Here is a 72,089-nt window from a genome sequence, read left to right on the forward strand (position 1 = left end):
AATTCTCGTTTTAATATTCTTGAAATCTATGATTTTCCTCCAAATTTACAACTAAAAAGATAATCACTTCAATTCAAATTAAATGATAAGCAATTAATACAAATTACTTCATAACCATCCCAGAACCCGGTGTCACAAGTACATGAGCATTTTCTAAGAATTTGAATAAAGTACAACAGCTGTCCAGAACACAAATGGACAAAAAGTAAATACAATTCTGAGAGAGAGACTATACTAGCTGCGGGCCACCTTGAGGAAATACAGTTCACCCAGTCTCCGGGTCGCCCGTGCTGCTACGCCCAATAGGCCAATAGAAATACCTGGACCTGTGCAACAAAATGCACATCAAGTGTAGCATGAGTACGAAAATAACATGTACTCAGTAAGTATCCCGCCTAAGAAGTAGAGACGAGATGGCAACTTCGACACTTACTAATGGTCAAATAATAATATTATTAATGCGATGACTCAGGGATTTATTAAGAACAACAGTAGATTCAAATGAGTCACTAAACACGTGAAAGTTCCCTTTTTATTTAAAGTCTCCGGATTTACAATCCATTGATTAACAATTATCTCAAGTCGGGGAGAGCAGATAGCAATATCAATAAATCTCAAAGCAAGCAATACAATCATGCGCAACTCATGCCGAGGTCGTACGGCTCGGTCCAACATAAATGTAAAATGTGCACCGCCGAGGATCGAGTAACCCGAACCATAGATGCATCTACTATCCCGCTCGCGAATCATACATGCAATGCGGTCAAATTTAAATAAACAATCACCCTGCTCGCGTACCATACATGCGACGCAGGTACACATAGAAATACATGCTCAAACAGCAAATTAAGAATTTTATGGGGAACATTTATCCCATTTGAAGCCAATTCTCTTTTGATGATTTAAGAAAATAAAGTTTAATCCTCTTAGAATTCATTTACCAATTCGATAGGATTTAAGAAATTCAACAGTCAATAAGATTACAATTATTCCAAGTATAGCATGCTTGAGTCCTAGACTACCCGGACTTACACATATTAGTAGCTACGTACGGACTCTTATCACCTCGTGCGTACGTAGCCCCCACAAATAGGAGCACATAACCAATTATTTCACCTATAAGGACAATTTCCTCTTACAAGGTTAGAAAGGAGACTCACCTCGCTCTGAAGATCCATAACCGGCATTCCACGCCCTTACGAAGACTTGAATCGATGCTAAATGCTCCAAAACTAGCCAATGATTAGGCAAATCCATTAATATATGCTCAATTACTCATTACAATCCAACTTATAACAATTCTTAACCCCGATCGAAAAGTTGACAAAAACGCCCTCGGGCCCACGTGCCCGGATCCCGAAAATTTTCGAAGATTAAGCATACCCATGACTCCACGAACTCAAATATATGATTTACTCTCAATTTCATACCCAAAATTATGGTCAAATCCCAAGAATATCAATTTTTTAGGTTTTCCTCAAACCCCCAAACTTTTACCAATTTACATGCTAAAATCCATACATAATCAATGTATTTAACTCAAGATAGGTGAGGATAGCTTACCTTATCGTTGATGATGAAAAAAATCCCCTCTTGAATCCCTCCAAGAATCGCCCAAGTCAAGAAAATATGAGAGAAAATGGCCAAATCCCGATTTTTAAAACACTCTCTGCCTCCAGCACTTTCCGCACCTGCGGTCACTTGACCGCTTCTGCGGTTTCGCAGGTGCGAGGCCAATTGCCATTTCTACGGTCCAGGCTCCCCAGTCCATTTCCACTTCTGCGCCCCCTCTTCCGCAGATGCGGTCCCGCATCTGCGGCAAAATGATCGCATCTGTGGTCCCAGCTCTCTTTCGCCAAATTCGGCATCTGCCACCAATGGGCCGCTTCTGCGGCTCCGCACCTACGGCCCTAGTCTCGCAGGTGCGGTTACACCAGCAACCAGCAACTTAAGCTCTTTTTCAAACTCCGAATTCAATCCGTTAACCACCCGAAATCCACCCGAGGCCCCGGAACCCCAACCAATCATATCAACCAGTCCCAAAATACATTACGGACTTGCTCGAGGCCTCAAATCATATCAAACAACGCTAAAACCAAGAACCGACCTCCAATCCAAGCTTTATGAACTTTAGAATTTCAAACGTCTACTTTCGATGTTTAAACCTATCGAATCACGTCCTATTGACTTCAAATTTTGCACACAAGTCATATTCGACATGACGGACCTACTCCAACTTTCGGAATCGGATTTCGACCCCGATATCAAAAAGTCCACTTCCGGTCAAACTTCTCAAAACCTTCAAATTTCTATCTTTAGCCAAATGACCCCAAAATAACCCACGGGCATCCGAATTCACTTCCGATCGCGCTCCCAACTCCAGAATCACCATACGGAGCTACTCCTAGACTCGAAATCCCAAACGGACATCAATAACACTGAAATGCACTTCAACCCAAACTTATGAAATTTCCTCCAAAATTCTAACTTCCACAATAGGCGCCAAAACGCTCCTAGGTCATCCAAAACCCGATCCGGGCATACACCCAAGTCCGAAATCATCATACGAACCTGCTGGAACCTTCAAGTCCCGATTCCGATGTCGTTTACTCTGAAATCCAATCCTAGTCAATTCTCTTAACTTAAAGCTTCCGAAATGAGAATTTCCTCTCCAAGTCAACTCAGAACTTTCCGGAATTTAATTCCGACCACGCGTACAAGTCATAATGCCTGAATTGAAGCTGCTCGTGGCCTCGAACTGCTGAACGGCACGCTATGGCTCAAAACGACCGGTCGGGTCGTTACATCAACCCTAGTATGGATATTTAATTTTAAGGCTTGTTTGTGATTGGGTTAGTGACATCTAGCCTTGTTTATGCTTAAATTCTAGAATTAATGGTTGCAAACATTGATTCATGCCTTTTTGACCTAGTCTTTGCTTGAGAAAGAGAGACTAGATTTAGGAAAACTTGGCTAGCAAGGAATTGGGGTCAATTCGAGAAATTGATAGCCCCAATTAAAGGATCAAATCTAGAGATAGTAAGACCAGACTTGAGCATATATCACTTGATTTGTGCAAATACCCATTTGGGCTTGAGAAAGCCAAATCGGGCAAAATTACTCAAACTACCGAGAGGTATAGAGTGAGCAATTGCGTGTGTTTGCTATACCACGACCCCGAGAAATCAAACTTGCCCTATAGTTTACAACCCGTTAGGTAGCCATCTAGGTGGAGGCCACGACCCTAGATTCCTTTATCATTTGAAAAACACTCTAAACCAAAAATAATGTCTCCTAGTTATTATCTGCAGTCATTAGCTAAAAGTAGTGATAGAAAACAACCAATGATTATGTGGAAGCCCAATCTAAGGCACAACATACATTAGCTCTAGTTATATACCTAATCCAATTCTAACTCCATGTGGATGCGATCCCGACTCGTGTTGGGTTTATTATTGCTTCGATCGCCTCACTACCTATTTATGATGTGAGTTTGGGCGAGATCATTCGATTCCTCTGGGAGTTAGAAATGGGATTAGGTATACACCTAGTGTAATTGTATAATGTGTCTCAATTTGCACTTCCACATTCTTGTTGGTTGTTTCTATTTCTACTCTAAACTATTGATTGCAATTAATAAACTAGAAGACAATATTTTTGGTTTTGGTTGTTTTTCAAATGATAAAGGATCTAATGTTATGACTTCCACCTAGGTGGTTACCTAACGGTCACACGCAATTACCCACTTTATACCTCTCAGATTTTTGAGTGATTTTGCCTAATTTGACTTTCTCAAGTCCAAATGGGTATTGCTCAAATCAAGTGATATATGCTCAAGTCGGGTCTTACTATCTCTAGATTTGTCCCTTTAATTGAGGCTATCAATTTCTTGAGTTCACCTCAACTCCTTGTTAACCAAGTTTTCCTAGACTTAGTCTCTCTTTCTCAAGTAGAGACTAAGTCAAATAGGCATGAATCAATATTTGCAACCATTAACTCTAGAATTGAAGCATAAACAAGGCTAAATATCCCCAACCCAATCAAAAACAAGCCCTAATATTAGATACCCATTAAGTACCCACACTAGTGTCGAGCCACAACCCTAGCTAAAGATTTAGCTACTCATGAAAAATAAAGAAATACAAGAAGAAATTAAGATAGAATGCATAATAATTGATTAGACAAAGAAAATCTAATGTTTATAAGTTAATCTAGTACAAAATTACTCAAAGAAGTAAAGAAAACGGCTCAGGTGCACTTCTGTAAACTAACTTAACCTAAAAATGACAAAAAAGTTCTATTTACATTAAGCTAAAAATATTGGCCAAAAATACCCTTGCGAAGGTTGTGCGGCCGCATAATTCTGGTGCGGTCCGCACAATGGGCTTCTGTGGTCCGCATGAAAATGATTGCGGCCGCACTTCTGATTATGCAGCCGCACAAAAGAGATGCGGTCGCACTCTCTGCTTTTGGGCTTGCAACAGCTCTCTGATTCTTCAAACCTGCAGACCGCATAATAATGACTGCGGTCGCACTTGACCTCCTGCAGCCGCACAATTTCGGTGTGGTCCGCATTGCTTTAGCTGGCCTAAACACTACTCTCCGAAGCTCCCCTCTGCGGCCGCACTAGAATTGTGCGATCCGCTCTGCTGCCCTTTTTGAATTGTTTTGGATCTTGTTCACTTTTGACTCCTTTATGAGTTGATTTTGACTTCTTTGACTTCCTGCAAGTAAGCACATTTCGTTAGTTTCCGGGAGTACCTTTAAGCATTTTTGAGCTAAAACTCAAGTAATAGAGAGCAAATAAGTGATCAAAATCCTTACTTATCAGTCATTCATAACTTTGTTTGATCTCTTTGAACCTAACTCTTGGGATCTCCAGCTTACTAGGTAGAGTTACCGCCATGATGACTTGTCCTAGGCCTTAACCCCATTTTTTCGATGATCTTTCAACTGCCTCTTTAGATAGGCCTTTTGTAAATGGATCCGACACATTATCTCTTGACTTTACATAGTCAATCGTGATAACACCACTAGAGAGTAGTTGTCTAATGATGTTGTGTCTCTGTCGCATATGACGAGATTTTTCGTTATACATAATGCTCCTTGCCCTGCCTATTACCGTTTGACTATCACAATGTATACATATAGGTGCTAAAGGTTAGGCCATAATGGAATATCTTCAAAAAAATTCCGTCCGGTGATGTTAGGCTAAACATTTCGCATGTAATTTGCCTTGCTTTATACCTCAATCTTGTTAACTTTGGTGTAAATATTTATGACTCAAGCTTAATAATGTTGTTCAAATGTGTAGGAGTCAATTTGAAGTGATTTGGCAAGCTTGCATGCATAGTGAAGTAAAAACAGAAGAATTTGGAGGGAGTATGAGTTTAATGCCCAGGTACCAACCAAAACGCCAAAGGCAGAATAGCGGAAAATTTCGGCGTCCTGATTGGCGCAAGACGCCAAACAAGACGACTAAGGGCGGAAGTCGTCCTAATTTGGATAGGACTTGGTAGTTTCAACCCTACACGCCTCCAACATGTATAAAAGGGGTTCTAAACATATTTCTTATCGGAGAGACATTATTGGAGAGGCAAGAATACTACGAGAACACTTGGAAGCAATGAATCACAAGAGTTTTCTCTTCCGTTCTTCCTTAATCTATATTTTAATGCTTTCAATTATTATCATAATTGTTAGTTTAGTTATGAGTAGCTAAACTTTTTAATCTAGGGTTTGATGGAACCTATTAGAGGATAATTTTCTACTACGTTTAATATAGAATTGCTTTTGATTTTTCTCTACTTGTTCAACTATATTTTCGTTGTTGTTGATTGAAGAACTCTCAATTAACTATGCCTATTTAGTGTGTATATTTCTCGAGAGAGAGTACACATTTAGGTTGTTGTTGAACAACATCACTCCTAAAGTATGTGAGAGATAAATACGGAGGGTTTAAAGGCGGGATTAGAGATAACGAAACCTTGGTGCGATCGTAGTGAACAGTGAATTAGTGCCAGCTAGCGTAGTTCGAGAGAATATGTCTAGTAAATTATGGTAGTTGCTCGAGAGAGAGCTACGGCACCCAGAAGTGCTCACGATCGGTAGAGAATACTTAGGCGAATTTATAGAAAACGTAGCTGTGGAGATTTCGACAATAGGAGAAATTATAACTCTAGACCTCTCCTTAATCTTTTCTCTACCCCTTAGTATATTTAGTTAGCAATTCCACTTTAGTTAGTTATAAATAAATTCACAGTCTTTATAACTTAGAAATTGTTCAATTTTGTCTTCTTAGTAATAATAAACAGTTGTAGCTAAACCTTTGTTCTCTATGGGATTCGACTCCGGACTTGTAAACCAGATTATATTTGCAACGACCGCTTAGTCCTTTTATAAGGCATAGTTGGACGTGATCAAATTTTGGCGTCGTTGCCGGGGAACTAACAGTGTAGCTGTAGGTGTACATATTGCTAGGTTGCAAGTTTGAACTTTTATTTTTGTTTTCTTGTATTTGATTCTTTTATTTTTGTTTTAGTTGTTGATTTTAGAAATATGACATCTTGGAATTATGCAAGATCCAGTGTTGGTAATTCTACTTCTGATCTTCCTTATCCTCTCCCAACTCCTTATGATGATGTTTCTACTTTTTCTTGTAAAGTTAATTGTTACATCTCGCGTTTTTTGTACCTAAAGTTTTGTTTCGGTTAATTGACATAAACTCGGGGATGAGATTATCTTGAGGTTAGCATATTTACGCTATTTATACCAAGCAATAAGTAAAGTGCCATGAAGGAAAGGGTACACGAATTAAAGAAAATAAGTTTCATTAAAGGTTGTCGAATTTGGATAAAATACGGTCCGGACTATAATACCCAACACTTATGGACTAGTACCATGCAAGGTACCATATGACAACGGTAGTATGATGTATAAAGTAAATTAAAAATAAGTAGAATTTTAAGTAATTTAAAATAATTTTTAGTTATACGGGTAATTGATTAATTATCAGGTAACGGGACATTACTTAATTAACTAATAAGTGAATAAAGATTAAATTTCCAACCCCATCTTCACGTGGCAGCAAGATACATTCAGAAGGAATGACTCTTAGCCATCTTTTTAAGTGGCCACCTTATATGCTAAGAACAAAATATTTCATCTTGAACAATTTCCAAGTTACAATATTTTAATCAAAGGGGTGTGTGGGGGGGGGGGGGGGAACCGTTATTCATTCATATTAAACCATTAAGTTTCATTCTCAAAAGAATGAAATCAGATCCTAAACCTTTTCATTAAGTAACCTTATACATTCATATTAGCAACATAAATCTTCAACAGTCCAACGAAAATTTTTAGAAACCGTACTAACGTAAAATTTTGCGATTCTAAAAAAGGTGCAACCTTTTTCAAGAACTTCATACGGATTTTTTTCCCTACTCCAGGTATGTTAAGGCTAAGTTCTTCCTTCATTTTGTATGATCTCGTAATTACACAAGTTTGATGACGAGACATAAAGAAAAATTCATATCCCGAAATTTACATATATTTTCCTTGTCTTGTAAGTCTGTTTCCGATAATAGTGTAAATGTTCCATGGATCTCATATGAGCAGACATTCTTAAAGGTTGGCTTATATCAATATCATAGGATGCAAAGTGTTATTTTTTTCTCATACATGAGTTCTATAACAAATTTAAACAGAACCTTTAACTTTATCTCCTTTTACCTTTCATGATAAATTGGCTAAACTCATAAAAAACTAATTTATTAAAGAGATAGAAGAATTCCAATGTATTCACGTTCCTTTAATTGATTCTCTCTATAACTGTGTCATATTTTACTTTGCATAGACAGACCAAAAGAAAATGAAAAACTACTCAATCAATAGTGATAATATTCTCCTTATTGGGATTTTATATTCAATTGAGTATTTCCTTCTTCCAGTCAAGAGAGCAGAGAGTTTATACCATCGAGCTATAATCGATGGGCAGGCCCTTATTGGGCAACCTCTGATCAGATGATAAGTTACATACCGAGCCTACCGTGGCCGAGCGCCTATGAGCGAGCCTACCACGGCAGAGCAGCTATATATATATACTGAGCCTTATAGGGCCGGTCAGCTATTTTACTTACTATATTGAGAGAGTTGTGTCAGTATCAGCAGGTAAGCATATGTTCAGATTATCAGTTCAGTTTTAGCTTTCTGTATATTGTCTTACATACACGGTACATTATTTCGTACTGACGTCCCTTTCTAGGGCGCTGCATTTCATGCGTGCAGGTTCAGACAGACAGACAGGTAGACCTCCTCAGTAGGTGTTGCCCGAGTTCAGATTTATCGGTAAGCTCCACGTCCTTCAGAGTTGCCATTTCTAGAGTTTTGTATACATCCTGTATATATTTGTATGTAGGTTAAGGGTAGGTTAGGACCCTGTTCCGATCATAGTACATCCAGCTGTAGAGGCTTGTAGACATATCCAGTCAGTTAGTGCAGTATGTTGGGCTTGTAGGCCCTGTACGTATATTTTGTTGGCTTGTCAGTGGTAGTAATTATGACAATTTTGCCGGTCCAGCTTTATGTTGACATTTAGTCAACGTTAGTCTTTATTCAGTTTTATATTTTGCATCGCACATTATCGTGTAATGTGGCCCATGGACAAAGTATGACATTACGCATTCAGAGTCTCTTAGTAGCAAGTGATACACAAAGATAGGTGAGGCACTGGGTGCCGGTCTCGCCCCCAGGCTCGGGGCGTGCATTAATAGGAACAAAGAACCTGGGAATGCTAACCTGAAGGAGATCATGGATATGTTGAAGTGCCTTATGGTACAATATGATGAGAAACCAATGCAGATATAACGGCAAGATGCAACTATTCACAACTTGGAGGCTCAAGTGAGTCAACTAGTTGATCCTTGTAAAGCGCAACAAGCTGACAATATGGATAGTAGCCAAGAAAGCTTGAATTAGCGGCATAAATTGCCATTATAATGGAGGAGTTGAGAGTACAATACGACCAAACCAACCAACTAGAATTTGATGATGTCGATGTTGAAGGCGTGTACTAGAGTCAACCGAGGACATTAAGGAAAAATATTTAGTTAACTCTAGTGTCATTGGTGTAGAGGATGTTAAACATCTCAAAGTTAAGGTATTTGAGTGTGTTGGACCTTATTCCAAACACTTCTCTACATTGTGTTCGGATGATGAAATGAGAATGGATCCTTACGACCGTATAAAGGAGATAAGGGAAGAGGTAGACGAGCCATATATTTTGAAATTTTCGAGACCGTCCAGGCAAGGTGATACTCCTCAACTTAAAGCCAAAAAGTACATAAGGATTTATTCAAATTTTAGCTTGCAAGAATTTACACCATCCCAAGAGCATGATCATAATGCAGAATCAAAACTTGGGATCCAATTCATAAGTTCGAAGTGGAGGTAGAAAGTGATTCATGTCGTGGGAGGCAACCCAACTTTACTGTTTTTATTTTTATTTTAGCTCTTTTATTTGTTTATTTTCTTAACTGTGTTACTTTTGCAGTGTAGTTTTTTTTATTTTGTAGGAGCGTGGAAAATAAATCCATTGGAAGAAAGCAAAAGTAAACTAGATGGTTGGAACTAAGTGTGAGGTACCCGCACGAAGGACCAAGCTTGGGAGAATTCTGAGTATCCCATGAGTTGCTGATGCTTCGGCCTTTGGCCCACTATGGAGTTTCTGTCACCCTCTTGTTATTTATGGTGTGCATTGGGGACAATGCACAATTTGAAGTGTGGGGTGAGAAGATTGTTTGGGTGATTTTTTATGATATTTTAGTTGTGTTAGTTTGACTAAAAAATAAAAAATTGGACTTTTCCTGACGATGGATCTCTTGGACAACTTTCTTGAGGGATTAAGGTCCAATAAAAAAATTCAAAAATAATTTTTTTTATTTTTAGTTAGTCGTAGGTAGATAATAACCCCCCTTGATTTTTCTTTTGGCATCAGTTCTTTTCCAAGGGATGTAACTTGAACCGGTTAGTTTTTTATAGGAAATCGAGGGAAGAAAACTTGAGTGCTCTTATGAGTCTTTTGACCTGTTTGATGCTAACATAGTTAGACCTTAGCATGCAAATTACCTTCCTAACATGTTTTGATGAAAATTGATGCCGTGAAAGATTGAATAGCCTATCTGTGATGCGTTCTCTCAGTTACCTGACTCGATTTTTATGTAGTTCTTTATTGCTTAATACTTCTCGACTTTGTGATTACTTGCCTAAACTTGAGATGGAATGGAATCATACTGACTGGTGTCATGTGCATTGTGTGATGTGAGGTTTTGATTACATTCTGTGCTATTATGTATTTGTCTAGAACTTGCCCTGTGTGCTAGTCGAAGCGAAATAAGTAAGCTTACTGAGTCTTGGAGTTGATGTAGGCGTTTCTTTGATTGTCCATTGAGCTATTATGCCACCATAAATAAAATTATCCTTAGATAGCCCATTTGAGCCTATAAGCTTTCTCTTTGGCACCCACATTACAAGCCGATCCCTATTTTGTTCTTAATTAAATCTTTTCGAACCTTTACCCACGAAAGAACTTAAGTCGCTAGAAGAGTAAGGTGAGAGTTGGAGTAGTTTTTAAGTGGAACCATAGAAAAGGTCAAAAGGTGCAGGTATGTTTTAGAAGATCATTAGACGGACATACTAAATTTATGGAGAGTGCCGGGGAAAAAAAAGAAGAAAAAGAAAAGCAAAGAAAATACAAAATGACCAAAAAGAGAAAATACACCTCCTAATCCTATTAATCCGGGCTAGTGAATGCATAGTTTTGCTTAAAGAAGAAAGGCCAAGTTGTATGTGGTTTCGTGGCATTGCTTGAATTGGTCATGAAAAGTGTGTATTTAAAAGTTAAGTGTAGTGTATTAAAGTGCTTAGAAGGGTTAGTCACTATGCCCAAAATATATCCTACCCGTCCTTTAGCCTACATTACAACCCGTAAAGACCTAATTGATCTTAGGCTTTGCGAGCTTAAATTAGTGAAGATATACATTACGGGCAAGCCTATGGTACAACCACGGGATGCACATAAATTTCTTTGTGAGAGTGAGGGTGGTTCTTTGTTCATATATGTGATGTCCTTAAATTATATTCGAATGCATATTTGAATGTATGGACAAAATAGCCTCATATTCTTTGGTGAGGCACATGATTCCATGACGGATAGGTGATGTTATTAAACATCTCTTGTTGGGTGAATGCACGAGTTGAGAGTGTTTATTGGCGACGAGTCGGTCTTTGAGGTTGGGTGGTTATGGGAAGGTTGTTTGAGTGTTTTTAATTAGTCACGATTATTCCGACATGTGAAAGTTGGAAAAGGTATGAATGCGCATGCAAGGGCCAAATGTTGAAAGTCAACCATGGTCATAGGTGTAGTGTGTTGAATTGCCAAATGTTCTTCCATTTTATGATATCTTGCGTGCATTGTTTGGTTAGCAAGGTTTAAGGTTGCTCGAGGATGAGCAAGAGCTTAAGTGTGGGGTGGTGATGTTAGCTAAATATCCACATTTTTGCATGTAATTTGCCTTGCGTTACACCTTAATCTTTTTAACTTTGGTGTAAATATGTATGACTCGAGCTTAATAATGATGTTTATATGTGTAGGAGTCAATTTGAAGTGATTTGGCAAGTTTGCAATGCAAAGTGAAGTAAAAACAGAAGAATTTGGACGGAGTATGAGTTTGGTGCCCAGGTTGGTGCCAGGCACCAATCAAAACTCCAAAGGCAGAATAGTGGAAAATTTCGGCGTCCTGATTGGCGCCAGGTGCCAAACGAGACGGCTAAGGGCAGAAGTCGTCCTAATTTGGCAAGACTTGGTAGTTTCAACCCCACACGCCCTCAACATGTATAAAAGGGGTTCTAAACCTATTTCTTATTGGAGAGACATTATTGGAGAGGCAAGAATGCTACGAGAACACTTGGAAGCAATGAATCACAAGAGTTTTCTCTTCCGTTCTTCCTTAATCTGTATTTTAATGCTTTCAATTATTATCATGATTGTTAGTTATGAGTAGCTAAACTTTCTAATCTAGGGTTTGATGGAACCTATTAGAGGATAATTTTCTACTACGTTTAATATAGATTTGCCTTTGATTTTTCTCTACTTGTTCAACTATATTTTCGTTGTTGTTGATTGAAGAGCTCTCAATTAATTATGCCTATTTAGTGTGTATATTGCTTGAGAGAAAGCACACATATAGGTATTTGTTGAACAACATCACTCCTAAAGTATGTGAGAGATCAATACGGAGGGTTTAAGGCGGGACTAGAGATAACGGAACCTTGGTACGATCGTAGTGAGCGGTGAATTAATGCCAGCTAGCGTAGTTCGAGAGAATATGTCTAGTAAATTGTGGTAGTTGCTCGAGAGAGAGCTACGACACCCAGAAGTGCTCACGATCAATAGAGAATACATAGGCGAATTTATAGAAAACGTAGCGGTGGAGATTCCAACAATATGAGAAATTATAACTCTAGACCTCTCTTTAATCTTTTCTCTACCCCTTAGTATCTTTAGTTAATAATTCTACCTTAATTACTTAGAAATAAATCCACAATCTTTATAACTTAGGAATTGTTCGAGCTTGTCTTCTTAGTGATAATAAACATTTGTAGCTAAACCTTAGTTCTCTGTGGGATTCGGCTCCAGACTTGTAAACTGAATTATATTTGCAACGACTGCTTAGTCCTTTTATAAGGCATAGTTGGGCGTGATCAACCGGCTTTATCTAAAGCTATGAATTCAGATTCCATTGTAGAATGGGCGATGCACGTTTGTTTGGATGATTTCCAAGACATTGCTCCACCTCCAACTGTGAAAACATATCCACTTGTGGATTTAACTTCAGATGATCTAGTGATCCAATTTGACCGAAGCCAACGCTGAAGCCGAGCCGAGCGAGCGAGCGACGGCGACGACGAAGACGCGAGACTTACTTTTTTTCTAACCCATTTAACACCAAGAGAAGTGCTTTCTCAATATAAGCGCATTCATTTTTCTTTCCACCACTAATGAGGGATGCTTTGCTCTTTCCAAAGCAAAAGGGAGCTCACTTTCCCTCCACTTTCTTCCCTCCATTTCCCATTCACCAATCTTTAATCCCAACATTGTTTAGTATTACTATAGAAGTTATTTTGATAAATACTGAATTTTATCAGTATAGAAGTTATTTTGACCAGCTGAACACCCCAACTGATCTATTTACCATTTAGACACTTCAAGTGACTATTAAGTGTCTCAAGTAAACACCCGAGTGCTGAAGACTCTGTGCGTGAACTACACTTGCCAATGATGTGTCAAATGAGCCAATTAAAAAATGACACGTGTAAATTGGAATAAACAATTGCCACATAATTAAAAAAAAATGCATTAAAGATTAAATAAAAACCCTCACCAGCACTACCCCTCCCCTTCCCCCTTCCGCCCTCCCCATTCCCCCATCCCTTTCATCTTCTTCTTTGCATCAGTCATGTACTCCATCTCCTTTTCTTAAATCCCTTCCCCCCAACAAATTAATATTCAAACCAATATGAAATAACAGAGAATAGCCAAAAAGAGAACCCGCCAAGGGATCATTAATTGACCTCGCTGGATTATGCGACCTCCATTATCGAAAAATTGTTCTCCAAGCAAATGAGATTGTTTGAATCTTTTTCTGCCTCAAAATACAAAAACTGGACTAGTGAAGGCTCTAATTGGATGCCTGAACTTGAACACCTCTTCAAAATTTGTTTCAACACTGCTTGTGATAACTTCTTCAGCCATGGATAACCTTGAAGACCACTAGATTTGGCGTCACTTTTTAGTCTTTGGATTTTCGAGTTCTTGATTTTTTCTATAATTAATAGAGGAGAAAAATAGAAGAAATAGAGGGAGAAAAAAATGGAGTAGTGGAGCCTTCATCGGAACAGTGGCCGGAATTTTGGTCGGAATTTTGTTTCAACACTGCTTATGAGGAAGAAGAAGCCTGAACTAGTTGGGTGAAAAAGGTTAGAGGAAAATATAATGATATAGTGTGGGACCCACATACAAAATTTAATTTAATTTTGAAAACAAGAGAGAAAAAAATCTGATAAAAGTCTTACGCGCCCAAATGAAACTAAAATACACGTAACTTGCCATGTTAGCGTGAGGTGTTTACTTGATACACTTAATAGTCACTTGAAGTATTTAAATGGTAAATGGATCAGTTGGGGTGTTCAACTGGTCGTTGAGGACAACTTGAAAGGGTCGTTTATGTATTTCGCCTTATTAAAAAACAACTAAATTTATGTTTTTTTTGAAATATGATAGAAGTTATTTTGATAAATACTGAATTTTCTAATAAAAATGTATTATGTAAAAAGAACAATTTGATAACGCTATTGACAATTAAAAAGATAAAATAAAAGTCTCTTGTCGTATTTTTTGGAGTTGATATTTCTTACAAAGAGTGAATCGCTCAATCGTTGTTTCAATTCAAAATAGACTTGAACTATTCCAAATATCTTATTATATTTTAACATATGCTTACAAAGCGAGATCATTGGATGATAAAAACTTATACAAAATTATCTGGACCATAGAGGTTAATATATCAAAGCTTTGATGAGTAGAGTTATCAGATGCCTTCGTTGGTGGGAGCTAGCTGATAGCTCAGTGCCTAGTCAAGATTCAAACAAGATGGTCTATACACCACCTTAACAACCAGAAGAAAAACACATAAAATTTTATTTATAAAAATTAAAGGCCTCTTATTAAGATTTGGCTTTAGGCCACAGTTCTGTCGAGCCTCACTCTGCCCACACCACCTCTATTCCATTATTAAACCCTCTAGCTCCTACACGACACAACCAAAAAGCGACATGGACTAAGAAAAGAGAAAATAATTCTCCTTTTTCGATTCATCGTCAGCCTCATTTTATGTGCAAAATATGTGGTCTTGAAGTTCTGGAGTGAATTTCAAGATAAAGAACGTTCTCATGAAGAAACTATTGTAGATGAGTGATGGTGAAAATTGTGATTTATGGTGAAGGGACGATGGATAGAGAAATGAATTTCACATAAGGATTAATGGAGAAGATAGGAGTATGAGGTTGTATGGTACTTCGTGGGGAAATTAATGAGTGTGGTTGTTTTGGCAGCAACAGTGTATTTATATGGTGGCTAACGACGAATTGGATGTCACACTATCGGTAGAAGTTAAACTCTATCATTATCCCATCTGAATATGGGTGAGAAGAAAGAGTAAAAAAAAAGGTGATTCGAAACGATAGATGCACCTTCTTCACAAACAATATATCTAACTTAAAGACGCATTTAGTAAACTTAGTACTGATCTAACACAACTTAGTACTGATCTAATGTGTTAGGCTCCCCTAGCATCTCTATCTGCTTATCATGCCATTATATCTTTGACCTTATATTAGAATACAATTACCAATGGAGAAATGAATTTCACCACGCATTTCTAATAAAAAAATTACAGTCCAATGCAAAATCTATAAGCAATATACTTATACCATAATTATCGCTAATTGATGACATGTATCCATATAAACAGAACACTTGCGCAAGTCAAAACCAGCAATTCTAAAGATTTATATCTAAAAATTAAATCCTTTACAAAAATGAAAGCCAAACAATTATTGAAACTCCTGTGTTCCTTATTATTGTTAAGACTTATTTCTTCTTTCCCCTTTTAAGACCAAACTAACTAATAAGAACAAACCAAACATGAATCTTACACTACTTTGAAAGCGCTTACATCTAATGTGGCACTACTTAAACTCCATATCGTTCCACACTTGTAACCCAAATACCCAACTTTAGATCATGATTTAAAATTGGGCCTCTGGGTCGCATTCTCTTTAAAATTTGGTCCTAGATCTGTCATTTGTGGTCTATGGAGCAGGAAATATACAAATAGCCCTCAAAGTCCATAGTCTTGAATTTTTGTTTCGCGTGTCCCATGGGCCGACTTCAAGTTTAACAAGTGTTGCTCCATGTGCGGCAGTTTTATATTTTGATTTTAATATTATGTTCATGAAACAAGTGAAGGTTAAAAGTTAAAGACCGTCCAAAGATAAAAAATGTCATATTTATGTAATTTTTTAATATTGATTCAGGCCTTTATGGATCCTTCATTCTATTACAAGCTCAATTTTAGGAAGGAATCAAACCCAAAACCTTCTTTCTCCCAGAGGCCAAAGTGTTTAATCTAAAATATGTATTTGTGTTATAAAAATAATAAAAGAACAAGAGCTATATTGCAGAGAAAGAGAGAGAGTGAATTCTTATTGAATTTTGGGATGAATTACGATGGAATAGAACCCTCTATCTATAGGGAGAGATTGACTTAGCCACCAAGTAATAAACCCTAGAATCTCTCTAAATATGGACATTCACCATAAATAAAATTCTATTTATAACACTCTCCCTTGAATGTCTATTCAACAAATAATGTGCCTCATTAAAATATTAACTAAAATAAAACCCAATGGGAAAAAAAATTCTAGTAAAGGAAAAAGAGTACACATATCTAACAATACGCCTTTTGGTTGCCTCGTTAAAAACCTTGCAAGGAAAACCCAATGGGACAAAACCTTGTAAGGGAAAAAGAGTGCAACGCGCATTAACGTCCCCTGATGAGAGCATCAATTCACATCCTTGAGCCTTCGCATCCCAATCTTGTACACTAGCTTCTTGAAGGTTGACGTCGGTAGAGATTTTGTGAACAAATCAGCCATATTATCACTTGAACGAATTTATTGCACATTGATATCACCATTCTTTTGAAGATCATGTGTGAAAAATAACTTTGGTGAAATGTGCTTTGTCCTATCTCCTTTTATGAATCCTCCCTTCAATTGAGCTATGCATGCTGCATATCATCATACAAAATCGTGGGTAGTTTGTCACATTTCACACCATATTTGTCTCGAATAAGATGTATTATTGACCTCAACCACACATATTCTCGACTTGCTTCATGAATAGCAATTATCTCAGCATGATTAGATGAAGTATCCACAATTGATTGCTTAGTCGATCGCCAAGATATGGCAGTGCCTTCACAGGTAAACACATAACCTGTTTGAGATCGAGCCTTGTGTGGGTCAGATAAATACCCAGCATCAGCATAACCAACAAGATCGGGACTGTAATTATTGTCATAAAATAAGCCCATATCAGTAGTTCCTTTTAGATACCGTAATATGCGTTTGATTCCATTCCAATGTCTCCTTGTAGGAGCAGAGCTATATCTTGCTAAGACATTAACTGAAAAAGTTATGTCAGGCCTTGTAGTATGAGCAAGATACATTAGTGCACCAATTGCACTAAGATATGGTACGTACTTCAGGACCAAGTAGCTCTTCATTCTTTTCTTGAGGTCGGAATGGATCCTTATTCACATCAAGTGATCGAACAACCATCGGAGTACTTAATGGATGTGCTCCATTCATGTAAAACTGTTTCAATACCTTTTCTATGTAGGTAGATTGATGAACAAAAATTTCGTTTGCCAAATGTTCAATTTGCAAACCAAGACACAAATTTGTCTTTCCGAGATCTTTCATCTCGAATTCTTTCTTTAAATAATCAATTGCCTTTTGGAGTTCTATAGGAGTTCCAATAAGGTTTATGTCATCAACATATACGGCAAGTACAACAAATTCCGATGTTATTTTCTTTATAAAAACACATGGACAAAAGACATCATTTGTATAACCTTTCTTTAATAAATACTCACTAAGACGATTATACCACATTCGTCCTGATTGCTTTAGACCATACAAAGATCTTTGTAATTTGATTGAAAACATTTTCCGGGACTTTGAATTATGTGCGTTAGGCATTTTAAATCCCTCGGGAATTTTCTTGTATATCTCATTATCAAGTGAGCCAAAAAAGGTAGGCGGTAACCACATCCATTAAATGCATGTCAAGCTTTTCATGGACAGCAAAACTAATGAGATAACGGAACGTTATAGCATCCATAACGGGTGAATATGTCTCTTCATAATCGACACCAGGCCTTTGTGAAAATCCTTGTGCAACAAGGCGTGCCTTATATCTTTGTACCTCATTTTTCTCATTCCTCTTGCGTACAAAGATCCATTTATAGCCAACAGGCTTAACACCATTAGGTGTTTGGACTATAGGCCCAAAAACTTCACGTTTTGCAAGTGAATTCAACTCTGATTGGATTGCTTCTTGCCATTTTGGCCAATCATGTCTTTGTCGACATTCTCCAACAGATTGAGGTTCAAGATCCTCACTTTCTTACATAATGCTAGATGCAACATTATAGCAAAGACATAATCCACCACTATATCCACTCGATTCAAATTTGTCTCAATATCGATTGGATTTATTGATAGTTCCTTATTTTCTTGAACCTCAGGCTCAGTGGATTCCTCATGAATCTCAGAATTTATTAAATCGTGGATTTCTTCACGAGATTCTTTCGTAGTGTCATTTTGATTTTATTTTCCTTTTTCTAGGATTTCGATCTTTGGAACCCAATGGTCTGCCACGTTTTAGGCGTGCTTTCGACTCATTAGCTATGACACTAGAAGATTGTCCAATAGGAACATCAATACGGATTGGAGTATTCTCTGCAGGGATATGTGATTTTGTTATCCTTTTCAAATCCGTAAATGCGTCTGGCATTTTATTTGCTATTCTCTGCAAATGGATAATCTTTTGCACCTCTTTTTTACAAATAGAGGCACGTGGATCAAGATGAGATAATGATGGATTTTTCCACAAAATTTTCCGTTTGGTTTCACCATTTTCTCCCCCTAATTTTGGGAAAAGTGTCTCATCGAATCGATAGTCTGCAAATCGTGCAGTGAACAAATCTCCCGTTAATGTTTCGAGGTAGCGAATAATGGAGGGTGATTCAAAACCCAACATATATTCCTAACCTTCTCTGGGGACCCATTTTGGTGCGATATGGCGGTGCTACAGGCACATATACTGCGCATCCAAAAATTCTTAAATGGGATATATTAGGTTTATGACCCAAAACTAATTGCAACGGGGAATATTTATGATAATTTGTTGGTCTTAGACGAACTAGCATTGCTGCATGCAAAATGGCGTGACCCTAAAACAAAAGTGGGTAGCCTCGTTTTCATGAGTAACGGTCTTGCTATCAGTAGACGTTTTATTAAAGACTCTGCAAGACCATTCTGAGTGTGAACATGAGCTACAGGATGTTCCACTTTTATCCCAATTGATAAGCAATAACCATTAAATGATTGGGATGAAACCTCAACAGCATTATCAAGTCTAATAGACTTAATTGGATTATCGGGAAATTGCGCCCGTAATCGAATTATTTGTGCCATTAATTCTGCAAATGCGAGGTTGCGAGATGACAATAGGCACACATGAGACCATCTAGAAGATGTGTCTATTAAGACCATAAAATATCTAAACGATCCACTAGGTGGGTGAATAGGTCCACAAATGTCCCCTTGTATACGTTCTAAAAACGCAGGGGACTCAATCACAACCTTTGTTGGTGATGGTCTTATATTAACTTGCCTTGATAACAAGAAGTGCAAGAAAATTCATTATTTAAAAGAATCTTAAAATTCTTTAATGGATGTCCATTTGAGTTTTCTATAATTTGTCTCATCATAATTGATCCAGGATGTCCCAATCGATCATGCCAAAGTACAAAAGTATTGGAATCAATAACCTTTTGGTTTACAATAGAATGTGCCTCAATTGCACTAGTTCTTGTCCAATACAGGCCACAAGACAAAGATGGGAACTTCTTGATAGCCCTTTTCTGGCCAGAGATATTTTTGGTAATGATGAGATATTCAAGATTATTCTCATCTATTGTCTCAATATGATATCTATTTCGGCGGATATCTTTAAAACTCAACAAGTTCCTCCTGGACTTGGAGGAGAACATTGCATTCTCTATGATAAGTATTGTTCCCTTAGGCAGAGTTATAGTAGCTCTTCCAGAGCCTTCAATTAGATTACTACTACCAGAAATTGTAGTAACATCTGCCTTATACATACTTAAATGAGAGAAATATTTCTTCTCTTTGGATATTGTATGTGTCGTACATGAATCAATTAAACAAATATTCCTACAATTAAACTTTGATCCAAGTTTGCTTTGTGAGGTATCCATATTTGCTTCCCATGATTTGACATACAAAAGAAATATACGAATAAACATTAGTATTTTCAGAGATAAAGGGAAAGAAACAAAAATAAATTTTTGATTGAATAATGACTTTAATGCAATTTCGAGCAAACTCTAATGAGCTAGTTTTACATGTATAAATTTGGGTAGGAATCCAAAGGATCAATAAACTGAAATTTTAGAAAGAATTAGAGGTTTCTTTTAGAAATGAAATGACCTCTTTGTATATTATTTCAACGATTTAAGTTTGATAGAAACTAAGCTTCCTATGAAAGTAAAAAAAGATCTTTTCTTAAGAGGAAGAAAAGCTGAAAAAGCTTTAGTATAGATTCAATATTCCTCGTGTGCATTCTTTATTGATTTCCTCTCTAGCAATGTTCACAACATTTATTATATTTTAATATTGTTTACCTATGAAATTGAGAGATGGATTTCTCCATGAAGGATAATTGAAGCGTGCAATATTCTCCCAACTCGGGCATATAATTTTTCTAAAGACCGAATGGCTGGCGGAAACAGTGTATCACTGGTCAAATACGTTACTAAATATTGGAACTAAGCAAATTCAAATATTGTCTAAACAAATACAAAAATTATATTTAATCAAAACGAACTAACACTATTTCATAAACCAAATAATACTAATCGATACTAATGACTATTACTCATGTAAAGAACTATGATTACATGATGTTTATTCATTAGCTACTACGAATAAGCAAAATAAAAATTAAGCTACTCAATCATCTATAACCACAGATCCATCACCGATCAAGTGGTCTATTTTTCCATCAGGGCGCTCAAAGAAGTCTGCCACATCCAAGTGGGTAATGTCAAAATCATTGTTAGAGACAGAATTGGCTTCAGGGCCTTTATTCTTTGGAGATGCTTGATAAAGCTCAACCAAATGTCTTGGTACACGACAAATATTTTCCCAATGCCCTTTTCCACCGCAACGATAACATTCAGTTTCAGAACCATTTGCCTTGGGCTTCTCATCTTTCCCTTTCCACTTTTGGTGGTTATTTCTCTTTTGGGGATGATTAACACCAGGAAAATTTCTTCCTTGTCTACGGCCACAGCCACGACCACGACCACGACCATGACCACGACTAGAGTCACGGTCTTTTCCACGCTTAGCATAGTGGGAATACACCTCATCCACTTCAGGCAATGGTGTTAACCCAGTGGGTCGATTTTCGTGATTTCTCAGGAGCAAATCGTTGTTTCGTTCAGCCACAAGGAGAAGAAAAATTAACTCAGAGTACTTCTTGAAACCTTTCTCTCTGTACTGCTGTTGCAGGACCATATTGGATGCATGAAACGTTGTAAACGTTTTTTCAAGCATATCATAGTCAGTGATAGTATATCCACAGAGTTTCAATTTAGAAGTAATTCTGAACATCGCAGAATTATATTCAGAAACAGACTTAAAGTCTTGGAGCTTCAGATGAGCCCAATCATATCGTGCTTGTGGAAGAGTGACCAACTTTAATTTGTCATATCTTTCCTTTAAGCCATTTCACAAAAGAAGTGGGTCTTTGACTGTGAGATATTCTATTTTCAACCCTTCATCAAGGTGATGGCGCAAGAAAATCAAGGCCTTAGCACAGTCTTGAGTGGATGCTTTAGTTTTGTCTTTAATGGCGTCTCCAAGACCCATTGCATCTAAATGGATTTCAGCATCCAACACCCATGTCATATAGTTCTTGCCGAAATTTCAAGGGCAACGAACTTTCTTTTCATAATGTCAGTCATAATTAAAAAGAGGAGAAAAGTTATACCTTAATCTTCTCAAAGAGCTTCTTGAGACGTTAGAGTCTCATGCTGATAACGTGTTATAAAAATAATAAAAGAACAAGAGCAATATTGCAAAGAAAGAGAGAGGGGGAATTCTTATTGAATTTTGGGATGAATTAGAGGGTGTTTGGCTAAGCTTATAAGCTGGTCAAACTGGCTTATAAGCACTTTTTGGCTTATCTACGCGTTTGGTAAAATTAAAAGTGCTTATAAGCAAAAAATAAGCCAAAAGTCATAAGTTGGTCTCCCCCAACTTATCAAATTTCAGCTTATAAGCACTTTAAGTTTGACCAAAATATTTACTATTCTATCCCTAAAATACTTCTTTTTAAAACAAAACTCTTCGTATACCCAGTTCTTCAGCTGCATATTAGTAATTTCAGCACTTTTATCCAAACACGTAACTACTTATTTTTTAAATCAGTTTCAGCACTTAAAAGTGCTTTTCAGCACCTAATGCTTATCAGCTACTCTAAATCAGCTAAGCCAAACGGGCTCTTACAATGGAATAGAACCCTCTATTTATAGGGAAAGAATGACTTAGCCACCAAGTAATAAACCCTAAAAACTCTCTAAATATAAACATTCACCATAAATAAAATTCTATCTATAACAATTTGACTGTTCTATATTCAAACAACCAAAGATATATGCATATATATGAGAATACCTTACTGAAAAAAGGTATAAATAGCGTCCACAAAAAGAATGCAAATTTTTGGCATGTAATAAAGAAAGGGATTTAGGCAAAAGAATGCAATAAAGAAAGGCAAAAATGACAAAATAATAATATTCTAATATAGAAAAGGAAAGATGGTTGACCAAGGGCATATATGTCATTTCATAAAAATTTCATGTTTGCATTTTTTAAATGCAAATTACACGTGGACCCCACATTTCTCTAGCCACAATTCTACTTTAAATGCACTGTGCATGTGTTGATTAGACTATTTGTGTAGTGCAAATGCTCATTTCCAAATTTTTTCTCATTTTGGAAAATTATTAATTTTGTTTTATTCAAATAGAAGTTACCATAGATAAAATAAAATTAATTTTTAAATAAAACAACAACCAAAAAGAAGTATCGATATTTACAAGATTTTCAATTTACCCATACTATCTTAAAGCAATTTGAAAATAAAAATTAAATGATTTTCATCTATTCATACTATTTGAAGACGATTTCAAACTAAATATTTTTATATTCAAAAGTAATTTTTAAAAATATAGCTTGTTAAACCTCAAAGTTAATTAACTAAATACCAACAAATAATAATTTTAATAAAATTGTAATGTTGGGCCCGTATACGGACCTTTCCTCATCTAGTAGAATACATATAACCTACCACATAATCATCGTGGTCGGTCGTTTTTATTTTCCGAGGTCGGTCATTAGGCTTATCCTAATCTTTAACCTATTTCTTTCTTTGTTTTCTAAATTTCAGCAACCCATAATTTTTGCGCTATTTAAAAAAAAGAAGTCAAAGCGTATGAAAAGAATGTGAACAGAAAAATAAGTATAAGTACAAGTAAATACGAAGTGCACTAGTAGTTGTACGAATCGACAAATTACAGTACGACGGACTTTCCTGTTTAGCAGTGAAATATACCTCTATCTCTCTACCAAGAAACAAACTTTTTCCCTTTTTCTAGGTTTTTTTTGGGTTAATTTGATAATAGAAGCGAAACCCTAGGTTTTGGATCGTTGAAAAATGGCATCTGGATCATCTGGGAGACCAAACAATGGGGGTTTTGATTTCGGGTCGGATGATATTCTGTGTTCGTATGAAGACTATGTTGCTAATCAAGACCCATCTAATGGAACCCATTCTGATCCTGTGATCGCTCCCAATTCTGCTAAGGTGCTCACTATTTTTTTCTCCTTATTTATGTAATATAAGGTGAAAGTTTTGGGTTTGTTATGGTAGTTGATCTTTAGGGTTTTGAGATTTACGGGGAAATTTAGTGAATTTGCTGTTGGATTATGCTAATAGTTGCTGATTTAGGAATTTGGTACAGATTTTGTTCCTTAGTAAATGCCCTTGATCAAAGCTAGGTTTATGTTCTTTTTGTGTCTGTGTTGCATTTAGCTATTGAAATGATATATTTTGCTGGTAAGGAATAGCTGTAGCTCGTGCTTCGGTTTCTAGGATTGGCTGAGAAAATGAGATAGGAAGAACATTGAAACGTATGCTGCTTTAAAGCAAAGGGACAAAGAGAGAGTTCTGATACAATTTTTTGTATGGTTATTGGTGTGACCTTGTCAGCTCGATATTTATGCGTCTGATTGGTTGCTAACTGGGTTCTTCCCCTAACTTGATAGGTCTGTGGAAAGATGCTTTTAAACTATGTTGTTTGCATCATTGTTGGTGGTGCTTGCCATATTCTGGCTTATGTGCATTCGTTGAAGAAAGAGTTTGATTTCCATTCTGATACAACCTCACCTTCACTTCCGTTCTTGCATTTTTGGTATTATTCATCTTGTTCTTTTCTTGCTCGCATGTTAAACTTTTCCTTCATATCTTTCTTTGCGTCAAAATTTCTAGGAACTGAGATTATAGAAGAGAAATTATAAAGACTGTGTTGAGAATCTTTTGTGATTTTCAAGAGCCAAAGGTTTACTGACTCAACACTTGGTTAGCAGTTGATTCAGCTAGTAATAGTCATTCTTGAGATATTGTCGTGTAAGTTGGGAGCTAAAAGCATTGATGCCTCTCCTATTATCTTTCCTTTTACAAAATGATGATCTAGCCCCTTCTTCCCTATGGATTCTTCTCCTCTCTTTTTTTTGCGAATAAATGAAACTGCAAAAACAGGTGACTAAAGTTTGACCAGGATGAGACCCCCCCCCCCCCCCCCGGGGGGGGGAGGGGGGTTACTGTGTCATGCCAATCTTTATATGGTATAAGAAGATGTATTTCATTGAAATCATTTAGCTCAGTATTGATTAAAAAAATCATCTGGTGCAGTATTGATGGGAAAAAATCATTGGTGCACATATTCTTGGTTGAACTGGTTTTAAGGTCTGACGGTGAACCTTGAGCCTGGGTTTTATCTAGCACTTTGAAAGTGACCATCAAATAGTTGCATTAATGGGCCTTATTTGGACCATTTCGCATTACCATAAGGATTAAGTTCTACTCCACCATAATGCTTATGTAATCTTTGCAAGTATTGATACAAAGATCCATGCTACTATATTCATCTAATCTAACCAATGTTTGCACACTCAGTATAACTCAATTAGAGTATTAAATTTGTAGAAGCATTTGAAGAATTTTAACTTAATTTTGCTCTTGTATTGAGTAGGAGTTCCACAAAAGCAGAATGACGAGGTCATCAATGTTTCCTGCTCCAGCATATAGTCCACCAGAAGAATCTTCCTTCAATCAAGACATGATATGTACTGTTGAGAAGACCATGAAGAAATATGCCGACAATCTCATGCGTTTCCTAGAGGGAATCAGCTCACGCTTGTCACAGTTGGAATTATACTGTTACAATCTTGATAAGTCTATTGGAGAAATGCGCTCTGATTTAGTTCGGGATCATGGTGAGGCAGATTTAAAACTGAAGGCTCTCGAGAAGCATGTCCAAGAGGTTAGTTCAGGCTAACTGTGGGAGTTACATAAAGTTGGACTCTTAAAAGCTTACCACTCCCTTATGTCTTTAATTAGTTTAAAAATTGACCTGTTACTTATAGAAGGCAGCATTCATTGCGGTATAGTTTTAACAGAGGGACATATAGGGAAATGTGTTTCTCGATTCTTTACATGAAGTTAGCAGCTTTATGTCTGCAGAATTTTCTTGGACCTGCAGTTTCTGGATAAGTTTGTGTGGGGCAGATCTTTTTTGAGCTTTATAATGTGACTGCATGTAGAGAATTTTTTTAAACTAGACATCTTCTCCATTAGTTAACACGGCCAGTTGCAAAATTCACTATTTATCTGATTTGGGTTGGTGTAGTTCGGGGGAAATCTGTTGTGAATAGAATAACTCCCCATTATAACAGAGACACCAATAATGACGATTGACTAGTTTTCTTTCCTATTTCTCTGCAGAGACGTGCTTTTTTGTTGTTTTTGTGCTTGAAGCTCTAGATGCACTTTCTGCTATTCTTATACCTCTAAACTTGTGCTTTTGTCGGTTCTAAGGCATATGGATGATTTCGTTCTTGCCACTGGCAATTTTCAAGTTGCTCTTTGGTGTTCAATGGTTTTTCCATCACATTGTGTCATAACTTAAATAGCTGTTGATTCCATTCAAAAACTTAAATAGCTAATGATTTACTAAACTGCTCATCCTGCAGGTCCACCGATCTGTGCAGATTCTAAGAGATAAACAAGAACTTGCTGAAACTCAAAAGGAGCTGGCCAAGCTTCAGCTTGCACAGAAAGACTCAACTTCATCCAGCAATTCTCAGCAGAATGAGGAGAAGAATGCTCAACACCTGTCTGATGCTAAAAAAAGTGATAACTCACCTGAAGTGCATGGACAGCAACTGGCTCTTGCATTACCTCATCAAGTGGCACCCCAGGCTTCTCTTACTAGCCGACCTGTGGAGCAGCCACAACAGCTACCAGTGCAGCCTCCGCAACCAATTCCATCCCAAAGTATGCCCCAGTCGCAAGGATATTATTTACCCCCTCCTCAGATGGTAAATCAACAAGCTCCAACTCAGTTGTCTCAAGGTCAGTATTTGTCATCTGACTCCCAGTATCGAAATCCTCAAATGCAAGTACCACCACAGCCAGCGCCAGCTCAGGTGAATCAGACACCACAAGTCAAGTCAATGCCCCAATATCAGCAGCAGTGGGCCCAACAGGTGCCACAACAGGTTCAACATTCACAAATACCAAGTATGCAACAGCAAGCTAGACCTACATCACCTGCTGTTTATCCCTCTTATCCGCCCAGTCAGCCTAATCCTACTCCTGAGACAGCGCCCAATAGTATGCCAATGCAAGTGCCGTTTTCTGGAATATCTCAATCAGTTGCTAGCCATCCCGATGCAATGCCTTATGGGTATGATAGGTCTGGCAGGCCCCTTCAGCAACAGCCTGCGGCGGCGCATCTTAAGCCTTCATTTGGTGCCGTGGGCGATGGGTATGCAGCTAGTGGAGCTCATCCAACACTCTCTCCAGTAAATGCATATCTGATGTATGAGGGTGAAGGCACAAGGGGCCATCCACCACCACAACCAAATTTCTCACAAAGTGGTTATCCTCCCTCCAGCTTCCCTCCCCAAAATCCGCAGTCAACCCCCAGTGCAAATCTGATGGTTTGTCCACCTCAGTTGGTGCGCAACCATCCATACAACGAGCTGATTGAAAAGCTAGTGAGTATGGGCTACCGCGCTGATCATGTTGTTAATGTGATCCAAAGGCTCGAGGAAAGTGGTCAGCCTGTTGATTTCAATGCTGTCCTGGATAGGTTGAATGGACATTCATCTGGTGGTTCTCAGAGAGGATGGTGAGGTTAAGCGATCAGGCCCAGTTTTTCTATCTGTGTTTCATGAATGTTCTGAAAAACTAGAGAGTGGAAGTGCATTGTGACTCGAATACCATCTATTGCTGAATAAGGAGTCGTGTTAGTAGTCTCAATCTGGTATATATGAGATCTTTAGATGCATTGTATATTTGTCATTGTCTTCCGAAGCTTTGTTATTTTAACATACAAACTTCTGAAGCTTTGTTATTTTTCCTGCAAACTTCTGAACCTCTGCTATAGTTGTAAGGGAACTGGTCTACACCTCTGTTTGAAATTGAAATGCTCTCTTTTTCTTATCCTTTATTGATCTGACTAGCTGACAATAGGTTTACGATCTAGATTATCGTTAGAAATGGTCTACTATCAGAATAATCAACCGCGATGAATTAGGATGGGAAAATGGAGATGAGAAGTGTGTATCCGCAAAATCATTTTTCAGAATTCACTTCAGGGTTTTCAGATTTGATGCTTGTGAAATCTAAACTTAATGTATCAACATTTTTTTTCTAATCGAATCAGCCTCTACTAAGTATAGCATCTTCCTTATGCAGGAATGTCTATTCTGTAAGTCATTAGATTTATAAATGCATTGACAAATGATACTCCCCAGGTTTCAATTTTCAAAAACATTGTCTTAGTTTGACTTGGCACAAACTTTAATAAAGAAGGACTTTCGAGATATGTGGTCTTAAATAAGCCTAACATTTGTGCGGCTGTGAAATGTTTGAAACTTGTAGTCTGAAACTTGTCATAATATTTGTGTGGCAATAAATACTTTCTATCAAAGAAATATTGAAAGGTGTCAATCTTTTTATAACGGGCTAATAAGATAATAGTGTCAATCTTTACGAAATACTGGGAGCAAGTAAACTCCAAGCGTATGAAAGACGTCACATAAAGTTTTGATCATTTGGAATAGGTTAATGAAGAAAATCTATTTATTGGGAGCAGGAATGGGGGATGGATAATCTTATGGAAATTTTACGTCCTACAGCAGAGGTATACACCCTATTTATTATAAGCCAAAATCATTTTAAAATATTATTTTCTATAACTATCTTTTATATTTTATAGCAAAATAAGTATTTATGGTATATACTACCATTAAGGCATGAAATACGCTATTTATGTTTTTCCTCTCTCTTAGATGGCTGGACATACCTTTTTTAAGGTGATTGTCACTGTATTCATGAATACATGTTGCGAATATATGTGAATACATGGGCGTATAGTTGGACAGCCCTGATTTTATGCGCTTTTTACTGTTGTATTCATGAATACAGCAGCGTGAATACATGTGAATACATACGCGTACAGCTGGACTGCCCTGATTTTGAGCGCATTTTAATGTTGTATTCATGAATACATGGCGCGAATACATGTGAATACATGCGTGTACAGCTGGACTGCCCTGATTTTAGGCGCATTTTGATGCTGTATTCATGAATACATGGTGTATTGGGAAAATTGAGTTTACATATTAAAGTAGTATGGAGATGACGTGTCGTGACACGTAGACTGGTCAAATGGTCAAAGAATTTCAACTAGCCAAGAGGCACGGGTAGCAATGGATGCGAGCAAAGGCAAAGGAAGAGGCACGGGCAGACATTCAAAGGATTCATCGCCCGTACCTATTCAAGACATTTAAATTCAAGAATCAAGAAGAATCAAGGGAATGAATTTGACAACACATGGGAGTCCAAATACAGTATTTAATAAGCCTTAAATGCTAAAAACGTTATAGAACCTGTCTTGAATATAATGATTATGTAACGTAGCATTCAATGCCATTAATTGCCCATAATGGCCTTATTATGACAAAGGCAAGACATACATCTCAAAAATAACTATAAAAAGGAGAGGGTTGAACAATTGTAGGGATACGAAAGATCATCTGAATATACTTTGTTTACTTGTTTTATTCAATTATTTTATGGCTATCCAAATTACTTTCTTTTATACATTCTTGCGATTATCAGTAACCCGTGTTCTTTTAAATTATAGCTTTAGTCAAAATTTTATTTTTTGGTTAAACAAATTGGTTCTGTTACCGGGAATCTGATAATCCATTTTATTTTAGCCTAACTTTCCTTGTTGCATCAACCATGTCGAACAACAATGACAACATTCAAGGAAACCAAGAGAATCAAACAACCCAGCAACTTCAGGGAGATCCACAGAACAATAACGTACTGATTCCTTGTCCACGAGGTTCTCCACGGCGGTCTCGTGAAGGCACTCCTGATGGGTCTCATACAGATAGACAAGCTCAATTCGAAAATGTTGAAACTATGGATGAGGCTTTGCAAAAACTTATTGCCTCACAAGTCAATAAAGCTCTTCAGGCTTTTGTTAGCCAATTACCTGCTGCACTACCCACACCCACTCCAAATAACAACACTCTGGAGAACCCTCGTTCCGGGCTCGTTAATTCAAGTAGTGGTGGAACCCCCAGCAAATCACAGGAGGGAGAACCAGGTAATTTAGTTAATTCTGATTTACAAAACTTAGTACTAACATTGCAGAAACATCTCAAGGAGCAAAGTGACCGCATAGAGCAAATACCCGGGGTGCCACCCGTGATCAAAGGGGTATATATGGATAAGTATTCTCAACAGCCCTGGAAGCTAAGCGCTGCTCCCCTTCCAATTCCAAAGAAGTTCAAAATGCCTAATATTCCAAAATATGACGGAACAACAGACCCACGAGATCACGTGACTGCATTTACAACAGGCATAAAAGGCAACGATTTGACTAAGCAAGATATTGAATCAGTATTAGTCAAAAAATTTGGTGAAACACTCACTAAAGGAGCGCTAACATGGTATTCTCTTTTACCCAAAAATTCTATAAATTCTTTTGCTGAGCTTGCAGATTCTTTCATTAAAGCGCACTCGGGAACTCAAAAAGTCGAAAAAAGAATGGAAGATATTTTCAAGATCAAGCAAGGGGACTCAGAATTGCTTAGGGAATTCGTGGACAGATTCCAACGTGAAAGAATGACATTACCGCGTGTACCTGACAATTGGGCAGCTATAGCCTTCACAAGCAATTTGAATGAAAAGAGTTCAGAAGCTACGAGGCGACTCAAGGAAAGCCTTCGTGAATTCCCAGCTACAACATGGAATGACGTTTACAACAGATATAGCACAAAGTTGAGGATTGAAGAAGATATTATTTCACGACATCATAAAGAAGAAAAGGTAAGCTCAAGACGGGCGGAAAACGAAAAAAGGTCCGGTAAAAATAGGTACGAGCCATACATGGGACCTGCGGGAAAAGACTCACGGTCAAAACAGGACAATCAAAGGTACGATCACAGATCGAGGAATAGAGAGCCAGGCTCATCATCTAGATTTGGGAATGACCAAAGCACACGTGAATCAAGAGATGATGATAGAGGTCTAAAGGCAAGGTTTGGCGGTTATAACTTCAACGTGAGCACTTCTGAACTCGTGGCTGTTTTAAGAAGCATGGGAGATAAGGTACGATGGCCGAAGGAAATGAGATCAAATCCAAACAGACGAAACCCTGATCATTGGTGCGAATTCCATAACGATCATGGGCATAAAACGGCAGATTGCAGGTTTTTGCAGGGTGAAATTGATCATTTGTTAAAACAGGGGTATCTCACTGAGTTATTCAGTGAGAAAGGTAAAGAATCATACATGAAAAACAGGCAGGAACCTCCAAAACCACCTTCTCCCAAAAGAACTGTCAACGTTATAAGCGAGGGTGAAGACGTCAATGGCGTATCGTACACCGCAGCTAACAAGATTTCCAAAGTTACAATTACCCACGGGAAGCGGCTGCGACATGTGTTAGAGGAAGAAAATATTACGTTCAATGATGCAGATACCGAGGGTCTATTAACTCCACATAACGACGCACTGGTAATATCTTTACTTGTACATGACACTATCCTGAAACGAGTTTTAATTGATCCAGGTAGTTCCGTGAACATTATTTTGTTANCCCTCAAATGAAACCAAGGGTTTTAAACATAACCTTCCAAAAAGGTACCTGCAAAAAAGAGAGAATTCAAACTGTTTAAATTTATCACTAAGAAGATGAGGGAACTGAAGAAGGTGCATCAACGGCAACGAGCTCAACTTGGGCAGGTGCATCAACAGTTGCGGGTTGATCTTGACTCGCAGCAACAGGCTCGACAGGGCTTGGAAAAGTTGGGATACCCATATCAACTTTAACATTCACGGAAGCTTCGGCCACAGGAGAAGGAAAATCTTGAGTTTGGTGAGCCTTCTCAATGGTTTCATTGATCTTAGCCAACTCAGACTCTAAGTTGAAATTTTCTTGGCCAGCTTCAATCAGGGTATCACGGCGTGAGTTCAGAAACGCCCAACTTGCCTCAATAGCAGATTTCCCTTCAAGGGTCTCATAATCCCTTTCCCAATCAGCAATCCCTTTCTTTAGCTCCTCATTTTCAGCCAGGGCAGAGTTGTAAGAAATTTGAAAAGAGGCATGGGAGCTTTCTAAAGCACGCACCTTATCAGAAGAGACTCGAAGGTCTTCTTGTGCTATAGTTAAGCTTTGCACGAGCTCCCCAGAGTAAGTCTCTTTTTGACTCAAGAGAACCTTCAACTCTCTGTTCTCTTCACTGGCCTTGGATAGTTGTTCTGAGAAGGAAGAGAGACGCTCTTTTTCTTTTTCTGTTTGGCTTAATGAAGCTTTTGTAACTGCTAATTCTGAGGTTAAAGCTCGCACCTGCTGCTCTAAGGTACTCTTACCCTCTTGTAAGAATTCCACATCAATTTGTAAACTCTCAAACTGCTCCTTCCAATTTAATGCCTCTAATTGAGAATCGCGTGCTATCTGCTCCAAGAGGGGGATTCTGTTCATCATTTATGTACCGATAAGATTGGCCTAAAAAAAAGGGGAAAGAGAAATTAGAATCCCAAAGAAAAAAAATTACAAAGTAAAAAAAATGTAAATACCTTCAAGCTAGCATGCACAATATCGTTCATCAGAGTCAGGGAACTATGGCTCTCCAGCTTTGCTTTTTCAATTGGGCCAATCAAAGGCTCCAGCCATACATCTGCCTGACCTGATTTCCTCAAAAGGCCGCTCTCAGCAGGAACTTCAATAACCACCCTCCTCATAGCGGCACTTCTACTTGAAGAACCCACCTCAGTATGATGAACGATTGGAGGTGAAATTATCAAAGGAGGAGTGGTAGAAGAGGTAAGAACAGTTGAGGTAAGAACAGTTGAGGAAGGAATAGTAACAGTTGGGGGTAGCAACGAAGGAATCACAGGCACGGGAGTTGAAAAAGAGGCTAGGGGTGTTTCATCTAAAACACGCCCTAAACTTCCACTATTAAAACCGCTAATAAAAAGGACTCACGAGTATCACCAGGGTCAACGTCATCGTCAGGAATTATCAGCGGGGTTTCAATGGATTCAGTAAGAGGAACGGAATGACGGGGAGACGCCTGTGCTTCGTCATCGGAAATTATGCGTCTTCGCGCTCGAGGCCTTGTCACCAAAGAGCCCCCATCTTCCTCTTCTTCGGAATCTTCTTCTTCAATGGCTTTTCTCTTCGACGAAGAACCCAAGACTATTTCTTGAGCTCTTTCCAAGGAGATACGGGTTCCTGAAGAGGCACGGGAAGCTGCAACTGCCTCGGCAGTAACTCCTCGAATAGCAAATCCTGATAAAAAGATGGATTAAAATTAGAGCCATAAAGAGAAACATATGCATGAAAGATGAAACAAAATAAGAAGCTCTTACCATGAGTCTTTACTTTCCAACCAAAACGGTTAGAAAGTGTCTTCCAAGACCTCCCATCCATTGGTGCGGTCTTCAGTAATCTGTCTACCTAGCCACGGAAATTGGGAACATCTTCCACAACTCCCATGGTTGCTAAAAAAGGAAAAAGAAAAGCAAAATTAGAAAAGTTGATAAACTTGAAGGAAAAAAGGCACGAACAGGATAAAAGACTTACGTGCAAAGTTCCACTTCTCAGGGAAGGGAACGTTATCTTCACCCATTAAACCAGCAGTGGGGGTAGCAACAAACCGGGCATACCAGCCACGGTCCTTGTCATCCTCAAGGCTCACCAAAACCCTCTTACTCCTAGCTACTAGTGTGAAAACACCATTGCGGAAAAGACTAGGGGAGTAAAGATGAATTAGGTGAGGGAAAGTAAAGGGAACACCAACTGAATTGGTTAAATGCCTTAAACAGGCAACAACCCTCCATATGATTGGGCCAATTTGACCGAAACAAACATCGAAAAAACGACAAAAATCAAGAATGACTGGGTCAATAACTGGTTTGAACCCTAAGGTGAAAGGGTATGTATAAACAAAAGAAAACCCCATCAAGTAAGAAGTGATTCTCTGATTTGGGTTAAGAATAATAATAGGAAAGTCATCACTACAATGACAATCTTTGCGAACTACAGGAGCCAAAATTTCTGTAATCTAAGTGGGAAAAGCATCAACACGATCTAAAGTAGAAACCTGATTCCTAAGAGATTCCCTGTCATGATAAAAAGACAATTCCGTAGGGACTATCTCTTCTACTAAAGGCTCACGTAATGGTTCAGTAGGTTCTTTACCCCTAGAGGAAGATTTTTGAGAAAGGGAACCTCTGGTTCTAGAAGAAGGACCAGAACTAAGAGATAAAACAGAAGAGTCTTGTGCAGATCCCGAACTACGATGCCTACCTCCCCTACCGCCTCTACTAAGAGCACTAGGGAAGGTATCAATAATGGAAGCCCTTCTAGGGTTAGGGTTCGATGAAGACATAATGAAAAAGGATGATACGAGGAAGAAACAAACAGAGATTTGAGAAATAAAGTGTTCAGTAAACTTTATGAGGTAAAGACAAAGAAAGAAGTTATATTTATACTGATGAGCAACCGTCAAAGGGAAAAGTGCAATGATGGAAGGACCATAATAATGACAACTGACACTTCTTAAACAGGGAAGCCGAAAAGAAAGCCTAAAAAAGTGCTGCAAAACTGCAGAACCAATAGGAAGGTGACACGTGTGAAACGCATTAAATGGAAGTGACAATTGAAGCGTCAATTCTATCACAGCATTAATGGTGACAAAAATTCCCGTTTTAATGAAATCCACTTCCCAAATATTCAATTGATGAATAAATGGCAAGTGGGGGGACTATCTGTATTGGGAAAATTGAGTTTACATATTAAAGTAGTATGGAGATGACGTGTCGTGATACGTAGACTAGTCAAATGATCAAAGAATTTCAACTAGCCAAGAGGCACGGGTAGCAATGGATGCGAGCAAAGGCAAAGGAAGAGGCACGGGCAGACATTCAAAGGATTCAGCACCCGTACCTATTCAAGACATTTAAATTCAAGAATCAAGAAGAATCAAGGGAATGAATTTGACAACCCATGGGAGTCCAAATACAGTATTTAATAAGCCTTAAATGCTAAAAACGTTAGAGAATCTGTCTTGAATATAATGATTATGTAACGTAGCATTCAATGCCATTAATTGCCCATAATGGCCTTATTATGACAAAGGCAAGACATACATCTCAAAAATAACTATAAAAAGGAGACGGCTGAACAATTGTAGGGATACGAAAGATCATCTGAATATACTTTGGTTTACTTGTTTTATTCAATTATATTCTGGCTATCCAAATTACTTTCTTTTATACATTCTTGCGATTATCAGTAACCCGTGTTCTTCTAAATTATAGCTTTAGTCAAAATTCTATTTTTTGGTTAAACACATGGCTCGAATACATGTGAATACATATGCATATAGCTGTATTGCCCTGATTTTAGGACGCTTTTTGCTGGTGTATTCATGAATACATGCCGTGAATACATGTGAATACATGCACGTACAGTTGAACTGCCCTGATTTTTAGGCGCTTTTTGCTGCTGTATTCATGAATACAACACCGACAATATACAACGATACACCACCGTAACAACTGAATAATAGCTATATGAAGTAATTATGCATATAATAACTATAGAAAGTTAATAGCCACTAGACAATAATAGTCCTCTAATCTTATCCACTAGTTGCATGTGTTTGCTATTAGTATTAATTGCTCTCTCAAATGAGAAGGGAGCATTGGACCATACTGTTGTCATGCCACTTTGTGTTCAAATAAGAAAATTAAAGCGTATGGCCTAGTAACAATTTAAGATGAATTCATGGTCCTGCCTTTAAGGACTTCCTTAATGGTCAAAGGTCTATAGATATGTTGTAAATGATTTGATTGTTAAGGAGATCGTCATAGGCTGTGTAGTTATGTATTATGGTGTGTATATTATTTTTTCAATAAATACTAAGAGCCCATTTGGCCAAACTGTCAAAAATTACTTATTTTGAAAAGTGCTTTTATCAAAAATATTTTTTTTTTTAAAAAGTACTTATGCAAAATACCAGTTTGTGTTTGACCAATTCATTTGAGTAGTACTTTTCGCAAGCTCATTGCGTTTGACCTTTTTTTTATAAGTACTTTAAAGTATCAAATTACGAAAAAGATATGTAAAGATACAGTTTGCAATTAGTATAAAGAAGAAAAACAAATTTAAATATTTATGATAAAATAATTCAACTAAAATATCAAACGTGAAGTAAAACTAAAAATTAAAGATTTCAATCAATCTAAATATAGTTATCCCAAAGCAATAATATTGAGTATTTGATATTACTTACTGTTTACATGATAATTTAAATATATTAAAATACATCATTCAATATAAATTTAAATTTCTACTCGTAAGAATTGGAGAAAGAGAATAAAAATATGAGTAAAGAAAAAATGAGAGAAAAAGAAAAGGAAAGAAAAAGAAATATAGAAATATTAAATTTATGAAGGATAATTTGAAAAACATAAACTTATTTTAAGGTTATTTTTGTCTTGAATGAATTAATTTTCTGCTTCTATTTCTTCTTCTTGGAAGAAGTTAGAATTTGTAGCTTCTCCCTGAAAGCAGAAAAACTATTTTTGCTGCTCCTCAAAAGTACTTTTTTATCTTGGCCTAACAGCTTAATTTTTCCAAAAAATGCTTTTCTGACAAAAAAAGTGATACTTTTAGCCTCCCAAAAGCTTAGCTAAACAGGATTTTAAGTCTTTCAGGACTTAAATACCAAGTTAGTGATCCTTGTTATCCCATGTCATCAAAAAGTCTAGAAAGTAATGTTGACATGGGATTTGCCTTATATTAGTAATATCATAAAGAATAGTCGCATAACCCAATAAGTAAATGAATATAAGGCTTAAATCCTGTAATGATACTCTCTGTTCAACACGGACATTGTATCATGAAGTTAATTACAAGCTTTCCGTCTAATTTAAGTTATCTGGTTATTGGAAGAGTAGAATAATTGGTGGAGTGAAACACTGGAACGTGAAACTAGTGCGTGAAAGTTTGTTTTAGACTTAATTCCATATAGCAATGACTAAGGCCACTTTCAAATATTCCCTATATATTTCTTGTCTATAAAAGCCAAAATTTCTAAATTTGCATAATATTAAAAATAATAATATAATATTCTAATTAAAACCAATTATCATACGCATTAATCCATGTATCTTGAATCTCTATCGTGTTTTGTTGCTCTTACGTATAATTCATAAGGTATGCAAGATCTCTTAGTAAGTCCATATTAACATATTAAGTGCCATTGAACACAGTTCTATATAGTGAATTATTTCTATTCCATGTATTTTGAATATCTATTTTGTTTTTGATGGGACGAGAACTATTTTGATTTATGTTATTAGACTCATTTATAGTATTGTATCTGTTAAGGAATAATAAATAAAATGGATGGATGAAATAGATTAAGTGAAAAAGAAATTTCGATTTCTTTGAAAGTGTCAATAGCGGAAGACGTACCCATCAAGTGTTGTTTTTTTCTTGAAAATTTCCATATAATTTCATAGCGGTAGCTTCAACAGCTCCGACCACCTTCCACTTGGACCTATTACAAAGACCATTAGTGAAAAAATTTTACGCGGCGTTTGACTTTTGTAACCTAATTTCTGACGTATGATAATGAAGTACCGAGTAATAATTATGTTTAAATTTCAACAACTTTGATTATGACTTCATTGATTAGGGAATTTGGAAATTTTCTTTGAAGTGACATGTATCTAATGGACAAGACTTACGCCCCTTTTTATTTTGTTCATCTTTTCATATTAATATGTCTGAATTTGTGTGATTTTCAAGGTACTATCTCCAAATGTAATGAATACTTATTTCAAAAATTGTTAATACTACAATAACCCTTCCGGTTCAAAATTAGTGATTTTTTGGCTTTTTTTTGTGGTCCAAAATAAGTGATTTCTTCAGATTTCAAGAATGAATTAATTATTTTTTTCTTACATTTCCCTTGGAGTAAATAGTGTTGGAGTATGTGTTAGGAGTATTTATGTGAAGAGATAGCAAATGTTAATATGGTCAATTTCATTGCTATTTAATGCTAAAAGGTGAATTTCTTAATCTGTGTGAAAACATCTAAAAAATCACTTATTTTGGACTGGAGGGAGTACCTATTATTCCACCAGTTTATTCTTTTCAAAAAGATATAAGGGCCTTTAGATCTTAACCGTAACTCTATATGGTTGCCACGAAAAATTATTTTGAATTTAACGAGCAGATAATTCGGACTCATACTCCTGAAATCTTGATTTGTTCTTCATCCTTGAACTTGAGCTTGATCTTTTAGTTGTTCCTTCTTGCGTTTTGAAATTTAATTTTTAATTTTTATTTTTATTTTTTTGTTTGTTTGTCACGATCCAATTTCCCCTCCATTGGGTTTCGTGACGGCACCTAGACTTAAGGACTAGGTAAGCCTAATATTTACAGAAGAACAACAATAATAAATAACATCTTAAAATTTTTCTGGAATGGATCCTTTATACAATGAGCATATTCCCAAAACCCGATAGTACAAGTCATAAGCTCTACAGAGTTAGCTACCACTTCTATATAAACTGTTTGGAAAGGAGTGAAAACAGTTGAATACAAGTAAGAAGGTGACTCCGAAGCCTGCGAACGCAGCAATATGTTTATCGTGGGTCTCCTCAACAATGGTCCGCACAGCTACTAACGATCGACACCTGGATTTGCACAACAAAAATGTGCAGAAGAGTAGCATGAGCACACCACAGCGGTGCCAGTAAGTATCAAGACTAACCTCGGCGGAGTAGTGACGAGGAACAGTCAATACACCTACCGGTCTAACAAACTGTACAAATATAAGCATAGGAACAACGGAACATGATGTATACATATAAAGACTACACATTATGGCTAACAATACAACAATCACAGTAAGGGAAGAAAAACAGCAAGTAACAGCGGAAATACCATAATAATGACATAGAAGAGCGAGCGAAATCACAAACCCAAAACCTAAATCACAAATACAACAAAGGTAAGCAATAACTCAGAACCTACGACAGTGTTCACATCAAGTCTTAGCCAAAAGACTCCATGAAATACCAAACCTCGGACAACTCATAGCTCACGGGTCCCAATACATGAACCCTAACATTTGGCATCTTGTGCCCCCATTACAACTCATGCTCACGATGATAACTCACTTACTAACTAGATCTACTCTCACATATATGACAAGTAGACGAGGGTGTACATCTATACTCAGCAATATCAAGAGAACTTCATATCCAATGGGAGTGTTCAACTACGTGTATGCTTGTGCAAGTGCTTTAACATAGTTCCTACCAGCTAATAAGCATAAGGAAAAGAACGGACGGCACGTAAGACGTTTTCTCACAACTTCCACGAGATAAACTCATACATCTAAGCATACCACAACACAATATAAAACAACAAGAATGCCCCCAGGCCATCACAAATCATCACAATCAATCCCTGACGTAGCCCACCTTGTCTCGCCATGTGTGCAAATAATAACATAATAAGTGCCCGCCTTGTTTCGCCACTCGTGCATCATAAGGTTCCCACCTTGTCTCGCCACATGCGTAACCCACATATAAGCATATATATATATACACACATATCCCGCCTTGTCACGCCGCATGTGTAATATGTCAATAGTAGCAATAGCATGGCAAAAACCTCGTGCAACCCCATAACAATAACCGCACGGTAGCAACCTCATGCATCACAATATCAATAACCGCACGACAGAAACCTCATGCACCACCACAACAAGTACCACATCAACAATGACAATATATACAAGAAAATGACAAGTAAATCAACTCGAGAACTTTCGATCACAAGGAGACGGTAAAACTAGCTCACAAGGAATAACCACAATAGAGAATACTAAGCGTAATAAGAACAACTCAGCAAGGGAGAAAATAATGTGAAGCAATGATCCCACAATATGTAGTTCAACAACAAGGAAGCTAATACGAATCAAATAATTCTAAATAAGGAAATGTCAACTAAATATAGGATACCTAAACTTCTTTTAAGGTTGGAAAAATTACGAAGAATATACAACAATTCCAATTAAGGATGAGCAGCGGGAAGATAATCATAACCTCAATTAAGACTAAACAATTACAAGAGAGATAATAATGATTTTCAATAAAGACAAGCAGTTATGAAAGATAGCATGACAATAGAAGAGGTAAAAATCTTCAATTAAGCAAAATAAGAGTCAAATAGGCAATAAGAATAAATTATAAAGCAATTAATTTCAATTAAAGCATGTAGAGGTGAAACTAGTAAATAGAAGCTCAATCATATCAAGAACAACTTCATACTTAGTGAATACAAGGACCTAAAAACTCTAAAAGGCCAGCTTTCCACAAATAAGTCCGAACGCGCACTCGTCACCTCGCGTACACGGACTACATTCAACATAGAAGACTCAGATCCTAAGGGAAGTCCCCACACGAGGTTAGGCAAGATACTTACCTCAATCCGGCTGATTCAATACTCAATTTAGCTTTTCCTTTACCAATTCATCAACGCTCGGCTCAATCTAGCCAAAAATGACTTGAATACATCAAATAATTTCAATAAACAAAACTATGATTCTTATACAATTTGCTAAAAGCAACAAAAGTCAACTCCCCGAACCCGCACCTCGGAATCCGACCAAATTTACAAAAACTTAATACCTATTCCGATACGAGTTCACCCATACGAAAATTATCTAATTCCGACACCATTTGGTCCCTCAAATCATCATTTTACATTTTTAAAAGATTTCACAATTTTTCCCCAAATTTTCCTTTAGATTCTCATGAATTTGATGCTAAATCTAAGATATAATCTCAATATATAGTTGGAAATTGATTAGATACACTTACCCAATGATTTGGTATGAAAACGTCTCTAAAAAATCGCCCACTCTCGGAGTTAGGGTTCAAAGAAGATGAAAAATGAGCAAAAACTCGAGTTACACAGCTGAAAACAAGCTGCAGTGTCACATTTGCGATCCAGGGTTTGCAAAAGCGAAGAAAGCCTTCGCAATTGCGAACAAGGAAGGGCTGAAAAAGGTCGCATTTGCGACAAAAAATTCGCAATTGCGACCATACCAGAAGCAACAGTTTTTTCCGACAAAAAAATGAGTATAACTTCCTCATACAATGTCCAAATTCGATGATTCTTTTTGCTATGGCTCCATAATTATGATACGGATCTAATGGTTCAATAAAAACTAAATTTGGAGCTCATTTTCTTAATATGGTATCCTTTATTCCCAAAGAAACTATGTTGAAACATCAAATAAGAGCGCAATACAACCCGAAACACACCCGAGGCCCCAGGGACCCCGTCTACACATACAAACAAGTCATATAAACTAACACGGGCTTGCTCGAGGTCTCAAATCATATCAAACACAATGCCGAAACGATGAATCACACAACGAATCGAGCTATGAACTTCCAAATCTTCCAACTTCGAAAACTTGTGCCGAAACCGATCAAATCAACCCGGAATGATGCCAAATTTTGCAGTCAAGTCCAAAATGACATAACGCAGTTGTTCCAACTCTCAGAATCGCATTTCGACCCCGATATCACAAAAGTCAACTATGGGTCAAACTTCTCCATTTTCCAAACTTCAACTTTTCCGACTTTCGCTGAAACGCCTCAAATTACCCTACGGACCTCCAAATCCGAATCCGGACGCGCGCCTAAGTCCAAAATCACCATACGAGCTGTTTAGATCACCCAAAATCCATTCCGGTACCATTTACTCAAATGTCCAATTCAAATCAAATTCTCACCGTTTAAACTTCCAAAACTAGTTTCCTTCTTCCAATTTGACTTTGAATCATCTGTTAACTGAATTCAACCATGCACGCAAGTCTATACACATATTATGAACCTGTTCAAGACCTTACACTGCCGAATGGAGCTTAAATTCTCAAAATGACCGGCCGGGTCGTTACATCCTACCCCTCTTAAAACCAACGTTCGTCCTCGGACGTGCCAAGATTCGCCTCGAAGTCCTCAAGTTGCTGAATGCACACTTCCAACATACACCCGCGGGTGATCCAACGTCACCCCAATCCACATAAACCTGACGACATCATCTCAACTGAAATTTAGCCTTTCTATCAATACCAATAAGCCTTAGAGCCAGAATTCTCACCTTCCATCCATTTCCACATACCCGATTCTAAATCCATACCCGGTATCAGTCTCAACCAGCTACATCAATTCGTGCCAACACCCATATAGTACAACCTTACAACATGACACATCGCACATAGGCCCACAGTAACATTGTTGATCACAATATTTGCTCGAAACCAAATTCAGCACCGACCTTAAGCCTCATATTCAATAGGGACCCGTTTCAAACCTCCACAACACTAGCGATGATAAAATAACCACGAAAGTCACATAACTAAACACCCGAATCACAACTAATACAAACGGGTACACACCCCACAAGCTAAAACTCAAGAAGCACAGAATGAAAATGATTGAATATTGAAAGGGAAAACACATAAGGGAACTATTAACCAAGCCCAACAAGCACAAAGTTTTCTATCAATACTAATCTACAAAACAATCTAACAAGAAAGAATTAAAGCATATAAAAGAATCACGAGGATCTCACAATGATATAACTCCCATCGCAGTACACAGCCCGGCCTCAACACATCAAATCACATGAAATCACGAGGGTCTCCCTCTCAACTCTGAATCACAAGTAGGATATACATCAAACCAATTGGAGCCTCTCGCTAAATCAATTCTGCCACAATTTACAACAAGTGCTGGCTCCCACACTGATGCAGCATAAACATCATGGATAGTAGCCAAAAATACTCATAATTCACATCAAGCCTACCGAAAAGGACAACAAGAATATACTACTAGTCTCATAACTCTCAACAATAAATTAAACAGACGATAGACACGGGCTATCACTCATAAATCCTCCCAACAGGGCAACACATAAACGAAGTGCTAATCATGAAACGCGCCCATAGGTGGAGCAACAAATAGGGAAACTTGCCCCGATAAGCAGAACTACAATGAGCTACGGATGACGCTCCTCTATAATAAGTCAAAATCATACCTGAAATGACATCATCTGGCATATCGGCCTTAAGCCTACTATATGAAGCACATCAACGGGCCGGGTCTCCCCCTCTTGGGCGCCCTCTACTCTCCTGAATACCTCGATATTACACATCGACCCGAAGTCTGGCACAATCTCTCACCATATGGCTAATATCACCACACTCGAAGAAACCTCGCTGCTGACGTGGCTGTGGGAACTGTACGGTACGAGTATTCCGAGACCCATAAATACCTGAATCACTATGCGAAGCCTGAAGCCCGAACTAAACTGGCTGACCCATAAAACCTCTACCATGTCACACCCTGCCTCCAAAATAAGGACCAGCAGGTCTCCCCGGTCTAAGAGGCCTCCTCGCCTCCCTAAACTCTCTCTCCTGATCTCGTCTGCCCTCTCTCTCATGGCCCCGCCTGTTCTCTCTCTCCTGGCCTCGCCTGACCTCTCTCTCCTCTCTCTCACGAGCCAGCATGCCCTCCACCGTCCTAGCAATACTCATGATCTGCTGATACGAAATATCTATCTCCAACTCCTGGGCCATGCTAGTCCTAATGCTAGTATGGAGTCCCTCAATAAATCGGCGGACCCTCTCCCGAACCGTAGATACCAAGGTCGGTACATGTCTGGCCAAATCACTAAATCTGACGGCATACTCTGATACTGACATAGTGCCCTGGCGCAGCTGCTCAAACTCCGCATGCCATACATCCCGAAGGGACTGAGGTATGAATTTACTCAGGAACATCTCTGAAAAATGAACCCATGTAAGTGAAACTGACTCGGCCGGGCAACCCAACTCATATGCGCGCCACCATTGATAAGCCGCTCCCCTAAGCTGGAACGTAGTAAAAGCAACCCCACTCGACCCAACAATACCCATAGTGCGGAGAATGCGATGGCACTCCTCCAGAAAACCCTGTGAACTCTCTGAAGCCAAACCACTGAATGTAGGAGGGTCGTACTTCTTTATCCTCTATAGACATCATTAAACCAAAAATTATCCTAAAAACAAAAAAGAGAAATTCAAGTTATGGACGAACTAATTATTTGAAGTTTGTAATGCTTTATTGTCATGACCCGGATTTCCCACCCTCGGGAGTCGTGATGGCGCCTACTCGTGAAAGCTAGGCAAGCCAACTATTAAGGTTCTACACATTAACAATCAACCCAAACAGTTACTATAGCTAAATAAATGAAAAGCGCGGAAGAATTAAAACAAAACCACATAATCCAATACATGTCTATCCATGAATCTGGTGTCACAATTTCACGAACATCTACGAATTTCTACAAACATTGCCACTGGTCTAAAAAGAAAAGTGCAACTATTCTCGGAATGAAAAGAGACAGCAGAAAGCTAAAATAGGAAATGGGGACTTTAGGCTCTGTGGACGCTAGCAGATCTACCTTAGCCTCCCGGGACTGAAGGCAGCTACCTCAGCTACTCACTGGGTCTAGTACCGAAATCTGCACAAAGGAGTGCAGAGTGTAGCATCAGTACAACCGACCCCACGTATTGAGTAAGTATCGAGCCTAACCTCGGCGAAGTATTGACGAGGCTAGGACACGACAATCATATATACATGTGTAGTTAAATCATATACAAACAGAATCATTATGACATGAACCAAAAGAATAAGGTGGGAAGGGACATGCTGCGGGGAATATCAGATTCTAACGATAAACCAATAAAGAAGCATCAATAAAGAACCATAATGAACATCCTATCTATATCAATATGAATAATGAAACGGTAACACGTGCACGGCATCACCCATCGTGCTTTTACTCTGGTTCTCACCATATGAAAGAACAGAAACAACACGGCATCACCCTTCGTGCATTACCTCTCATAATCATGGCACGACATCACCCTTCATGCATTATTCCTCACAATATCAGCATGGCATCACCCTTCATGTATTAACTCTCAACTCATGGCACGACATCACCCTTCATGCATTAACACTCATAATATCGGCACGGCATCACCCTTCGTGCATTACACTCACTCACAATATCATGCACGACGTCACCCTTCGTGCTTTGCACTCTTCCTCACCCAAACAATAGAAACAATACGTCCTGGCAAGGGAATCAACAATATCAACAATAACATCCCGGCAAAGGAATCAACTATAACCAATCTCGTTTTCAACAATAACTTTACAAAAATAAAACTCAAGTTGAGCCAATGCTCAACAATAGTCAATTACGAAGAAACTTTCATAAGCATGATCGATACATAATAGAGTCACAACAATCAAGCTATAAGACTCACGGGCATGCTTGACACCAACGTATAGATACTCGTCACCACACCTATACGTCGTACTCATACTAACACATAGCAAATAAGACCGCAACTCCTATTCCCTCAAGCTAAGGTTAAGCCAAACACTTACCTCGAATCCACGGACAAGATTAAGCCTCAACTACCGCTTTACCTCTCGGTTCCACTTCCAATTCGCTTGTATCTAGTCATAATTTACTTAATAACGTTAATAAATGCTAAACAAACCAATTCTAATGCATGACAATAGATTTCTCATTGTTTTCCCCAAAAAGTTAAAAATTGACCCCGGGCCGCTTAGTTATAACCCGAAGTTTGAACCAAAACCCGATCATCCATTCACTCATGAACTCAAGTATGCAATTAGTTTTTAAATCGGACCTCAAATTGAGGTCCAAATCCCCAAAATTTGAAAATCCTAATTTCTACCCAAAATCACCCAATTTCCCCTGAAAACCCCTAGATTTTGAATTGAAATCATGTAAAAAGATGTTATAGATTGAAGAAAAAAAGTTAGAAATTGTTTACCTATGATTTGGGGAACTCTCTTCAAGAAAATCGCCTATGGGTGTTTAGGTTTTGAGAAAGTTGAAAAATGAAGAAGAATCCCGTCTGAAATCCCACTTAACAGGTGCAGTTATCGCAATTGCGATCACGGGTTCGCAATTGCGAACCCTGGGAATTTCTGCTATCTTCACGTTTGCGAAGCAAAACGTCGCAATTGCGACATCTAGTCTATCTGGGCAGCCTTCGCATTTACGAGAAAGGCTGGCCCTAAGTTCTTCGCAATTGCGAAGGGGGGGTGGGTGGGTTCACAAATGCGAACCAGGCAGGCCTGGGTTTTCTTGGCAAATGCGATCAAACCCTCATAATTGCCAAGCCTGTCGGGCTCGCAATTGCGAAGCCTGACCTCGCAATTGCGAGATCAGAGCTTACAATACAACTGGACCTGCAACAGCTATTTTTCTAAGTCCAAATTCACTCCGTGGCCGATCCAAAACTCACCCGATCCTTCGGGGCTCCATACCAAACATGCACGCAAGTCTAAAAATATCATACGGACTTGCTCGTGCAATCAAATCATCAAAATAACATCAACAACTACGAATTCAACACCAAAATTCATAAAAATCTCAAGAACATTGAAATTTCCATTTTCTCAACTGAAGGTCCGATTTATACCAAATCAACTCCGATTCTAACCAAATTTCTCAGATTCGACTTAATTATTATTATAAACTTGTACCGGGCTCCGGAACCACGGGCCCGATACCTTCAAGAATACACATAATTTCATTTCAAAAAGCCTTTATATTTTTCAACAAACAATTTTCTTTAAAAATTCTTTTCTCGGGCTAGGGACCTCGGAATTCGATTCCGGGTATACGCCCAAGTCCAGTATTTTACTACTGACCCTACGGGACCGTCAAATCACGGGTCTAGGTCCGTTTACCAAGAATGTTGACCAAAGTCAACTTTAATCATTTTGAAAGGCCAAATTCATTATTTTTCTTAATTTTCACATTAAAGCTTCCCGAAAACGCGCCCGGATTGTGCACGCAATCGAGGTGGGACAAAAAGAGGTTTTCTAGGCCCCGGAACACCGTTTTGACTTCTAAAACAAGAGATGACCTTTTTGGGTCATCACATTCTCCACCTCTAAAACAACCGCTCGTCCTCGAACGGACATAGAAAAGTACCTGAGCCAGTGAAAAGGTGAGAATAACGGCTCCGCATATCGGACTCGGACTCCCAGGTCGCTGCCTCAACAGGATGACCTCTCCACTGCACACGAACTGAAGGGAAATTCTTCGATCTCAACTGGCGAACCTACCGGCTCCTCCTCGTGGGTCAAGTCCTTGTCCAACTAGATAGTGCTGAAGTCTAACACGTGGGATGGATCGCTGTGATACTTCCGAAGCATGGACACATGAAACACTGGATGCACAACTGATAAATTCGGCGGCAACGCAAGTCTGTAAGCCACCTCTCCCACTCGATCAAGAATCTCAAAAGGACCGATGAACTTAGGGCTTAGCTTGCCCTTCTTTCCAAATCTCATCACGCCCTTCATGGGTGACACCCGAAGAAACACTAGCTCTCCGACCATGAATGCCACATCACGAACCTTACGGTCGGCATAACTCTTTTGCCTAGACTGAGCTGTATGAAGCCTATCCTGAATGATCTTGGCCTTGTCCAAGGCATCCTGTACCAAATCCGTACCCAACAACTGAGCCTCCCCCGGCTCAAACCACCCAACTGGCGATCGACACCGTCTACCCTATAATGCCTCATAGGGATCCATCTGGATGCTTGACTGATAGCTGTTATTGTAGGAAAACTCTGCTAATGGCAAGAACTGTTCGCACGAACCTCCAAAGTCAATAACACATGCTCAGAGCATATCCTCCAAAATCTGAATAGTACGCTTGGACTGTCCGTCCGTTTGAGGATGAAATGTTGTGCTCTACTCGACCCGAGTACCGAACTCACGCTGAAGTACCCTCCAGAAATGCGAGTTAAACTGCGTACCTCAGTCAGAAATAATAGACACGTGCACACCATGAAGACGAACAATCTCCCGGATAGAGATCTTAGCTAACCTCTCTAAAGAATAGGAAACTGCCACAGGAATGAAATGCGCTGACTTAGTCAGCCTATCCACGATAACCTGCACTGCGTCGAACTTCCTCTAAGTCCGTGGGAGTTCAACAACGAAGTCCATAGTGATACGCTCCCACTTCCACTCGGGAATCTCAATCTTCTGGAACAAACCACCAAGTCTCTGATGCTCGTACTTTACCTGCTGACAATTCAAACACCAAGCTACATACGCAACAATATCCTTCTTTATTCTCCTCCACCAATAATGCTGCCATAAGTCCTGATACATCTTAGCAGCGCCCGGATGAATAGAATTTTGGGAACTATGGGCCTCCTCTAAAGTCAACTCACGAAGTCCATCCACATTAGGCACACAAATAGGACCCTGCATATTCAAAACTCCATCATTTCCAACTGTAACCTGCTTGGCACCATCGTGCCGCACTGTGTCCCTAAGGACAAGCAAATGAGGGTTATCATACTGTTGATCCCTGATACGCTCAAATAATGAAGACCGAGCGACTGTGCAAGCTAGAACACGACTGGGCTCAGAAACATCCAACCTCACGAACTGATTGGCTAAAGCCTGAACATCCAAAGCAAACAGTCTCTCACCGACCATAATATACGCAAGGCTGCCCATACTGGCTAACTTCCTACTGAAACCATCGGCCACCACATTGGCCTTCCCCGGATGATACAAGATGGTGATATTATAGTCTTTCAATAGTTCCAACCACCTTCTCTACCTCAAATTTAGCTCCTTCTGCTTGAATAAATACCGTAGACTCTTGTGATCCGTGAACACCTCACATGACACGCCATATAAATAATGCCTCCAAATCTTCAGCGCGTGAACAATGGCTGCTAGCTCCAAATCATAATCTGGATAATTCTTCTCGTGAATCTTCAACTGCCGCGAAGCATACGCAATAAACTTGCCATTCTGCATCAACACCGCACCAAGTCCAATACGAGATGCATCACAATACACTGTATATGGCCCTAAACCCGTGGGCAAAACCAACATATGTGCCGTAGTCAAAGCTATCTTGAGATTCTGAAAGCTCGCCTCACACTCATCCGACCACCTGAACTTGGCACCCTTCTAGGTCAACCTGGTCATCAGGGGCTGCTATAGATGAAAACCCCTCCATAAACCGACGGTAATAACCCGCCAAAACGAAGAAACTCCGGATCTCTATAGCTGATGTGGGTCGAGGCCAGTTCTTGACTGCCTCTATCTTCTTCGGATCCACCTGAATACCCTCTGTTGATACGACGTGGCCCAAGAATGCAACTGAACTCAACCAAAACTCGCACTTCGAAAACTTAGCATACAACTAACTGTCTCTCAGAGTCTGAAGAACGACTCGAAGATGTTGCTCGTGCTCCTCTCGGCTGCGGGAGTAGATCAAAATATCATCAATGAAGACAATCACGAAGGAATCCAAATAAGGCCCGAACACTCGGTTCATCAAATCCATGAATGCTGCTGGGGCATTAGTCAACCCAAATGACATCACTAAAAACTCGTAATGCCCGTAACGAGTGCAAAAAGCTATCTTAGGGACATCGGATGCCCTAATACTCAACTGATGGTAGCCAGATCTTAAATCAATCTTCGAAAACACATTGGCACCCTGAAGTTGGTCAAACAAATCATCAATCCTCGGCAATGGATACTTCTTCTTGATTGTGACCTTGTTCAACTGTCGATAATCAATACACATTCTCATCGATCCATCATTCTTCTTAACAAACAATACTGGTGCACCACAGGGCGACACACTAGGTCTAGTGATTCCCCTATCAAGCAAGTCCTGCAACTATTCTTTCAACTTTTTCAACTCTAGCGAGGCCATACGATATGGCAGAATAGAAATGGGCTGAGTGCCTGGAGCCAAATAAATGCAAAAGTCAATATCTCTATCGGGTGGCATCCCCGACAGGTTTGAAGGAACTCTGGAAACTCTCGAACAATGGGCACAAAATCCATAGAGGGAACCTCAACACTAGAATCACGAACATACGCCAAATATGCCAAACACCCTTTTTCAACCATACGCCGAGCCTTTATATGAGAAACAACCCTATTGACAGAATGATTGGGAGTCCCTTTGCACTCCAAACGAGGCAAACCCGGTAAGGCTAAAGTCACAGTCTTGGCATGACAGTCCAATACAATATGATAAGGGGATAACCAATCCATCCCCAAAATGATATCAAAGTCTACCATGTCAAGAAGTAAAAGATCTACACAGGTCTCAAGACCCACGATAATAACCACACACGAGCAATAGAATCGATCTACCACAATAGAATCACCCACTGGTGTAGACACATATACAGGTGCACTCAAAGAATCACGAGGCACAACCAGATAAAGGGCAAATATAAGATGACATATATGAATATGTAGACCCCGAATCAAATAGAATTGAAGCATCTCTACTGCAAATTGAAACCGTACCTGTGATAATTGCATTAGAGGCCTCAGCCTCAGGTTTGGCTGGGATAACATAACATCGGGGCTGGGCCCCACCACTCTAAACTACATCCCGAGGATGACCTCCTACTGGCTGGCCTCCACCTCTAGCTGCTTGACCTTCACCTTTAATGGCCTGACCTCCACCTTTAACGGCCTGACCTCGACCTCTAACACCTCGACCCCTACCTTTAGCTGGCAGAGCGGGCGGTGGAATACTCGGTGCCTGAACCATGGCACGGGAACCTTAATGCTTAGAGTTGCTCGGTGCTCGAGGGCAAAATCTAGCAATATGCCTCATGATAACAACACTATAGGGGATTCAAGAATTACTAAGAAAAACAAGAATCAAGAAACGTGCGGAAGCTAAAAAAAATAAAGAAACAAAAAAAGGACGGAAAATTAAAGATAGATTGAATTCAAGAAACTCTTTCTTGAATTCAATCTATCTTTAATTTTTCGTCCTTTTTTTGTTTCTTTATTTTTTTAGCCTCCACACGTTTCTTGATTTTCTTGTTTTTCTTAGTAATTCTTGAATCCCCTATCGTGTTGTTATCACCTCGTAACGCCACAAGTATAACAAGCCCTCGGCTGCTGGGATTGCTAACCCTGACGGCCTGAGTAACCAACCTGAAAACTCTGGAGCGGCGGTGCACTGATAAGAATACTGCATATGAGAACCACGGCCACCTAGAGCACCGTGAGAAGCTTGAAGTGATTAATGAAATGGCCTGGAAGGATGGCCCCTACCAAAAGAATACCTGCCTCCACAGGAGGCACCACTGAACCTTCCAGAATGACGAGGTCTCTTGTCAGACTCCTGACCACTCTCCTGTGATAGAACCATCTCTACTCGCCGGGCCACATTGGCCCCATCCTAAAAAGAGATCTCGCTCCCTGTCTCCTTAGCCATCTGTAATCGAATAGGCTGATTGAGTCCCTCAATGAACCTCCTCCTCTCTCTCTCTCTCAGTGGGAAGTATAATAAGAGCATGACAGGCTAAGGCAATAAATCGGGTCTCATACTGAGTGCCTGTCATAGAACCCTGCTGGAGAAGCTCAAATTGCCTTCGATAGTCCTCACTCTGAGTGATAGGAAGAAACTTCTCCAAAAATAGCTGAGAGAACTGATCTCAAGTCAAAGCCGGTGACCCAGCTGGCCTAGCCAAACAATAATCCCTCCACCAAGTCTTGGCAGAACCTGGCAAATGAAAAGCAGCAAAGTCGACCCCATTGGTCTCCACTATCCCCATGTTCCGAAGAACCTCATGACAGATGTCCAAATAGTACTGGGGATCCTCTGAAGATGTACCGCCATAAGTAGGAGTGAAGAGCTTGGTGAACCTGTCCAACCTCCACAAAGCATCAGCAGACATAGCTGCTGCCCCACCGGTCTGAGCGACAACACCCGGCTGGACTACCCCAACTGCTAAGCTGTTGGAGTCTGAAACTGGGGAGCCATCTACTCCAAAGTGCGAGTAGCGGAAGTCTGTGCTCCTCCCCCAGCCCGAGAGACGGCTGGTGCTACAGGAAGTAAGCATTCCTGGGCGACACTCCCCATAAGGCCCACTAGACGGACTAGAGCATCCTGGAGTACCGGGATGGCGATGAACCCCTCTGGGACCTGAGCTGGCCCTGCTGGAACGGTCTGGGCTGGAGCCTCCTCCTCGAACTCTACCTGAGGCTCCACTACTGGTGCTGCTACTCTGGGCTGAGCCTTGCCCCTAGCACGGCCTCGGCCTCGTCCTCTGCCCCTCGTAGGAGTTGCCATTGGGGGCTCAGGCTGCTGATCAGCGGATGAAGAAGCACGTGTTCTCGCCATCTACGAAAGAACAGAGTAGAAGTTCAATTAGTATTGAGAAGTCAAATCGCACGACAGAGAAGAATATATGTGAAGTTATTCCTAAACTCTATAGCCTCTGGGATAAGCACATACGTCTCCGTACCGATCCCTCAGACTCTACCTAGCTTGTTCGTGAATTGTGAGACCTAGGCAACCTAGTGCTCTAATACCAACTTGTCACGACCTGGATTTCCCACCCTCGGGAGTCGTGATGGCGCCTACTCGTGAAACCTAGGCAAGCCAACTATTAAGGTTCTACACATTAACAACCAAGCCAAACAGTTAGAAAGAGTTACTATAGCTAAATAAATGAAAAGCATGGAAGAATGAAAAGAAAACCACATCATTTGTCTACCCATGAATCTAGTGTCATAATTTCCCGAACATCCACAAATTTCTACAAACACTGGTTTGAAAAGAAAAGTACAACTGCTCTCAGATTCTAACAATAAACCAATAAAGAAGCATCAACAAAGAACCATAATGAACATCCTATCTATATCAACAAGAATAATGAAACGGTAACACGTGCACGGCATCACCCTTCGTGCTTTTACTCTCGCCCTCACCATATGAAACAATAAAAACGGCACGGCATCACCCTTCGTGCATTACCTCTCACAATCATGGCACGGCATCACCCTTCGCGCATTATTCCTCACAATATCGGCACGACATCACCCTTCGTGCATTAACTGTCAACTCATGGCACGGCATCACCCTTCGTGCATTACACTCACTCACAATATCATGCACGACATCACCCTATGTGCTTTACACTCTTCCTCACCCAAATAATAGAAATAATACGTTCTGGCAAGGGAATCAACAATATCAACAATAACATCCCGGCAAGGGATTCATCTATAACCAATCTCGTTTTCAACAATTACTTTACAAAAATAAAACTCGACTTGAGCCAATGCTCAACAATAGTCAATTGCCAAGAAACTTTCATACGCTTTGTTCAACATTAATAGTCATCAATTTGAGCATGATCGATACATAATAGAGCCACAACAATCATGGTATAAGACTCACGGGAATGCTTGACACCAACGTATAGTTACTCGTCACCACTACTATACGTCGTACTCATACTAATACATAGCAAATAAGACCACAACCCCTATTCCCTCAAGCTAAGGTTAAGCCAAACACTTACCTCGAATCCACGGACAAGATTAAGCCTCAACTACCGCTTTACCTCTCGGTTCCACTTCCAATTCGCTTGTATCTAGTCATAATTTACTTTACGTTAATAAATTCTAAATAAACCAATTCTAATGCATGAAAATAGATTTTTCATTATTTTCCCCAAAAAGTAAAAAGTCGACCCCGGGCCCGCTTGGTCAAAACCCGAAGTTCGAACCAAAATTCGATCACCTATTCACTCACGAACTCAAATATGTAATTAGTTTTGAAATCGGACCTCAAATTGAGGTCCAAATCCCCAAAATTTGAAAATCCTAATTTCAACCCAAAATCACCAAATTTCCCATGAAAAACCCTAGATTTTGAAATGAAATCATGTAAAAAGATGTTATAGATTGAAGAAAATAAGTTAGAAATCGTTTACCTATGATTTGGGGAAGAAATCTCTTCAAGAAAATCGCCTGTGGGTGATTAGGTTTTGAGAAAGTTGAAAAATGAAGAAAAATCCCGTCTGAAATCCCACTTAACAGGTGTAGTTATCGCAATTGCGATCATGGGTTCGCAATTGCGATCATGGGTTCACAATTGGAATCCTGGGTTCGCAATTGCAAACCCTGGGAATTTCCGCTATCTTCGCATTTGCGAAGCAAAACGTCGCAATTGCGACATCTAGCCTTTCTGGGCAGCCTTCGCATTTACGAAGTTTATCTCGCATTTGTGAGAAAGGCTGGCCCTGAGTTCTTTGCAATTCCGAAGGGGGGGGGGTTTCGCAAATACAAACCAGGCAGGCCTGGGTTTTCTTCGCAAATACGATCAAACCCTCGCAATTGCCAAGTCTGTTGGGCTCGCAATTGCGAAACCTGACCTCGCAATTCCGAGATCAGAGCCTGCAACACAACTGGACTTGCAACAGCTATTTTTCTAAGTCTAAATTCACTCTGTGGCCTATCCAAAACTCACCGGAGCCCTCGGGGCTCCAAACCAAAGATGCAAGCAAGTCTAAAAATATCATACGGACTTGCTCGTGCAATCAAATCTTCAAAATAACATCAACAACTACGAATTTAGCACCAAAATTCATAAAATTCTCAAGAACATTGAAATTTCCATTTTCTCAATTAAAGGTCTGATTTATACCAAATCAACTCCGATTCTTATCAAATTTCACAGATTCGGCTTAATTATTATTTTAAACCTGTACTGGGTTCCAGAACCAGTACAGGTTTGCAGTTTATGTTGAATACACACTATACTTGTTGTTTATCTGAGCCCCGGGCCTGGTTACTGTTATTGCATGTCATCCATCTTTTGATTGTTATGCTTCTGTTACTATTACGATTTCTACTGGAGTTACTAATGAATTGTCTTTTCTTGTTTTTCTTATTTCCATCTTTCTAAGCCGAGGGTCTATCGGAAACAGCCTCTCTGCCCTATCGGGGTAAGGGTAAAGGTCTGCGTACACATTACCCTCCCCAGACCCCACTTGGTGGGATTTTACTTGGTAGTAGTTGTTGTTGTTGTTACTGGGTTCCGGAACCAACATATGGGCCCGATACCATCAAGGACACACATCATTTCATTTAAAAAAACCTTTATATTTTCCAGCAAACAATTTTCTTTAAAAATTCTTTTCTCGGGCTAGGGACCTCGAAATTCGATTTCGGGCATACGCCCAAGTCCCGTATTTTACTACGGACCCTACGGGACCGTCAAATTATGTGTCCGGGTCTGTTTACCAAGAATGTTGACCAAAGTCAACTTAAATCAATTTAAAAGGCCAAATTCATTGTTTTTCTTAAATTTCACATAAAAGCTTTTCGAAAAAGCGCCCCGACTGTGCACGTAAATCGAGGTGGGACAAAAGAGGTTTTCTAGGCCTCGGAACACAGTTTTGACTTCTAAAACAAGAGATGACCTTTTTGGGTCATCACGTTTATTAGACAATCTAGAAAAAACAAAACCTTTAAAAGGGTAGATAGAAAATAATTCTTATTTATAAGTCATATGATTCAAAAACAAAATCTTATGGAATGTTATAATTAAAGGTCATATCAATATATATTTTTTGGGGTCAAACATAGTAACAATATGTAATTTTTGTGACTAATATTAGGTTTTAATCTTAGCCAATAGTTTCATAATGTCACGACCCGAATTTCCCACCATAGGGACCGTGATGACGCCTAACAATGTACTCGCTAGGCAAGCCAATGTTGCTAATTATTTCATCTTTTCCTTTTATCTTTTAACAATTTACAAGTTAATATAAGTAAATCAGTGGAACAAAAATGGAAGAGCAGAATTTAACAAGTTATCTTAATACAACTGCAAAACCATAATAAAACTCCACCCAGAACTGGTGTCACAATTTCACGGACCATCTACGAATACTACACATAATAGTTTGAACAAGGAAATACACATCTGTTTCGGAAATAGATAAAAAAGTAATGCAATGGGATATAAAGGGATGCCAAGGCATGCGGACGCCTGCAGGACTACCTCGGATCTCCACTGGACTGAAGTCAGCAACCTCGAACTACGGTCCGCACGTTCTAGCACTGGGATCTGCACAAAAAGTGCAGAGTGTAGCATCAATACAACCGACCCCATGTACTGGTAAGTGCCGAGTCTAACCTCGACGAAGTAGTGACGAGGCTACGGCGGGGCATAACAATATACATACATACATACATATATATATATATATATATATATATATATATATATATATATATATATATATATATATACCTACAACAGTTTATAATAAACAGAAAAGAAGTACGAAATGAAAAATAACCGGAACTTGCATTAAAGGAACATAGGACCCAACCAGTCTACTAGTATTCAGCTATAACCAATCCTTAGGGAATTTCAACACCTCAATAATAACTTCAACAGAAATAAATGCCAAAAACAATAATTGATGCGGCGTGCATCCCGATCCCACCATATAAACAATAACAATATCAGTATTCTCCCTTATTCCTCCTTGCTGCGGCGCGCAACCCAATCTCACATGTTCTCCCTTTATTACTCCTCAACACATATCACCCTTATTCCTCCCGTTGCGATGCACAACCCGATCCCACCTGTCCACCCTTATTACTCCTTGTTGCGGCGTGCAACTCGATCCACCAGACAAGCAATTTCCTCCCTTATTCCTCCTGTTGCGGCGTGCAACCCGATCCCAACATATGTATGTACAACAATACCAATCACAAAGATCAAATAAAAGGAATTTCACAAATTAACTAAATTTCTACATCTCTTATACTTCAACCCACACAATGGAATATTGCCACGAATATGAAACCTCACCCATAAAAACTAATCAGCAAGACCAATCAAGGTGCACCATAAAGGCACCAACAATCCAATATAAGCTAACAGTGTAATAAAGCGAAAACAATTAGATACTTCAAATAAGAGAGCAACAGTTAATATGAAGCAATTAGGCATGGAAGCATTTATGAGCAAGTAGCAATTAAGGCATGGAAACAGTTTAAGCAAGTAGCAAATAGGACAAGAAATAGTATAATAGAAACGGGGAAGGTAACAACTAAAAATGGAAATTTGGTGGTGCATAGGTGCTCGTCACCACACGTCTATGCCACACACATGATATTTCACTTAGCACATAAGTATTGGATTCCTATTCCCTCAAGTTAAGGTTAAACCAAACACTTACCTCAAGCCAACGGGTAATTCAACACTCAACCACCGCTTTACCTCTCGATTCCACATCTAATTCACTCTTATCTAGCCATAATTAATTTAATAACATCAATAAATGCTAAATAAACCGATTCTAATGCATGAATAAAGATTTCCCAATGTTTTCCCAAAATGTCAAAAAAATGACCCTGGGCCTGCTTGGTCAAAACTCGAAGTTCGAACAAAAACCCGATTACCCATTCACCCACGAACTCAAATATGCAATTGGTTTTGAAATCCGACCTTAATTTAAGGTCCAAATTCCCAAAATTCAAAAATTCTAATTTCTACCCAAGAACACCCAGTTCCCCATGAAAAACCCTAGATTTTGAAGTGAAATCATGTAAAAAGATGAATTAGATTGAAGAAGATGAGTTAAAAATCACTTACCTATGATTTGAAGAAGTTTGAGCCTTTGAAAAATCGCCGAAGGGTGTTTAGGGTTTGAGAGAAGTGAAAAATGATGAAAAATCCCGTCTGAAATCTCACTTAACAGGTGCAGTTATTGCAATTGCGATCAGGGGTTCACAATTGTGAACCCTTTAAATTTTGGCTACCTTCGCATTAAATTAACCAGTGCGGAACAAATACACAAGCCCGACATCGGGGTGTCACAAGTCACGAGCAACTACAAGATCCGACTGAGTATAATAAGGGCTATCATAGTCCGGAAATACAATTACTAAGAACAGTCTGAGTAAAGTAAGAAGGAGATGTGCAGGGCCGCGGACGCCAAGTAGCTACCTTGCCAACTCCGAAGACCTGCTGAAAGAGCAATCAATGCTCACCATCACGACCCACAACTCCTGATCTGCACACAAGGTGCAGGAAGTAATGTGAGTATCCCAACTCAGTAAGTAATAAAAGTAAATAAAGACTAAGCAGTAAGAAAACACGCAATCCACGTCATAACACTATATATGTCCAAAACAGTACAAAAATCGTATACCTCGTAAAAACAGACTCAGTTTAAGTAAAACTTCCTTTAAAAAATTCTTTCAATAGTTCCAAATGAGTGATAAAAATAGTGAATAAAAATGATAGAAAACGTAAACAGCCCCTCAGGAAAAAATATGTACCATAAACCGCCCCTCGGGCATAATATCAACAGAACCAGCCCCTCGGGCTACCTCACAGTCACTCGTAATCAGCCCCTCGGGCATAACATGAATCAAGAACCACCCCTCGGGAAAAACATGGATTAAGAACAGCCCCTTCAGGCAACAACATGAATCAACAACAACCCCTCGGGAAACAATATGAATCAACAACAGCCCCTCGGGCTACATCACATCACTCACACTCGGTACCCGCGCTCACTGGGGGTGTACAGACTCTGGAGGGGCTCCTACAGCCCAAACGCTATAACAAGCCATCTCGTGGCATAATCAAACAGGACTTCAGACTCATAACAATCACAAGCCACCTCGTGGCATAAATCAATCAGCCCCTCGGCCTCACAATATCATGAATCATTAACAACCTGCTGCGGGGTGCAGCCCGATCCCATAATATCCTCACAACACAGGCCCTCGGCCTCACTCAGTCCGTAATCTCTCAAGCCACTCGGGCGACAGTAAAACATGATGCTCAGCCTAAAATATCATTTAACATAACAAAACGGAGTAAATATGGCTAAGTTATGAAAATAGTAAAGTACAACATGATTGAGTACATATATTAAGTCAAAAAAGTGAGGAATAGTAAAAAAAAGCCCCTAAGGGTCCAAAATAGTTGGCACGCGGACCAAATATGGCATTCAGCCCAAAACATAGTAATATTTTCCAAAACACAATGATATCAAACATTTTTCAATCAAATACGCGACTTAACAGTCTTACGGGACGAACCAAGTCAAAATTCCCAACGGTGCACGACCCCACGCTCGTCATCTAGAGTGTGCATCACCTCAAAGTAGCACAACGATGTGGTATCCGAGGTTTCATACCCTCAGGACATTATTTACAATCATAACTTACCTCGAATTGGATGAAATTCTACTCTGCCGTGCCCTTGCCTCTCAAATTGGCCTCCGGATGCTCCGAATCTAGCCACAACAATTTGATACAATAAACACGAGCTAAAGGAATCAATCCCATAAGAAAATACTAAGCTTAAGACCAAAAGTCAAAAAGTCAACTCAGAAGCTGGGCCTCGAGCCCACATCTCAAAATCCGACCAATGTCACAAAATCTGACAACCCACTCGATTACGAGACTAACCATACTAGTTTCAAAAATTCCGACTTCGAATTGGCTTTCAAATCTCAAAAATTCATTTTATGAAGTTTCACAATTTTTCCCAAATTTTCATCCCAAATCTCTACTCAAATGATGAATCCAACTTTATAATCATGTATTTTAGCCAAAATTGAGTTAGAATCACTTACCCCGATGGTTTTCTTGAAAATCCCTCGAAAAATCGCCAAAGCCCGAGCTCTCTAGGTCAAAATATGAAATAAAACCCCAAATCCCGTATTTATAGTGCACCTCTTGGATTCCCGTCACTGCTAACCACGGTAAAACTACCGCTGCCGCAGTAAAACCACCGCTGATCGTGCCTCTGGCGGCTGCACAGACAGGCCTTAGTTTTTTGTCCATAACTTTACTTTTTTGGAAACTAGACACAAAGGGCTACGACTTTCGTTTTTGAATCATCTCAAAATTCCTTGTAGATCAAAAGATATAGGCTTCCGAAGTCGGACCAACGAACCTGCGGTTTCTCCTCTGGACCGCCTCAGCGCTCCTTTTTCCACCTCAGCAGTAAAACCTCCGCCCAACAGTAGATTTAAGTACCAGAACCATTGCCTGAGTTCCGGTGATGTCCGGACTCGCTCAAAACTCACCCGAGGCCGTCGGGACTTCAACCCAAACATACCAACACTTCCCATAACATCCTTAACACTCAGTCGAGCCTTCGTATCACTCAAAGCAACTCCAAAATACCAAATCAACTTCGGATTCAAGCTTAAGAACTTAGGAACTTTAAAATTCTACAAACATCGCCGAAAATTATCAAATCACCTCCGAATGACCTAACATTTTGCATACATGCCCCAAATGACACAACAGACTTACTCCAATTTCCGAAATTCTATTCCGACCCCGATATCAAAATTTCCACTGCCGACCAGAAACACCACATTTCCAATTTCGCCAATTCAAGCCTAAATCTACCACGGACCTCCAAATTCCATTTCGGATGCGCTCCTAAGTCCAAAATCATCTAACGGAGCTAATAAAGTCATCAAAATTCAAATCCGAGGTCAAATACTAAAAATTCAAAAACTTGGTCAAACCTTTCAAATTTAAAGCGCTGAGAATCTTTCTTCCATATCTGTTCCGATTAACCTAAAAACAAAAACCGACGATTTCCATAAGTCATAATACATCATACGAGGCTAGTCTTGCCCGAGAAATGGCGAGCGAAGTGCAAGTGCTCAAAACGACCGGTCGGGTCGTTACACATGCCATGTTATGAGAGTTAATGCATGAAGGGTGATGCCGTGCCGTTTCTATTATTTATATGGTGAGGTTGAGCGTAAAAGCATGAAGGGTGATGTCGTGCATTTTTTTTACTATGTTTACTTGTTCTTATTGGTTAAAGGTATATTGGTTGATCAAGTTCTCATTACTGCTGTGATTCTCTATCTTTTAACCCCTCAGCATGTTCCCCTCCCGATATTTGTCACACCTCATTTTTTCCCGAAGGGATAGGGAATTTTTCTAATTTAAGTGACATTAATTGAAACGGGATTATTTATTTTTTCAGAGTCGCTACTTGGGATAATATATGGTGCCCCAAGTCCCATTATTTTAGAATCCCAAATCAAGGAAAAAATATGACTCCGTTTAAAATTCGCGAAAACCAAAAGATCGGGTAAGGAATTCTGTTAACTCGAGAGAAAGTGTTAGGTATTTTCCGGTTCCGTGGTTTTAGCACGATCGCTCAACTATTATTACTTGGCCTAATTATCTAATTAGTTACAAGTTTTAAACCTATTATGCATTTTAAACCTTTTAAACCGCTTTTAATTATTTAATCGCCTTTTAGTATTTATGGAATTTGTTTGAACAAGTCGCGATGTCACGCACTCGTTTGTTTTGTACATATTGTGAATCATATCACGGTAACTGTACCCGATCTACAAAATTTTTTTTTTATTATTGTTTGAAGTTATGGTCGGGTCACATTAAATGTGTGCCCGAAGTGGGGATTATGTATCACGACTATTGTTGATACCCAATTTTTTCCTATATATTTTAATATGCAAAATACTTTCAAAATACCATATGTATGTATATATAGGTAGGTCCAAATGTTTTATTATTTTTTCTTAATTTTTAAAATTTTTTAAAATCAATTTATTGCCCCATTTTATCCAGAAAAATCCAAATAATTACTCCCAAAATTATCATTTTGGTGATTTATTTACTGGACTCTCATATCTATAATAAAATATAGATAACATAATTTTTGCAAATTTTTACAAATTTATTTAGTATTTTAAAAGCTAAATTGCATATAATTGCAATATTAGTCTCTTTTAAGGTTTATTGTGTTTATAATTATAAAATTGACTCCAGTATTTTTTAATTTGATAATTACGTATTATTAATCATTTTTGTACCTTTAATTTATTTTTAGAAATTATTCTACTATTTTTTGTAAAACAAATAAAGGAAAAATGACTATTTAAATGTTAGCCTAGTTTATTTCAATTTTAGCCCTATTTGAGCTTGATTTTGAACCCCAATTTTAAACCCAATCACCCAGCCCAAATCCTAGGCCTACCCGACCCACGACCCTTTTAAAACAACCCGCCCGGATTTCCATTTAATCCAGGCCGTTGAGCAAAATGATCAACGGCCACTATTAAACCTTTCCTTTTTAATTCCCAATTACCCCCAAACCCTAGTCATTTCTCATCTGCAGCCGCCTTCAAACCCCCCTTCTCTCTCAATTCTCTCTCAATACCCTCTTAAACCCTAGCCGCTGCCCTCAACTACCACCTGATAATCTCACAAATCCATGGCTTCCAAAGCCATTGAAGGCCTGTATCTACCTCCTATGACTCCTACATGCTCAATTATCATAGTTTCAAGGCAATACTTGAAGAAGCTTGGCCCAGACTTTGGTCGTTTTCAGTTCTATGGCTATTTCCGGTCATATTCGACTTTGCTCCGACCAGCCATGGCTATTCAAGCCTAATTCTTGACTTCTCCTGCTTAGACGGATGTTTTTCCAAGCCTTTCTCACCATCTGGGTTTCTTCTGAAATCCTAACCTTTGAGGTTCTTCCGATTCTTTTAGATCTGTGTTTACTCTGAGCTTCTGAACGTTTTTTTTTCAAGGTTTCTTTCAAAACTTTACCTTCAGAACCTTTCTCTTTTTCGAGGTAGGGTTTTGTTAAGTTATTTTGAAGCTTTCTCTGATTTTTTAATGTGTGTCTTTATGTTGTTCTTCTGCTGGAATGTGCATGTTAAAGGTCTTAGTTCTTTTTTGAGATTTTCTGAATTTATTTTGTTAATATTCTGCCTGATTTACTTGTCTTTCATCTCTATACTCGATTGATGGTGAAAACCCTAAAATTTTGGGTTCATTCGAGTTCTGAGATTACTTGCTATGTGATTTTCTTGTTCGTCATGCTCTGAATTCGATTGGTTTTCAAAACCCTAATTTGCTTAAGACCTATTCGAGTTGCTTCATCCGTTGCTCGACTGAATTTCGAAATCTTTTATTTCTTTATGTGATTTTGACTTCCTGCTAAACTTTTCTATAAGGTCTTTTCACTTGACCCCTTTGCATGCTATTTGATACTCCCTCTTTTTCTCTATTACTAAGTTACTGAAATCGACCTATGTGACTACCGTGTTAACTAGCTACTCACTCTGTGCTTGCTATTGCATGATGTTTCTCTTTGGCATGAGTTCAGGCTCGCATGCTTAATGTTTATGCACTCTTTTATATGCTAAATTTCCCTCTAAAATGACCTTCAATTTTGGACCGATTTCATACCTCCTTGTGTAATTCTGATTGCACTCGTGTAATTGATTCTTTCCTTGCTTTATTGATTCCCTGTTTGTTGTATTGATTTGAAAACTTCCCTTTTGACTTTCGATTCTCTTGTCTTTAACTTGGTTTATTCATGGGAACCCATGTTACTCTCCTTAAGTCAGTGATTTTAAAATCCTAGACTCCTTGATTTGCTATGTACTGGTTTTCGATTGTCTCCACATTCTGTAACTTTACTTTATTTTCTTACCTTATTTGGTTAACCGAGTATTTCAAAGATTCTTCCCTTAATTAAACCTCTATGCACTTACCCCTAATTGTCTATTCTATACATGGTGTTCTACTTGATTTCTTTCCTTAAATGCCTTCTGCCCATTACCGTTTAATTGTAACTCCTTAATTAAAGGAAGTCTTATACTGATTTGATTTTAATTGACACATAGTTCCATAATTACTGCTGAACTATGATTTTTGCCTTATTTTCCACCTGTTTTCAAACTATAAATACCCTGCCCTTTCATTAACACAAGGACACACGAACATTCTTAATTTCTGAACTCACACTCATACTCAAAATATCCTCTCTTGCTACTTGTACTGTGGCCTGTCTTCAAAGTCCGGCTACCTGCTTTTACTGCATTTTTGCTTCTTTGAACTGGTATGTCTTGATTAAGATTTCAGCATCACAACAATATATTTACTTAATACTTTTGTTTTCTGTCTGCCTACTGCTTGTGTTTGATTCAGTACTTTATTCTAATCATGTTGTAATTCCCTTCTGCTTGTTCTGAATCTATTATGCATCCTAAACCCCTACCCCAATGTGTTTGATTCTAATGGTTTGTTTGAGGCATGACAGTATTAAGTATTGCTGTCTATGACTCAAACTTGATCCCCTGGGATCATAACCTCTATGTTACCATTATATGTTGTGTATTCTGGTTGATTTTGTAAGCGTAACAGCACTCCCTATTGCTGTGCATGCCCAGAATTAACTAATGCCTAAGTACATAGGCTCTTTGCAGTTCCCAATCCCTGAACCCCTTTGTGTGAAATCCTTCACTCTGTAACTATTTCCCAGCACCTCTTTCCCTATTCTTTACTTCCTTAATTCTTAAAGCTCTGTTTCTTCACTTGCACTCTCTCTTAGACATAAGTTTTGCCCCCCTTTTGTGAGCCTTTCCTTGGGACCCATTGAGCTCCCTCTGAACTTGGACACTTGAGGGCTGGCATTTCCACACTGCACTTGTCCCTATTCTGGTGATACAATTTGGGTGTGAGCACTGCCCGAAGTCCCATTGAGGCTCTTAGGGAACTCTGACACACTCAAATTGGAGAAAAGCTTTGGATCAATGAACTTTGAGTTGGTTTATCTCATAACTCAGACAGGAAGTCAAGAATCAGGCTTCCTCTGATTGTACTTTTCTTTGCACTTTTCTGATGTAATTTATTATTCTGGTTTGTAATAAGTTGTAATAAACATTTGGGGCTGGCTAGTGGAAAGGGTGGGGAACTATGCATGCAAGGGTAGAGATCATGCCAATAGGGTGTTCTTAATTTCTGCATATTCAAACTTCACTTAGAAATCATGCCTATAGGGTGTTTTTAATTTCTGCTTAGAAATCATGCCTATAGGGTGTTTTTAATTTCTGCATAGAAGCCATTCCTATAGGAATATTTTAATTCTACATAATTCAAACTGCATTTAGATACCATATTTATAAGGTTTAACACAAGATTCTGCATTTAGATGTCATGTCTGCAAGGTTTCTGCAATTAGATACCACGTCTAAAAATCAGTAATGCAAAGAAATCATGCCTATAGGGATCCTCGAGCAATTCTGATTCGTTTTCATTAAGTCAATGTTAGATATAAGATCCGTAATAAAAGAGGCTATAACCAGCAGAACCTGAAACCTTTTTTTTTTAATTCTTGTGCATTCCGCATCTCTTTTGATAATCTAGGTCCCTTACTTAGCAATTTTAACAAGTATGCATATAGGACTTTAAGCAATTCACTTCGAGCTTTACTATCTCATCACCTTCTAAAATCAGTAGATATCATGCCTATAAGATTCCATCTAAACACTTAGGCAAGCCTTAGGATAATGATTGTAAAACTAAATCCGCTTTGTTAATTGCTACAACCAGCAGGCAAGCCTGATTCGGACTTCTTATCTGAGTTATGTAATAAACTAAGCTGCCTCAACAATTAACTTCCCTTGTCTTTGGTTCTTTTAATCAGACCTAAATAGTACGTGCAAGTCATGCTAATTATATGCTTTCTTTGTTTAAGGAGGTATATATGAGCCTTTGTTTGTTCTATGTGTTTCCCCAAAATATGCAATATGTGTTTTTTTGTATGTCGCCTTAGAGTTTTCACCTTTGAAACTCCAAATAAGCCTAATATCCTTCCCTTTCTAGGATTAGTAGTCCTAAGTTCCTCCAGGACTGATAGGAGTGGGACGGGTAATAGCATGCAATAGGTAATCGATACCACTCCGCGCTTTAAATACATTAAGGGGGTGGGATGGGTAGATATGGATATGATGACCACACGATAATGTCACGTGTAGCCTCTCATTGAGGAGTGATTACCAGACATTTTGTGGGATGATCCATATTATTAATAAACCCAGGACCCTCCTCCCTTTATTCTTTATTTCTTTTCTTTAGCATATTAACTCTTTATTAAAAATTAGCCTTTCTAATGGTCCTTTCAAACTTTGCATACTTTCAAACCTTTATGTGTTGAAATCCCCTTTTATTTGAGCCTTATCTGCCTATATGCTAATTGCACCTCAATTCACAATAATTGTCTGGCCGGGAACCACACTAGTGGATTCTGAGGGGTGCCTAACACCTTCCCCTTAGAATAATTTCAAGCCCTTACCCTATCTCTGGTTATTCAAATCAAACTCTTTTGGTTTCCTAATGCACCCTAACATTAGGTGGCGACTCTTCAATTGCAAACCCAGTTCCCAAAAGGAATGAGTTGTCCCTCCAAATGTCAAAAACCCGATTCCGCGAGAAAAAAGGGGGCGCGACAGCATGACGACTCTGCTGGGGAATTTAGGCTTTTACCATTTCAAGCTATTATTGTGAATTTATGCTTCTTTATGCGCAATTATTTGTCTATTTCTTTTAAGCATTCAATTTCCTTTTCAACTACAAAACTCACTTGTCTTTTATTTCTTTCCTTTTTGCTTTCCTTTACTATGCTTTAAATTATGAAAAACTATTGTATTTACTGCTTTCTTAACGTGCAAATACGTGACAACATGTCTTTAATTATTGCATAATTATGCTCGACATCATATTCCACTCGTGCCAAACAAATCCTATAGCAACGCTTATAATGAGTGATTGCGCTCTTCCGATATTATCACCCCCTAAATCTGGAAAAGGCATATTTGCGGTAAAACCAGTCGATCAACGGTGTAGTCAACGGTTTCGTGCCTTTCCCCCTTGAGTTGTCCGCTAATGGTACCAGTCTAAAATCCTATAGAAACCTTACTCTGTTTAACTGTGCATGCATCATGTTCAAACCTAGCCGAGTCAGTTATGTTGTCCGCATAATGACTCTTTAAGATAGCCTTGTCCAAAGTCCACTGGGTCTCCCTAAAACCCAAACGGACATCATCACGTTCTGTGCATTTATTTGGAAAACTAAATGCCCTTATGCCAATTATTGATATTTAAGTAGTCGAGTCCGGTGGGGGTAAGGGCCTAACCCTTTTGTCTTGCAGAAATATGAGGCACGAAATCCCCAGATTCGGCATGGTTACCAATATCCACCCGAGACTGCTAAGCTGGTGGAAAGATCTTCATTCCAGTGACCAGACTCTCGTCCGAAAATATCTAGAAAATCTACCCTCCCTCCTGGAAATCCAACCCAACAACATGATCATAGAAGTTGCTACTCTATTTTGGGATTGTGAGAGGTCCGTATTCCGCTTCGGGGAAATTGAGATGACACCCTTGCTAGAAGAAATAGGAGGATTAGCCGGTTTGGTATGGGAGACTCCAGGTTTATTGATGCCTGAGAACCGCAAGGGCAGGGGTTTCCTCAAAATGATGGGCCTGAAGAAGAATCCAGAACTGACATGCCTCAAAGAATCCTATGTCCCCTTTGACTATTTGTACGAGAGGTACGGTCACAGCAAATCCTACCGTACCTATCCTGATGAGTTTGCCATCACCTCGTTAGGGCATATTCATCATATGGTCTAAGAGGAACGTATCCTTACGTACCTCTCCGGGTTATAAGGCAAGCTGGTAGGAAGCAGGTTGTACCCAGGGTCGACAAGATGAGTCACTTCGGGGCTGACTTCTAGGATGATGATAGTCCTTACAAGTGCCAAGCTCAGCATATGTGGCACTGCAAGATTATCATGGGGAGAGATACCATCGAGCCAGACAGATACCACGTTGGCTGTACTCCCTACTATTCAGGCTGGTTGGAGGATAATCATGATGGTCTGGGCCAACCTGGGTTTGTTCGTGGTCACAGGATCATAGATGAAAAGGCCGAGGCACAGGTCAAATACAATCAGCTGCGCAAGAGGATCCGGGAATGCGAAAGAGAGCACCGTGAGATACAAAAGGCCAATCAAAAGCTAATTGAGGAAGGGAAGGATATGGCTGTCAGTGCCAACAAGCGACTGGGGTATTTGGAACAGGGCATAGTGGAGTTGGAGAAGAAATTTCTCAAAAGGGTCGAAGACTGCCAAAATGCTGAGGGAAACGAAGGCGGACATCTAGCCAGAGCCTACCTATTGCTAGGACTTCGCGAGTTGGGAAAGCTGTTCGATGGAGCCAGGGATGCCGAATCTGGGGAAGGTCCTTCTGGGACCAAATAGATAGGAGTTTTTCTTCTTTTATGAAATGTAATAAGGCCAATGGCCATTAGTGACTTTTATTTCCTGTATTTAGTGTCGATTTGGGATTCGTCTTATTTTCTATCAATAAAATGAGGCATTTAGCATTCCAAGTTCTCCAAATCAACTTGTCGCTAGGCCTACCTCGGGCACAAAGAGGTCCCCAAATTAGGACACGTTTTACATTCCTGTACTATGTGTTTAAATATTGCAACATCTTTTTATAATCCTCACTAACTTGTTACCTTTTGTTTTTACTTTTTGTTTATTTATTCCCCTCCCCAAAGGTTAGTTCGTGCACTCTCGCAACATCATCTTATTCCACGAGATCCAGGGGCCCTCCACCCACTCCTCCTATTAGTCCTGTCAAAAACAAGAACAAAGGGAAGATGGATGATTTGAACAACGCCAGAAAGGAGAACTCAACTGAACGAGTAGAGGTCACTCACGGTCATGGTACTCTGGTTCCCAAGGAAAATGCATCCCAACTGGAACAAAAGCTGCTGAAATTCCAAGAAGAACTTGATCAGGTTCGGAATCTGGAAAATCTGTCATTTTCCCTCACTACTCCAGATATCAATTTCCCGAATGCTCAGAACCCCACACCGCCACAAAATATCCCAAAGCCACAAAACCATCCCGCTCCTCACCACCACTGCAACATGTACCATATCTCAAATAACACCCCGTTGCTCACCCCAGAACCCCAAAACTCCATAAATGACCACTGCTACACCCACAATAACACCCCCATCTACGTGGAGACTATGCCACACTCCACCCAACCCATCTCAAACACACCCGAGCCTGATGATAAAGACCTGCTCATCAAGAACCTGGCCGAAGAACTTAAGAAGTTGACTAAACGAATTCAAGGCGTTGAAGGAAGTAAGGGAATTGAAGGGTTGAGCTACGAAGATCTTTGCATACAGCCCGATGTCGAACTGCCCGAGGGGTACAAACCCCTTAAGTCGAGATGTTTGATGGCACAGGGGATCCAAGGGTCCATTTGAGAACGTACTATGACAAGCTGGTTTGAGTAGGAAAAGACAAGAAAATCCGCATGAAGCTTTTCATGAGGAGCTTGAAGGGAGATGCTTTATCTTGGTACATTAGCCAAGATCCAAAGAAGTGATCGAACTGGGTAAGCATGGCGTTCGACTTTATGGACAGGTTTAGGTTCAACACGGATAATGCGCCGGATGTGTTCTATATTCAAAATCTAAAGAAGAAGCCCACAGAAACATTCCGCGAGTATGCTACTCGCTGGAGGTCCGAAGCTGCTAAGGTTAGACCTGCCTTAGAAGAAGAACAAATGAACAAATTCTTCGTTCGGGCTCAAGACCCACAGCATTATGAAAGGGTGATCATGATCGAAGGCCACAAATTTTCTGACATTATCAAGCTGGGAGAAAGGATCGAAGAGGGCATCAAAAGCGGTACGGTTATGAACTTCAAGGCCTTGCAAGCTACAAATAAAGCCTTACAGTCAGGAGGTGTGTCCAAGAAAAGGGACGTAGGAGCCGTAATGGTTGCACAAAGAACCAAATCTCCCATCAAATACCAAACCTACCCAATACCTCCACTCACATATCAGCCTACTCCAAACTGCCAAGCACCCTCATACTCTTACCAAACTCCACCACCCGCTTATCAATCACCTCCCACATTTCAGCCTACTTCACCCAAATCTTCCCAACCCGCACATGTTTACCAAGCCTACAATACTCAACCAGCCCACTATCAATCCCCCCCTGCATGCCAAAACTTCCCTAGACCTCAACCAAACTTTGACCAAAGGCCTCCAAAACAATATATATTGCTGAACCTATCGACCAGTTGTATGAAAGACTCAAAGCTGCTGGTTATGTCGCCCTTATCCCTGCTGCAACCCCTGAGAACCCTTCTCAGTGGGTTAATCCAAATAAATCCTGTGCATTCCATTCCAGCATGAAAAGACACACCATTGACGAATGTCGTTCTCTGAAAGATAAGATCCAGACTTTAATTGATAACAAGGTTATTGTAGCAAAGGAACCTGCTCCAAATATCCGCAATAACCCTCTACCTGACCACAAGGGAGGAGGCATTCACATGATTGAAATAGAGGATGATTGGGATCCCAAGGGATCGATCGGTTTGATCACAGAAGGTGACGACCCAAAGAAACCAATAGTCACCCTTAATTCGATCGTAGTCCAGATTCAGCCCTCAGGGGACGCCGAGGTAAATATGTCCATGCCACTTGAGTTTGAAGCATCATCATCTGCAAAGACGCCATCGCCGATTGAGGTCGAATTCGTGTCTCCAGTAAAGGCACCTACACCATTCGAAGTTGCAGTTTTACCGCCCAAGGTGCATGTTCCGTTCGGAGTAAAGATAGCCACGCCAATTCCAGTGGCGATGTCAGCCATGACACCATTCTGTACAAAGGCTATACCATGGGACTACACAGCCGGGGCAAGAAGGAAAGGCAAGGTTATGTTCGGAGAAGCTATTGCGGCACAGGGTATGACGAGAACTGGTAGAGTTTATACCCCGGAACATCTGGCTGAGTCGAGCAAGAAGGCTTCTAGCCGGCCAACCATCACCGAAACTGGGCCAGATGATCTCTGGAGAAAGATACAGGCCAAGGAATACTCGATCATTGATCAGCTGAACAAAACACCGGCGCAAATTTCTATCCTTGCTTTGCTATAAAATTCCGATGCACACACAAATGCCTTGTTAAGGGTGCTGAGTGAAGCATATGTGCCAAGCAACATCACTGGCAGAGAGATGGCTAACATGGTAGGACAAGTATTGGAAAGTCACAAGATCACTTTTCATGAAGATGAGCTGCCACCGGAAGGGTTGAGTCACAAAAAGGCATTTCACATCACCGTGCAATGCGAGGACTATTTTATCACCAGAATCCTGATTGATGGAGGGTCCAGCCTCAACATTTGTCCATTGGTAACACTCAGGACGTTGGGTAAGGGACTGTACGAGATCAAGGACGAGGCCATCAACATAAAAGCTTTCGACAGCTCCCAAAGGTCAACCGTTGGGGAAATTAGTCTGTGTTTGCAAATGGGGCCTACTTGGTTCGATGTGGATTTTCAAGTGATAGACGTGCCGGCATCTTACAATCTGCTATTGGGACGACCCTGGATTCATGCTGCTGGGGTCGTAGCATCAACACTACATCAGGCAGTAAAGTTTGAGTGGAATCATCAGGAGGTGATCATTCACGGCGACGGTAGCAATCCTATATACAGTCGCCAGACCATCCCCACAATCGGAGGCAGAAGAAAGATAGGTGGGGAGACATATCACCACATCGAGTGAGTCAACGCCGTTGACAAGGACAAATGGTGGGACAACAAAATCGAGAGCATATTGAATTGGAGTGGGTACGAATCGGGTAAGGGGCTTGGCAAGAACCTCCAAGGAATCGCTAAGCCTATAAAACTCAAGAAACATGGCACCACCTTCGGTCTAGGATATGAGTATACCTTGGAAGAATTTAACAACCGGTCGCCACCATGGCGCGGTCCTTACTATCCGCTGGAACAACCAATACCACGCTTGGAACAGACTTTCCAACCGACCGATGTTATCTATGGGTCAGAGGAAGAGGAAGCACTGGTAGTGGTAAAGAATTTGTTCTTAGAAGACGATGATATGGATTGTTGCGTCGTTCTCGAGGAAGAGGGGGGAGGAAGGCCCTTCCATACAGGCCGTAAGCAAATGAGCACGCCTCCATAACTGGACCATCAGAACCACCAGAGCCTGGCGAGCCTCGGGGTAGCAAGGCTGAACAAGCATCATGCACTATCTTTTATTTATACTAGTTTTTCCATTCGCATTTTTAAATTTCCGCAATAAGATCTTCAATGTTCAAAACAGTTATGGAATTTATCAAAGCATTTCAAGTTTCCTTATAAATCAACATTCTTATTATTTTCTCTCATTACTTTACTTATACAGCATTACTATTACCTATCTTGATGAACCGATGACTGTGACATGCAATGAGACAACGCAACAAACGGATATAGATTCAGAGGAAGATGACATGCCTGAAGAGA

The 72,089-nt window shown here is 39.4% G+C and overlaps 1 protein-coding gene across 1 annotated transcript; it reads left to right on the forward strand.

The window, feature by feature from the left end:
* Window positions 1–23,462: 23,462 nt before the first annotated feature.
* Window positions 23,463–27,793, forward strand: LOC109238514 (ataxin-2 homolog). The gene is made up of 3 exons (XM_019404989.1): window positions 23,463–23,866; window positions 25,314–25,604; window positions 26,314–27,793. Exons 1-3 carry the CDS (start codon window positions 23,717–23,719, stop codon window positions 27,478–27,480), a joined length of 1,608 nt encoding a protein of 535 aa, XP_019260534.1. The 5' UTR covers window positions 23,463–23,716; the 3' UTR covers window positions 27,481–27,793.
* Window positions 27,794–72,089: the final 44,296 nt, after the last annotated feature.

Source organism: Nicotiana attenuata, unplaced genomic scaffold (genome assembly GCF_001879085.1).
Source record: "Nicotiana attenuata strain UT unplaced genomic scaffold, NIATTr2, whole genome shotgun sequence".
Lineage (NCBI taxonomy): Eukaryota > Viridiplantae > Streptophyta > Magnoliopsida > Solanales > Solanaceae > Nicotiana > Nicotiana attenuata.

Excerpts from the sequence above, each read along its gene's own strand:
- LOC109238514 (XM_019404989.1), top strand. The coding sequence starts at position 23,717 with ATGGCATCTGGATCATCTGGGAGACCAAACAATGGGGGTTTTGATTTC. Across the intron at positions 23,867-25,313 it reads TCGCTCCCAATTCTGCTAAG|GAGTTCCACAAAAGCAGAAT; the intron begins GTGCTCACTATT and ends TGTATTGAGTAG. Across the intron at positions 25,605-26,313 it reads TCGAGAAGCATGTCCAAGAG|GTCCACCGATCTGTGCAGAT; the intron begins GTTAGTTCAGGC and ends CTCATCCTGCAG.